We start from the raw sequence: 72,089 nt of genomic DNA, 5'->3' as shown, positions 1-72,089 counted from the left end.
CTCTCCAAGATGGTTGGAGGAATTAAACCCATGCAAGGCAAACGCCCTACCTGCTGTGCTATCGCTCCAGCCCATTTTTACAACAGCAATCAATTATCCTGCAAATCAAAGAATACAAGTTTAACTGGCATTAAATATCTTTTTCTTCTATTAAAATAAAAATGTCAGTAATACATAATAACAATCATAAAATAAAATAATAGAAATTTTGGAACATAATTATGATTATGCTTCATATTTGGATGATGAAATATTTAGTTAAAAAATAAAAACATCTGGAAGCTTTTCTTGTTTGAGAGATTGGATGGATTGTATCACATTAGTGGAGTTCTGAGTTACAGGACTAGATAAATCATGGTGCTCAGTAAATTACATAATTTTATAAAATATCAACATTGTTACTTCTAGTTTATAAAAAGTACTCAATATATATTTACCATACAAAGCATCTCATTTTTTCTGGGCGAAGAAGTGGGCAGAATTATGGATATGCACTGACTCATGGATATAGCCTGTTATTTCCTTAGTGGTCTGTGTATTGGGGAAGAATAGATTTGAAGGACTAAAAGCCAAAGATAGGGAAAATGGGTGTGTAAACTGCTCTTTGACAGTGGACTAAATACGAATATGTTTGTCCCCTGTGAGGATGAACAAAAGGGCTCCTATTATAGAGGAAACTATCAACATTCAGATGATGAAAATGACTAATTTAGTAGGAGAGAAATAGTCTGTTTTCCCTGTTATTACTGACACTTATTCAACATGCTTATGGAGAAGAGTAGTCTGATAATAAAGAAACGTGTTTTAAAAAATTATATGCTCATTTTCTCACCAAAGCTAACTGTCATAACTTGCTCATTTTTCCCAAAGAAGCAAAAACACAGCCCTTATTCCCCAGAGAGATCACACTTTCATGGAGGGAGGGAGTTATTATATTGAAGTTGTATCATTTTCAGTGGTGCAGAGATGTGTCCTCCCCTGGCCTGGACACACATTCTGCAAATGGATTTATCTTCTTTGTCCAAAATGTTTCAGTAACACAAGTATCTGTGAACCGATAAAATGTGCTGTTTACTCCAGGGTATTATAGGCTTCATTTCTGGTGGAATATTACTTTATTTTTGCACAAAATGAATGTATCAATGAATTTAATCTTAAAGTATTCATTAATCTTAAACATCACTCGGAGGTAGTTGATCCACTGAGGACTTAGAGTTTTTACTGCTTAAAAGACAGTTCTGAAGGCCTGTGAGATAGTAAAGGGGCTGAAGATCTTCTATGTAGCTGACCCCAGTTAGATCTCCAACATCATATATGTTCCCTTGCACACTGGAAAGAATGATTCCTGAATATGAGCTAGGGATATACCATGAAGACTGTCTGGTATGGTCTCCAAAACTCAAACAATTACAACAAAAGACAATGCTGTGTTATAGTCATCGAGTGGGACAATTGACTAAAGATAAAATTTATCCCCTTATTCCATATACCTTAAGTAAGAATAGCAAAGTATTGGTTCTCCATAAGTAGAATTTATTAATCCAGGAATTTTTCATTATGCCTCACTAATTCATCAGCATCTTATTTTCAGAAATTCTTCTTACTCTTATTAGAGTGGGCTTATTTGGTAAGTCTACAAACACTCCTAGAGTATGAGTATATTACTGAGTGCTTCTATCAAAGGACAAAATAGTGGTTTCCTTGAATATGAAGTTAAATTTTTCACCCTGGCATTTTGAGTTCCTGAGTATATTGAACCCACAGGCAATGTAATGGGTTACTATACTTTCTGAAATAACAGATGTCTATTCCCAAGGAGAGTAAGAAATATTGTGAGGAAAAAAGGAATTTGATTCTTATGAATAAAGGAATTTAGATCATTGTAAAAGAAAAAGAAGCAAAGGAAGCCAGGGTCACTGCTTCGAGGAAACATTGATTATAAGTTTAAGGAATGAAACACTATAAATGCCAACTATGCATTTGTAACCAGTCAACTAGTCCATCTTTGAGGACTGCAAAGGCTGAAGCATAAGGCACTCTCCCCTTCTCTCTCTCTTTCTCTCCCTATCTCTCTCTCTGTTTCTCTCCCTCCCTCTCTCTTTCTCTCTATTGCTCTCTTTCTCTCTCTCTCTCTCTCTCTTACACACACTCATCTATCTCTGGAAATTATTATATAAACTTTGAGTACTTATACTATTAGAAGAATACGCTTCTATATACAATTTCCTATTTAGACTTTATATAATAGGGTATTAAGATGGAAAAGTTTCTTAATTTGAGTATAAAGCATAACAATGGACAAAGTGACTCAGATACAGCTCCAAGGTTAGGACTTAGTCATGAATTAAACAAAGAACAATTAATGGATTATTTCTTGAATTATTTGAAAGATTTACAAATCCTGTTAAGAGGATAATGACAGTAGTTATTAACACATTAATGTTTTATTATGGACAGTGTGTATGAACATTGAAAAATCAAAACTGAATGTTCCCAAGTAGTAAACAACTGCCTCGTTCTAAATATAACTCTGTTAGCTGTTATAATGCAGAACACAGATGTTTTAAACAATACCCCTGCTTTCCAACACTTTCCAGAAGATTCTTTCTCTCAAGATCACTAATGGGACACAGAAGACCTGGGAATCAAGGCATTATCTTCTACCTTTTTATTTCTTTTGACTTCCAAAGCATCTCCTGTTTCTCTGAGATTTACCTTAACAAAACTCTTCATTTGGCAGTCAGTCATTTTCTGCAGCAAAAGAGTATTTTAATATTAGCTTGCTGGCATCCCCTAAATAGAAAACTTTCTTGTAGTTGTACACTGCACGTTAAATTTCAACTCCTCAACATTGTGAGTTTTTATGTTTTAATAATTTTGAAACCCTTTTTTTTCCCTGCCAGAAGTTTAATAACTCCTTGTAACAGCTGTTGGAATACTAATTCATGAGCACTCCTTTCTATTTTACTAAATTAATCAATTTAGCCCTGGCTAAGGCTTCTTTCATTTCAATACTTTTGTTGTTAAAACAACTTCAATAGTTTATATCTTCTGACAGTACTTGTATTGATAAATTCAGTATTTATCTTTAGTTAATTTGGTCTTGTCACTTTGTGTATATTTATCTTTTAAGTGGTCTTATTTCACAAGTTATTTTTCCTTACAATGTTTGAACCACACCCAAAAGTGCTCAGTACTTACTACAAGCTCTAAGCACAGATAACATGCTGGTAAACTTTTGGAGACAAGATAGGGTCCCAGGGATCTAACCGGGATAGGTTGTATGCAAGACAAGTGCCTTACCCATTGTAGCAACTCTCCAGTACCCTTTTTTCTCTCTTTATTAATGATTACATTATCTATTCCTAAAGATTGCTGACTTTTTTTTTTTGCTTCTTTTATTTTGCTGCTGGGTGTTGCTAATGTCCTTTTGAGCTAGGCTGCTGTACAGAACACTTTTATTTCTGTTTCAATGAATTTCCGCATCAAGATTTTTTTTAACATTATTGAGTCTTATTTCTTTATTTTTTTTTCAACAGGAAAAGGATTGTCGCAGTAACAGTTTCTTTAGGAAGTTTTGAAAAATTGATATAGCTGGGGACCTTCCAGGTTATTGTCCCATCCCTTTTTGTGGCAACAGTCCTTAATTTTATTTCATTAGTCCTTGGTCTGTGTGAGGGCTACTGATGGAACTCTGAGTTAGAGAGGGCCCAGGGAAGGCTGGAGTATTCATGTTGGCATGAATTCAGGTAGGAGTGGTTTTTGTGTCTCTAAGAGTGTGACTGTGTACTAGGAACTCCTGGTGACAAGTGCCCTTTAGCTAACATATGCCTGAGATCTGACTGCTTAAACTCTGGTCCAAGTTTCCCTTCTATTTTTGTTGTTTGTTTTCTGTCCACTGACTGATATGGAGTCACAGTCTGGCTGGCCTCAGTAGCAAGTGTTGGTTATGATCACGGATAACAAATCACAGAAGTTCAGCAATCTGATCTTCATAACTATGATGGGTTTGTGTTCATCAGTTACAGAATGCAATTGTAGACACAAAGTCCAGCAAATCTAGGCATAATCCATAGTGTGATGCATTATGGTTTTTATTAGGTCTGTGACACCATTTTAGACTGGACTTTGCTGCCGTAGGATGGACTAACTCATATACATTTCCATATGTGTCAGTGATGATGTTAAGATATGGTTACCTGGATCTGAAAGATGACCTGGGGCAGAAAGGCGACCTAGTACTTAGTGAGGGATCTCTGTTATGTTTTAAAACTGTGTCTTGAACTGCATCACTGATAGATTTTATATTATAGACTGCACACGTCTATCAGCTCTGAAGGATCTGGGAAGCAACAGTAAGAGAATTTAGGTTTGTGAGGCCAACAATATCTGTGTAATATCTCAAAGCCCCATATGTCCTCTAATGGAAAGGTCTGATTGGAGAGACTCTGTACCAGAGCTTGCTAGTCTGATATCTGCCAAGTTCCACAGATCTGGGCACAACCCTGTGCCATGGTATAGTGTAAAACTGAATTTTACATGCACCAGAAAATGAAAAAAAATGTTAATTTTTTTATTCTGATGTTCTTTTTACTATGCTAAATCTGGAACAAAGCCAGCTCTATAGCTGGTGTATTTCTGTCTTGATATATTTAATAATATATTAATAAAATTAAATGTTATCAATGATGGGTCTCATTCCCCTGACCCTGAAAGAGCCTCTAATGTGGCACTTTCTAAAATCTCAGGGCTAAAACAAAGGCAATGTATTTTTTTTTATTTTTATTTTATTTTTTTTTGCTTTTTTGGGTCACACCTGGAGATGCACAGGGGTTACTCCTGGCTCTGCACTTAGGAATCACCCGTGGCGGTGCTCAGGGGACCATATGGGATGCTGGGAATCGAAACTGAGTTGGCCGCGTGCAAGGCAAACGCCCTACCCGCTGTGCTCCAGCCCCAGGAGACATTTCTGGGGCCTGCTCAGGGCAATCGATGAACAACAGGATGATAGGGATACGGTGAAATGCTATAAGACCATGCATGAGAGAGGTTAAAGCAATAGTAAAGGCTGACTTACTTATTTTATATATTAGCTTGAATATTATAGTATATGCTGTTTCTATGATGTTGTATAAGTGAAGCAATTGCTGGGTTGATGTAAAGGAGAAAACTATTGAAAATGTCTGTGAGGCATCTGTCAATATATGAAGGTAATTGCAATGTCCTCAGATGGAAGCAGTTTGGTACATTTGAAGAACAGACTTTTTTTTTAAGGGTAATTGAGCTATGTGATAAATACCCTTCTTTCTAAAATGACTTCCAAAGATCTTCAACTTTAGTTATTAATGGCCTTGTACAATACCCTCCACTTAAATAAAGGCTTAATGTATTTTCTTCCTTTTAATGCTAAATGGGATAAAATATGATGGCGTATCATTTTGATGATTATCTTTGTCTCTTTCTCATACTGCTTATATTATCTCTCTGCCTCTATCTCTGTTTTATTTTTTCTCTTCTGTCTCAGCTTAGTGCTTTGGAAAAAAGAAATTTTGATCTCTCTGGTTGCCAATAAAAAACTTAATAGTATCCAAAAGGAAATAGCTTCAAGGAAATTGATAATAGGAAAAAAATAGTGAGTGTTATACAGACCATATGTACTGCTATTAAATGTATGCGAATCTTATGTGCCATCATTAGATATAGAACTAGTGAATTTTTCTAAGTTGATTATTATTGCAATCAAATGCTCTGCAATTGTAGATCTCCAAGCCTGCTCGGATTGGGACTGGGTCTCCTCAACCCAGATCCCCCATCTCCACTATGTAGGAGTTACACCCACAAATTGCCCCCGGCGCAGTGTATTCCCATCAACAAACAACCAAGACCCAGAGACTATAAAACTCAGCTCCCAGAAGAGAACAGCACACAGAGTCTCCTGCCTCCCCGCCTGGCTGTCCTCCCTGGGGCCCCTTGGAGGAGGGTGGGTTGAGTTTCCCTCCTCACCCTGAGCAGAGCACCGGCAGCTGAAGACCTCCGGTTCAAGCCATAGCCATGCTTAAGACCACTCTCCACACATTCGGATGAGCTTCACTCATGAAGGAACCGGCAGAGGATCCCAGGTGTGCGGGACCCAGGGCTTAGATCTTGAAGCCTGCTTGGATCAGGACTGGGCCTCCTCCACCTAGATACCCCATCTTCCAGTATGTAGGCATTTACACCCACCAACTGCCCCCGGCGCCGTGTAATCCCATCAACGGCCAAGACCCAGAGACTATAAAACCCAGCTCCCGGAGTCTTATTATCTACTTCTTACTCTGGGGAATCTGGCAGGCTACCAAGTGTATCCTGCCCACATGGCAGAGTCTGGCAAATTCCCCGTGGTGTATTCAATATGACAAAAAATAGTAACAATGATCGGTCTCATTCTCCTAACCCTGAAAGAGCCTCGAATGTGGTACTTTCTAAAATCTCAGAGCTAGGATGAAGGATACGTTACTGGTGCCTGCTAGAGGAAATTGATGAAAAACAGGATGACAGTGATAATGATATTATTATTGCATAGTCTAAGTAATTTTTCAAATATGGCATTCATTCTTTTAAATCTTGTCTTTAACTTACACAAATATATTCAATTTACATTTTAATATATTGAAATGCACACTTTGTAAAGGGTGAGTCATATTTTACACACTTTATAATATCTTACAGTTCCTGGTAGATGCATTGGCCAAGAAATTATAGTGTACAGTGATAAAGTATTAGACTAAAAATTATCTTTAAGGTGATCAAGTAGTTCATGAAATCATAGAAATTGAAGAAAAAGGACAATTACTGTTTAGCCAAAATTATAGATGTACTATTAAATGAGATATTGGTGAAAGTTATAGGACAGAGTAAAATTAGAGGAGCAAAATTAAATTTGGACTAAATAAATATAGCTTTCTGTGAAATGAAATTCAAATTCAGATTTGATATGTACTTTTTCTTTGTAGGAGTAGGTCTAGATTGACTACGTATAAATATGTTGCATATGCACATTTAATATATAATAAATATATAAAAGCTCAAATTGTGCTGCTGCCATTTAAAATATGGAATTGAAAAGATGTATCTATCTGTCTATATGTGTGAGTTTGTGTGTGTTTGTGTGTGTTTACATAGAAGAAAAGAGAAGCAAACAATTGTACCAAATATTCAACAGTGAATTATAGATAACCATAGATTTTGGTTATGTGGAGATCAACATTAACTTAACTTTATTTTGTAATTAAAAAAAACAACAAAAATAAATTATAAATAATGCTTTACTCACAAATAACATACATATTTTTGATGTGGAGCAAAATCAAGGAACAATGTGCTGCTCTTTTGACAAAATCTATCTCTTTAAATAGTTGTCTAATGCTGTTGGAGATTTTTAGATAAAATTCTTAACTTTATGTAAATGCTATTTAAACATTTTGTAATTCATTGTTTTTCTTTTACTCATTCCCCAAATATTTGTTCTAAACATTAGTTCATATTCCAGATTTCTGAAATATAAAACTTCAATGTTCATAAAGTATTATAATATTAGACATATTATATACCCATCAATTATATACCCATTAAGAAATTCCCTCTTGAACAGATATAGAATGAATGCATTCATTTGTGATATATAAAAAGATCTATATAGTACAAGACTAATATTCATGGACAGGAAAACAAGGGAGAACTGGTTAATGGTTGGAAATGACCACAAGTGTGTTTTGGGCTGAGTGTAGTTAAGATAGAGACGTTTCTGGGACGGCTCAAGCAAAAGAGAAGTGACATATGAAAATAATCACTAGGAATGATCACCCTGGGCAAGATCTGAGAGTTAAAAGTAGGTAAAGGCTGGGGCTGGAGTGATAGCACAGCAGGTAGGGCATTTGCCTTGCATGCGGCCCACCCAGGTTCAATCCCCAGCATCCCACATGGTCCCATGATTACTTTCAGGAGTAATTCCTGAGTGTAAAGCCAGGAGAAACCCCTGAGCATCACTGGGTGGGACCAAAAAAAGCAGAAAAAAAATAGTAGGTTAAGGTATATTATCGATAACCTTTCAGTATCAATATTGCAAACCACAATGCCCAAATAAAAAGAGAGAGGGAGGAGGGGAGAAGAAAAGTGCCTGTCACAGAGGCAGGCAGGGGACTGGGATGGGAGGTGATGGGAGGAAACCTGAGGACACTGGTGCTGGGAAATGCACACTGGTGGAAGTATGGGTGTTGAAATTCTGTATGACTGAAATCCAATCATGAACAGCTTCGTAAAGGTCTATCTCAGAGTGATTCAATAAAAAAGTTAAAAAGAAAAAAAAAAAGGTATTGCTTCTCAAAAAGAGCTCATGTAAAAAAATAGTGCCCCTTAACTATGGACATGGTAAAAGTTCCTTTTTTTAAAGATATTTAAAGTAAAATATAGACTAGAGTATGGGGAAAGATTATTTATGAAGCATTACACAATGAATTAATCTTACTGCAATAATAATCTTGGTTTGTAGAATAATTATATCAAAGACAATTGATAAAATGAAAGTGAGTAAATATTTGCTGTCACAAGTATTGTTTTATTATACCCTGTCTCCATTATTGAGTTGTAATCTAAACTACAGGAATTTATGAACTGTAGATTTACAGAGTGTCACAATAACCTCTATCAGGGAACTGTATCCACCAGCATAATTAGTTTGTCATTGGAAATTTACAGAGCTTTGTATAATAAAATTTTTTCTTGCTATCTTAACAACTATTCTATCTTTAAATTAAATGTGTCAAGCAAGAAATTTTCAGCTAATGTACAATAACATTTAGTGTAGACAATTTTATTGCATAAAACTGTGAACATTTACAAAGTAAAGATTAATATATTTGACATAATTGCCCATTAAGTTAAGTAGAGTCATATTGATCATTTTAAGTAAAGAAAAAAATGATTGAGTTTAAATCTGAAATATGTACTAAGGTATAGTCTTTTCAAACATATTTGCAAGACTTTTGAACTCACAGTCCCAACTATAAGATTTAATTTCCTGACCAAATTTAATTTTTTCTTGAGCTTCTATTACCCATTATGTTTTATTCAATTTGTTTTAAAATATGTTGTCTTAAGGATCTATTTTTATGAAAAAATGCACTCATCTAAGTGTATATAAATTGTTATATGTAATTCTTAAAAGTAAAATTATTTTAGGTAAATTTTACTTTATTGTCCAATCTGAACAATTAAGCATTGATTGATATAAAATTTAAGTAGTTCAATAAACTATAGCAGTTTATTCCAAAGTTTGAGTTCTTAGCAAGTTTTCTAAATTTAAATGTCTACCGAGAATACAGTATTGGTTCTATTTATTATTTCATAAACCAAATTCATAATTGGTCAGTGATTTATCACTCACATAAACATTTTAGAAAATATGACAATGGATTTATAATATTTATTCAAAATATGTATAACAAACATCAAAATTGAAACATTTTATAAATATTAGTCTTCACAAAGTGTTCCCTTTACACCAGCTATTATTTAGAAATATTTCTTAAAGTGGTATCACTTGGTCACTTGATAACTTCACATCTCGTTTCTCATCGATTTGCTCAAGCGGGCAACAGTAACGTCTCTATTTGTCCCTGTTGCATGCTAGCATAGCCCAATGGGGTCTGCTAGCTCTAGGAATACAAAGAACCTCAAACCGATAGTTTAGGGTCTTGACAAAGAAGTCTGACCATCTCATAGATGGGCAGGCAAGCGATGTTTTGATGTCCGGTGGAATCCAGTCAGTAACGACTCTAGTCCAGCAATTGTCTCCAAATCTCATTACGTGTCCAGACCATCTTATTTTCGACGCCTCGGCAAACAAGACAATGTCCTTGATTTTTGGTCATTGACAGAGGTCAGAACTCCAGATTCTTTCTCTCATTTGAGTGAAGCGTGATACTTCTAGCATAGCTCTTTCAATTCCTCATTGAGAGACCCGAATAGTGTTCTTATCCTGTTTTTATAGGGTCTAGGTCTCTGAGGCATATGTTAATGCCGGAGTTTCTTTGTCCTCTTAGCTATTTCTTCAATGCTCTTGAAAGCATTGCAAGCCCCTCTCTTCCTCCTGCTCAACTCAGGTATCAGGTAATTCGTCATGAAGACTTCTCACCTAGGTACGCATAACTGTTGCATCCGGAGATGTTAATCCCATTGCAGACAAATGTAAGTTTAGGAATGAGACTGTTTCCCATAAACATTGACTTCGTGAGATTCAGCTGCAGTCCAACATTTCCACGCACATGGTCGAAATCGTCCAGCATTTTTGTCACTTGGCTAATGTTTGGTGTTGATAGAATGATGTCATAAGCGAACCAGAGGTGGTGTAGTTGCCAACCATCTATCTTCACTCCCATTGCTCCCATGCCAGTTGCCACATGCCATTCTTGAGGATGGCACTAAAGAGTTTTGGTGAAATGATATCACCCTGCCGACTCCTCTCTTGACATGGATGATCACTTCCTTGTAGAATGGCAAGATCCTGGTAGTGAATCCATAACACAGAGGATCCTGATGTATTGAGTTTGAATGCCCGGTTTGGCTAGGGCTTCGATGACTGCTTCAGTCTCAATAGAATCAAAGGGCTTTTTTAAATCAATAAACATTAGACAGAGCGGCATTTTGAACTCACGAGAAACCTTAATGAGCGTGGTTATCCTGTGATTATGGTTGATCGTGCTGAATCCTTTGCAGAACCCGGCTTGCTTGCATGGTTGTCCTTCATCTAGTGTTCTGCCAATCCTATTCAGGATGACTCAAGTGAACAGCTTGTAGATGATGGACAACAGGCAGATCAGGCAATAGTTACTAAGTTGTGGATGTCTCCCTTCTTGTACAGTAGTACAGTCTGGCAGGTTTTCCATTGAGATGGAATCTTGCATTCAGACAGGTAGCATGTGAAGAGCTGAGCCAGTGTATTGATGAATACTGACGGCAGGTTCTTCAGGTGTTCGGGTCTGACCTTGTTTGGGCCGGGTGCTGTTCACTTCTTTATTGACGAAATGGTATGTCTGATTTCGGAAGGGAGAATATTGGGAACAACATATCCATCCAGTGGAATTTGTTGTGTGGGCAGGGAACGTGACATTTGAAGAGATCCGAGTAGAAGTCATGGATAATCTTTTCCAATGCCCTTTTGGAAGATGTGATAGATCTATCAGGACGTTGGAGGGCAGTCATCATAGTATTGTAGTTGATGGAGGACAGGTGGGCATTGCAAATGCTTTTTCCAGCTTCTGTCGCATCTGCCAGAACTGCTGCTCTTCTCTTTTTGAGGTCTTCCTTTATCACTTCTCTGCACTTCCTTGCAAGCTCGGATGTTTGCTTTTAGTTGCCTGAGAGTTGCACCAAGCCAGCCTGGCGAACGAGCTTGAGAGTTTTTGAGGGCAGGCGTCTTTTTGTGGCTCTCTCTCTTGGCATTCCTCACACAATCATGGAGGTGCTGAACCAGTCAGTCGTATTCTTCATCAATGTTGTCAATGACGGCATCTTTTCATGTTACCACAATATTGCTAAAGAGCTCCAGTTGGTGGTTTTTCTGGGAGTTCTCTGAACCACTGCAGCCTTTACTCCCTGCTTGGTGGAGTAGAATTTTGCATGAAGGAGATAGTGGTCCGATCCCATTTGGAATTTTGGGACAACCACGACATCGGTTAGGCAAAATTCTCGATTAAATTCGATGTGGTCAATTTTGTTGTGGAACTGTCCACTGGGAGACTCTCATGTCTGACGTTTGGATTTGGTCTTCTGGAATTTTGAGTGACCATGGATGGTCTTGGTAGACCTGATGAACTCAGAGAGTCTCTTACCCTGTTCATTCCATTCTAGGCCATGGGTCCCAATGTGGAGTTCTTCGGCTGATCTTCTCAGTCCTATGTTGCCATTAAAATCTCCAACAATGATCTTATAGATGGTGTGGTCTTCTGTATAGAACTTCTCTAGCTCCATGTAGAACTTCTCAATTTCTTCTTCATCATAATTGGATATTGGTACTTAGACAACAAAGATAGCAACTGCCAGCATTGAGCCACATCTATCCAAGTATAATCGTCCAATTCTGCTTGCTAGGCATTCAAATGAATCAATGCTCATGGCCAAGTTTGTGTTGACAAGGACATCGACACTACCGACACCCCTTTTGTCACATGTTCTGAGAAACAGTTCTTCTCCAGATTCAAAAACAGCATGATGTGATTGAAGCCTTCTCATCCCAGTCAGATCAATGATATCATACTTGCTCTTTTGCACTTGCAACATTAAGTCCTCAATGGATGCATCTGATGCCAGCATAAGTACATTCAAAGTACTGACAGTCATTTTTGTCCTTCTTCATTTTGACATCCTAGTTTGGCCTTGATATTTTATCAGCTTCTCCTTCCTCATCTATTTTTTTTAGGGGGAGGGTCACACGCAGCAATGTACAGGGGTTACTCCTGGGTCTGCACTCAGGAATTACTCCTTGCGGTGCTCAGTGAACGATATGGGATGCTGGCAATCGAACCCTGGTTGGTCTCGTGCAAGGCAAATGCCCTACCCACTGTGCTATTGCTCCAGCTGCCTTCTTCATCCTTCTTAAAGCTGCCGTATTGGTGGCTCTTTCAGGGTCAGGGGAATGAGACCCATTGTATTTATTGGTTTTCGCATATCAAATATGCCATGGATAGCTTGCCAGGGTCTGATAGCAATATACTTACTACAATTTAAAGCACACATTTAATTATTATGTAGTTAAAAGAGTAGATTTCTATCCTATTAGCTGTTAAACCAAGTGAAATATTTGAAAAAGCATTTTAAAGACTTAAAAGAGAAAATTGGAATTGAACATCTTTACATTGAATTTTTTTTTACTTTGAAAAAAATTGGGGGCCATATCCAGAAGTTCTCAGTGATCAGCCCTGGTAGGTTCAGGGGATCGTAGGGTGCCAGGGACTGAACCTGGATTGACTGGGTGCAAACAAGAGCAATACCCATTGTACTACCTCTCCAAGTCAGGACATTATCAATAATTTTTGATCAGTTTTCTTCATGTCTTGGTAATTGTTCAATTACAAAGAATAGAATTTAATTTTATATAATTTTAAAATTAAGAAATTTTTATATCTACACACTACTGAATATCTTATCCATTATTCATACTGATGTTGAAAGCATTGAGAGATACTTTGATGATTTCAAAATTTATTTCAATAATGTTTTAGTCATTATTAACTAGAAATGTATTCATCATATAAAGTTAGAGATTTAAAAAATTATCTATGATATCTATGATATCCCTTGATCCATATAAATGTGTTTGACATATGTATCAAGTTAATAATTATTTTAATTCTCCTGCCCCCGCGCCTTGCTGTCCTTGCTGGGGCCCCTTGGAGGGGGGCAGTTTGAGTTTCCCTCCCCACCCAGAGCAGAGGCCCGACAGTTGAAGACCTCCAGAACCAGCCACAACTATGCTGAGACCACTCTCCACACTCATGAAGGTACCGGCAGAGGAACAAAGGCATGCAGTTCCCGGGGCTGAGATCTTCAAGCCTGCTTGGATCGGGGCTGAGCATCCTCCACCCAGATTCTCCAAATTCCAGTAGGCAGGGGTCACACCTACCAACTGCCCCCCAGCACTGTGTAATCCCATCAATGGCCAAGACCCAGAGACTATAAAACCCAGCTCCCAGAAGTGTGCAGCTGCATTCGTGGCGGTACGACATCTTATTATCTCATTCTTGCTTTGGACAACCTGTCAGTCTATGGAATGTAAGCTGCCAACCTGGCAGAGTCTGGCAAACTCCCTATGGCGTACCCAATATGCCAAATACCAGTCACAGTGACGGGTCTCATTCTCTTCACTCTGAAAGAGTCTTGAATATAGCACTTTTTAAAATCTCATGGCTAGGGTGAAGGAGATGTTACTGGGGCCTGCTCAAGGCAATCGATGAACAACAGGATGATCGTGATCATGAAGTCAACAAAAAATAATATGCATAAAATCTTATATTACATTAATTATTGGTTATACAAAGGCATGAAATCATGTATTCTCTAGGTTATTACAGTTGTTAGTTTTTGTAACTATTTTGTAGACATTAATTTGCAGGGGTCTGGAGCGATAGCACAGCAGTAGGGCATTTGCCTTGCACGCAGCCAACATGGTCGACCTGAGTTCAATTCCTCCACCCCTCTCAGAGAGCCTGGCAAGCTACCGAGAATATCTCACCTGCACGGCAAAACCTGGCAAGCTCCCCGTGACATATTCGATATGCCAAACACAGTAGCCACAAGACTCACGATGGAGATGTTACTGGGCACGCTCGAGCAAATCGATGAACAACGGGAGGACCGTGACCGTTTTAAAGTTGGTGTGTATGTCATCAAATTACAGAACTCGAGATAATCAATATCAATAGAGATTAATACGAATTTATTTCACAAATAGGATCTTTATGGATACAATTCTAAGTACATTATTTTAATTCTATAAGTTCTTCACATTTTCAAAGCAAATTTGCTTGCTCTATTTCATTTTTAAGATAAAAGTTTCACCCATTTATTTTAAACATTAGTGCTCAAACATTTGAAGGAAAACTTTTTCGACACTACCAACTGAAAAAATAAATATCTCTTCTTGCATTTCCACTATGATACTATGCAATCTATTCAACTGATAGGTTTAATCTGGTATAATTTCTTAAATAATACTTAACTGCATTATGATGGGGCTATTACTAATATGACGAATCCTAAGCTATTCAAAATTTATGCTCCTTCATCGGGCTGGAGAATAACACATTGAAATGCGTCAGAAACCAAGAGAGCAGAGAGAGAAAGACTGCATTAATTTGCATTCATTCGGGCCAATGATTGGAAACTTGCCATAAATAAGAGTGTGTTGGGGGGAAGGGCACATGTAAAGGTATACACTTGATAAACTTTTGTTATCTGTATTGTAAAACCATAAGGCCCAAAAGAAGAGAGAGAGAAGGAAAAAGAGAGAGAGGGAGAGGAAAAGTGCTTGCCATAGTGACAAGGGGTGGAATGGAGTCAGAGGGGGGGTTGGGAGGGAGACTGGGACCATTGGTGTTGGAAAAAGTACACCAATGGCTGTAGGAACATTATATGACTGAAATCCAATCATGAACAACTTTGTAAATGTGCATGTCACTGTGATTCAATAAAAAAGAAATAAATGAGAAAAATACACTGATAAAATAAAACTATCTTAGTCATCATACTAAGAAGAGATGGAAAGAATACTCCCAAATAATTCAAGACAAAAAGAGCCTTAATAATATGATTACAGAAGCTTGGCTTGTGAAATCTGTTTATGAAACTGAGTACTAAATAAAATAAAATCTAGGTGTAACAAGAAAGAAACTTTTCTCTAAAGCAAGTTATTATTTTTTTATTTATACATTTTTGTATTTATTTATGATGTATTTAGAGATAAAGTACCAAAAATGGACTTAATGTAATACTAATTTAATGTGAACATTAAATTGATCAATAAGTTTAAAAATTAACTGATTATAAAGTATATTTTAGAGTGTTCAGGATTTCATCAAATAAGCATAAAAAAATTCCCAGGCATGTTTATAAGATAATATGGTACAGCTCCTGATGGTATTGTTTAAAAATAGATTATAATGATTACCATAATTTTTCCTTTTAATATTATTACAAGAGTATTTCTTTTTGATAATGTATAACAATATACGAGCATATATGTTAGGTAATTATCAAATAGTGAGATTTCTAGCCAGAGATAGTATGAGGCTAAATTTTTACTTGATTTATTGATGCAAGTTATAAAAAATAGCTTTTCTATATCTGATGAATATCTCCATGCATTTACTAGAACCATATGTGTTTATGCAGAACTATGTTTATGCATCTTCTTAAAATTATGAGCAGGAGAAGAAATATTAGAAATGATTTGAAGATCTCACAAGATTTTATTCATTTTAAAATATTCTTGTCCTAGAAAATTTGCCAATAAAGTAGTCTTTAAAGCAATTAAAAAATTAGACAAACCCAAGCATGTTTGCATACTGAATATGTGAGAATTGATGTGTAAGAACAAGAATTCTTACCTTATAGAAATATATCTCCATACAAATTTTTATTTTTATCTTTCTCTAAGGGGTACATGGATCGTTTTACACTTTCTTATGTCAATTTAAATTAATATTCATTGCTCTTCTGAGATAGCCAACTGTACAAATCTGTATTCATTAAAACTTAACATAGCATTTCATACATTGAATTCAACTTTCGATAGTTTGCCTCCAGAAATAGATAAAACTTAGAAATTTATTATTGATAGAATTGTAATTGCTACTATTCATTTCTAATGAAAGTAGAACAGATGCATTTTAGATACTATAGGAGCTATTCTAAATAAATATTTTATGGATTTTTAATTTTAGATAAAATTTAAAATGAACGTACAGCTATAAAGAATGTAATATTAAATATAAAATATGGCATGGCAATATTTTCAGTATTTCTTCCCTACTTACTAACATCATCACTACCAAAAACAATGATATTTAAAACTCTCTAATAACTACAGATAGTTTTCAAAATTTTATTAGTTAGGAAGAAAACTGTCAAATGAAAAGTGAAAAATTAGTGAAATAAAAATGTGTTTAAAAATATAAAAAGGAGAGAAAAATAACCTCATGTATTACTGCAGAATTAATGTTATATAATTAACCAGAAAAAAAAACAGAAAAGATTTTTATGTGAAAATTAGAAATTTTCAATGCTTTACTATAAAAAAAGATCTCATTGTCATTCAGCTCCGCAGCAGAGAACCTCTGCCTGCTTCCAGCAGCCCGGGAGACCTACCTCCACTACCCAGCCGATGCCAATCTCCAGGACCATTTCCGAACCACGCAGGCGCTTTTACATCATAAAACACTTAATACCAGATTATCTCAGCATATTTGATAGGTTTCAAATATGGTTTGAATCATGGGAACACCTGCAAAGACGATTAGAGGCCTCCTTAAAAGCCTCTATCCCTCTCGGAGAGCCTGGCAAGCTACCAAGAGTGTTCCTCCCGCACGGCAGAGCCTGGCAAGGTATCCATGGCATATTTGATATGCCAAAACCAGTAATTACAATGGGTCTCATTCCCCTGACCCTGAAAGAGCCACCAATTCAGCAGCATTAAGAAGGATAAAGAAGGAAAGGCTGATAAAAATCTCAGGGACAAACTAGGCTGTCAAAATGAAGAAGGACAAAAATGACTGTACTTTCAATGCGATAGCACAGCGGGTAGGGCGTTCCGCCTTACAAATGGCCAACATGGCCGACCCGAGTTCGATTCCTCCGCCCCTCTCGGAGAGCCCGGCAAGCTACCGAGAGTATTCGATATGCCAGACACAGTAACAACAAAGTCTCCAATGGAGACGTTACTGGGCCCGCTCGAGCAAATCGACGATCAACGGGAGGGCCTTTACCTTACCTTACCTTCAATGCACCTACACGGGCATTGGATGCATCCATCGAGGACCTGATGATACAAGTGCAAAAGATCACGTATGACATCATCAGTCTGACCGAAACTAGAAGGCATCAATCACATCACGCTGTTTTTGACACTGGAGAAGAACTGTTCCTCAGAACATGCAACAAAAAAGGCATCGGTGGTGTCAGCGTCCTTGTCAACATGAACTTGGCCATAAACATTGATTCATTCAATAACCTAACAGTAAGGTTTCTCGGGAGTTCAAGTTGCTGCTCTGTCTGAACTGACGTTCCTCAATTTAAAGAAGGCCTTTGATTCTGTTAAGACTGAAGTGGTCATTGAAGTCCTAGCCAAACAGGGCATTCAAACTCAATACATCAGGATCCTCTGTGAGCTGTATTACGTATTCACTACCAGGGTCTCACCATTCTATAGGAATGCGATAATTGACGTCAAGTGAGGGGATCAGCAGGGTGATACCTTTTCACCAAAACTCTTCAGTGCCACCCTCGAGAACATCATGCAACGACTGGAATGGGAAGAAATGGGAGTGAAAATAAATGGTCAGCAACTACCCCACCTCCACTTTGCTGATGACATCATTCTAATAACACCAAACATTAGCTGAGTGGCACAAATGCTGGCCGACTTCGACCATGAGTGTGGGAAGGTCAGACTACAGCTGAATCTCATGAAGACAATGTTTATGAGAAACAGTATCGTTCCTGATCTTCCATTCGCTCTCAATGGATGAACATCTCTGAATACAACAATATGGCGTACCTTGGTTGAGAAGTCAACATGACTGATGACCTGGCACCAGAGTTGTGCAGAAGGAAGAGAGCAGCTTCAAGAGCATCAAAGAAATAGCTAAAAGGACGAAGAACTTCCAGCTCCGGGCACTTCTCTTAGATTCCACTGTTTTTCCTGCATTAATATACACCTCAGAGACCTGGTCCTACTAAAACAGTATGAGAACGCTATTCGGGTCTCCCAAAGAGGAATTGAAAGAGTTATGCTTGGAGTATCACGCTTCACTCAAATGAGAGAAAGAATCCGGAGTTCCAACCTCCATCGATGATTGACAATCAAGGATGCTGTCTCATTTGCCAATGCATCCAAAATCAGATGGGCTGGACATATAACAAGATTTGGAAATGACTGCTGGACTAGAGCCATTACCGTCTTGATTACAGGGGATGTCACAAGATCGCGTGGCCGCCCACCTATGAGTTTGTCTGACTTCTTCCTCAAGACCCTGAATGATTGGTTTGATGCTGTTCATATTCCTAGAATGAGCATAAGCCATTGGGCTACACTAGCACCCGACAGGGACAAATGGAGACATTGCTGGTGCCTTCTCGAGAAATCGATGAGTAACAGGATGTCAAGTGATCAAGTGATGATACAGATATGTAGTTATGGCATGGATTAGTTCTGATTAATTCTACTGATCTCATCTGGAGTCTAAACTGAATATGCAGTGTCAGTGTCTATCTGTGGGATTACTCTCAGGGTAGATTATCAGAATGTAGCAGGTTACTGGCCAGGTTAAATTCATTATACACAGGAGCAGTCTACAAAGAAAATCAATGGAACACAAGGATATTCTGTTCACACCTTGAATAATTTGCACTTTAGTGGGATGGTAGTACTCTTACAAAGAAAAAGTAAGATGCAACAGTAATCCAATCTAATGCATTAAGCAGTAAGATTATTTTGAAGTTATAGCTGAGAATTAGAAAATTCTAATTTCTACATATAAATTCTTACTTTACCTTAATTGAATAGTGTGTCATTTTAGGTGTATTGTTTTAACTAATAATTTTGTATATTTAATGTAAATTCATTTCATGGATTATTCTTTTCCATATCCAGAATTCAAGCAATCAAGCTACTGTAGAAATTTACATACTTGACATAGTTACTATTTTATGAAACTATCTCAAAACCATGGGGCTGGAGCAATAGCACAGCAGGTAGAGCATTTACCTTGCACTCAGCCAACCTGGGTTCGATTCCCAACATCCCATATAGTCCCATCAGCACTGCCAGGAGTGTCTCCTGAGTGCAGAGCCAGGAGTAACCCCTGTGCATTCCCGGGTGTGACCCAAAAAGCAAAAAAAAAAAATCTTTATCTACTATTTGTTGGGTTAAAAAGTAGCATATGGTGCATAGGAGAGATAAACATTGAATAAGGCACGATACTTTATTTTGCAAGACTGAAATCAAGTATAAACCCTGAGTATTTCCAAATAATTAAAAAACAACAAAAGGGACATAAGGTAAATAAATGGTATTATAAAGAAAAGGCCCTCCCGTTGATCATCGATTTGCTCGAGCAGGCCCAGTAACGTCTCCATTGGAGACTTTTTTGTTACTGTGTCTGGCATATCGAATACTCTCGGTAGCTCGCCGGGCTCTCCGAGAGGGGAGGAGGAATCGAACTCGGGTCGGCCATGTTGGCCGCTAGTAAGGCGAACGCCCTACCGCTGTGCTATAGCTCCAGCCATATGTATAACACTAGATTCACAAAACAGCTAGTTATGTTCACTCTCTGTAGGTACTTCTATAGTCCCCAAGTTTACCTTTTGGATATATAAATATAAAATTTCTCGAAAGCTAGAAGAAGTTTTATTGGGGGACTTAACACAAGGAATATCTAAACTCCCTAACTAGTATCACTTAAAAATAATATAATGTTTAAATCAAACTTATGCTTCACCTTTCATTGGCAAGTTTTACAAACACAAATCTGTATATTTAGTATAATGATAAATGTAGTTAAATTGTTTAAAGGTAAAACTGAGGCCTGAGAGATAATACAAGAGTAAATGTGGATGCAAACAACTTTGGTTAAAATTGACACCACATTAAGCCCCCAAGTTCCATGAGCAGTGACTGCAAAGGTAGAGCCAGGAGAAAGCCCTGAGGTCTGTCAGGTATTGACTGAAAAAATAATGATGATGATAACAATAATAACAGTAAAATATAAAAATAACAAAAATACATACAAATTTATAACACTTTTAGGAATTAAAATTTTGGATATATACACTGAATTTTGTATATGAAATATATTAATGTTAGTTTATGTATTATATTAAGACAACATATTAATACATTAAATTTATACCATAAATGTATCATTATTTTACAGCATGTTGAGCTCATAGCAAGCATTAAAGTTTAGATTCTTTGCACATGCAATATTTTACAAGATTCCAATAAATTTCAAAATCTATCTTTAAATCTAATTGCCTATACACTAACCAAATAACAAGCTTCTTTAATTTTTTTTTTTTATTTTTTGGGTCACACCCGGCAATGGACAGGGGTTACTCCTGGCTCTGCACTCAGGAGTCACTCCTGGCGGTGCTCAGGGGACCATATGGGACGCTGGGAATCAAACCCCAGTTGGCTGCATGCAAGGCAAATGCCCTACGCGCTGTGCTATCATTCCCTCCCCAACATGCTTCGTTAGAGTTAATAAAGTCATTGTTTATGCATACATTATATAGACTTGCTGCTATTGCAAAGAATTCATCTCAACTAATATTCTATGCTAAGAATTTCCATTGGAGCATTTACGTTTAAATCCCCAGGAAAAGGATGGCAATGTCTCCATGAATCTTTTATAGTAACCTTGAGTAGTTCAAGGAATTTTAGAATTGGACAGGTGGGGCTTTGTCTCTTGGATGACTGACTGTTGTTCAATAAACCACTGGACATTGAAAACCTACATCTTACAATTCTAGTAAGCACCTTGACTTTTGAGGCAGGCAGTTAGTAACACTTAGAAGAATCAGTCACTCTAGTGTTCTTTTTGTTTAATAAAAATTTTTCATTGTTTGTAAAAATCCTAAGTGAACAAATTTTAATGATTCCTAAATGCAAATTTGCAAGTTTGCAGATTTTTTTTAGTAATTTTAGGTAATGTGTCATAATCTTCGGATTATTTCTAAAACAAAAACAAAACTGTGATGAGACTTGTTTTCTAATTCACAACTATAATAGCCCTTCTATTTACGTACTCTGGGAGACCCCAGTTATCTTATTTGATATTGCATACCCCACACTTAGAAACTTTTTAATGGTTACAGTGTAAACTTGGTTAAAGTACACAAATTAGTTGACCCACTTTATCCAACTAATCACCAACTAAATCTTAGAAGTTCGGGTTTGAAACTATAGTACCCAGGTAGAATGCTTGCAGGCAGCCAACAAGGGTTTGATCCACTCGTCTGGTCCCCCAGGCAAACTAGAAGTTATCCCTGAGGGCAGAGGCAGAAATAATCCTTGAGATCTAAGCCCCCAGGCTGTGACCCTGAAACAGAAAGAAGCAAATTGAAATTGGAAGGATATATTAGGTTTATGCATTTCAGTTATCTCTGAAAAGGTGTTATCAATACTAAATAAAGGATGAAAATGAAATATTTCTGGTACACATAATATTTCTTTATTTTCTGGATAAATGATTGGGAATAATTGAGAATTTAGTATATAACAAGACCCACTCTAAGTTTGGGAAGATAGCCACTATATTCTCTTGCTTTATTTATGCTAATCAGACCTATTTACACCTAAAATGTGATGTTAACTCCACAAGGCTGTCACATGCATATTGTAATTTGACTCAAGGCAACCTGTAAGGAACTGTTGTTTTTCACCTAAAGTATAATGTTACTTAGTAAGGAAATTCTTTTAAGCAACTCTTATGTGATTATTTCTATTTGGCTATCAAATTATCTGTTGAAATATTTTGGCATGTATAGTTTCCATTGAAGACCCCATATAAATGACCATGATGTCTTTCGTATTGACAAAAAATACAAAGGGAGAAATCTTGTGGATAGTTTTCCATTTCCCAGAGATAAGCATTCTTCTGCCTTTTTAAAACAGTAAAAATTTTAATGTGGGTAACAGACAACGTAAAGGTATAGTTCAAAGTCACAAGAAAAGTATATTGATATCAGGAAAGCATTAGACATAATACTTTATTTCCTAAATACAGATCTGTTATCCTGAATTAAGATTTATTTGATGTTACAAATAATGTATCTTTATTATTATTCTATTTTACAATTATCATTTTTTGCTTCTTAATTCAATGTGTTTTACTCCATTAATATCATTATTCATTTTAATGTTCAAATTGCCCCGAATTTGGACAATATGAGTTCTTTCCAGCTGGTGCCAGAGCTTTTCTGTCATGTTCCCATCTGGCATTTTAAGAATACTTTTCAGGCTAAATTTGAAGTTATGTAGAGAAAAATGATATTTATCCAACACATTTAGTGTAGCATACGATTCAAAATTAAAAAAAAAAACAGGGAGGCAAGTTATACTGCAGTGGAAAGCAAGACAAATATATCCATGTATTGTGAGGTATTCAAATGCAAGTTATTAAAATGGAATGCCTATGTCATTCTTATAGGAAGTATAGTAAGGAGTATGAAAAAGAGAATGATAAGGAAGGGAAAACTTTAAGGGGAGAAGTGAAAAGCGATGGATGAATTTAATAGGGGTAGGGAGCAGGGACCTTAGGTACATTTGAGGGATAGAGGTATAGTATGTCTATATAGCTCTGATATATCTTTATGTCTATGTCAACATAGCTGTAGCTTTATGTTTAAATCACAGAGCCAACTGCACTGACAGTACAAGAAAATGGGAAGCATGGAGTATGACAAATTTCTCATTTATTGTAGATATGGGAGAGAAAATTATAACAAATTTGTCATAACTGGAAGAACAAGGTACTTAGATCACAATTTAAGCTTTCCTACTCCAGCATATGCAACAGATATATGTGGCTGCACATCTGATCCCAATGATACCGCCAAATTTAGCCTCCCAGGCAATACACAGAAATTTGAAAAATAACAAAAACAAGTAAGATGAGCTCATTTATCTTATGCTGCTTAATGTACTTTATAAAGATATTTACATCTAATTTTTGAAGCCTCATTAAGTGCTTAAATATGCGTGTATATTTTTATACTCAGGTTTGATTCCTCTGTCCCTCTCGGAGAGCCTGGCAAGCTACTGAGAGTATCCTGCCCGCATGGCAGAGCCTGGCAAGCCCCCCAGGGCGTATTCAATACAGCCAAAAAGAGTAACAACAAGTCTCACAATGGAGATATTACTAGTATTATTAAGAATAACACATCTAAAGTTTATTAATTTCTTCATATAATAAAATAAACTATTTTTTATTCTCATTAACATAAGTTTTTATTTAACAATAAAGTAAGTTCATATTTTGCTATAATCAAACACATGATTTGGGTAAATTCTTCCAATTTTTATTTTAAATTTTTATTACTTTAAATTATATATTCAGAGGACACTTTACTAATTTTTGTGTAAAGTATAAAAAGTATTATTATTTAATACAGAAAGTGAAATTTTATCAATCCTTAGAGTGTTTCTGCAAATTTAACTCTAAAAGAAATAACATTTTAATTATCTTTATTAGTATATTACAAATTAAACGTTGCTTAATTATTTTATTGCCAACATCAGTGCATAAAGACTCTACAGTCGAAGATTATGTAAATACAGAGCTTTATGTGTGATCTGATAGGTTTAGAACCACTTAAAATTGAATTCTCAGACTTTTGGTTTGGGTGAGAAACTTGAATACAAACTTGAAACTTGAAACTTATCTAGTAAAGCAAAGTAAATTAAAAAATACTCAATGAGAAAAAAGCCAACTAACAAATAAATGGTTCATGCAATAAGAGACAAATTATTTTAGGAATTTCATGAAAATAAATTAAAATAGTGAAACCCATATGGTCACGGTCCTCCCGTTGTTCAACGATTTGCTCGAGCGGGCCCAGTAAAGTCTCCATTGTGACACTTGTTACTGTGTTTGGCATACCGAATACGTCATGGGTAGCTTGCCAGGCTTTGCCTGACACTTGTTACTGTGTTTGGCATATCGAATACGTCACAGGTAGCTTGCCAGGCTTTGCCTGACACTTGTTACTGTGTTTGGCATATCGAATACGTCACGGGTAGCTTGCCAGGCTTTGTCATGTGGGCGAGATACTCTCGGTAGCTTGCTGGGCTCTCCGAGAGGGGCGGAGGAATCGAACTCGGGTCGGTTATGTTGGCTGCGTGCAAGGCAAACACCCTACCGCTGTTCTATTGCTCCAGCATACAATTAATATAAAATCTATCAATTTTAAACAGATTAGGAGATACAATTCTAGATTAGAAAAACTCTTCTCAAAGAAATTGCAATAATCTGAGCTTCTCATTGCTGAGTGCAAATAATAAGATTCCATCATGGGGATATAAAGTACCTCAAGTCATAGACAAATTGACCATTGTACCATTTTTCTTCCTTATTATTTAAAGACAATTGCTTAAAATTTACCTATTTTAAATATTAAGAAAATAAGTCTATGGTATTTAATTGGAATTTAATTCTAATAGTGCCAAAGCATGTGAGCTTATACGTTATGCATAAATTTCATATTTATATATAAGATAAAAGATAAGATAAAGGCCCTCCCGTTGATCGTCGATTTGCTCGAGCGGGCCCAGTAACGTCTCCATTGGAGACTTTGTTGTTACTGCGTCTGGCATATCAGATACTCTCGGCAGCTTGCCAGGCTCTCCGAGAGGGGCGGAGGAATCGAACTCAGGTCGGCCATGTTGGCCGCTTGTAAGGCGAACCCGCTGTGCTATCGTTCCCACACAGCAGGTAGGGCGTTCGCCTTACAAGCGGCCAACAAGGCCGACCCAAGTTCGATTCCTCCGCCCCTCTCGGAGAGCCCGGCAAGCTACTCGTGATGTATTCGATATGCCAGACACAGTAACAACAAAGTCTTCAATGGAGACGTTACTGGGCTCGCTTGAGCAAATCGACAATCAACGGGAGGGCCTTACCTTTACCTATTTATATATAAATAAACATATATATGTAAATATACAGAATATATGAGCTATCAGTTCTGTCAGACATGATATCAGAATGAGCCAATTAGTCTAACATGGATACCTTCTAATGCATATGATGGCCATTAAAACACCAGTTTGAAATGGCTACATATTCTATGACCTCAATTCTCAAGGCATAAAGATGGTAGAAGTATAGAGTATATAATACAAAGTATAGAAAGATCAATAGTTGCCAGGGAGTTGTGGGAAAGAGGTGATGTTACTAGGTGATCATGGAGGTTTTTTTAAACTGTGGTAAATTTATTCTACGGTACAATAATTGCAGAAACATAATCATGCACTTTTTTAAAAAAGCACTTAACAGCACCAAGGGTGACCTTTAATGTATACAAATTAAAAAGTAATTATTTGGTGTTGAGGGAATCCCAAAATGGAATGCACACTGTGACCAAAAAATAAATAAATAAATAAACTGCAAATGAATATTAAAACAAAATCTTTAGTGAAGTAGGTGGGGAAGAATATTGCTGAACTAAGTAACTTTACAAATAAGTGGACTTTTAAAATAAAGAAAAGAGAAACTTGAATGTAAGCAATAAAGTTTTATCGCAGGGTACGGTTAGAATTGCTGATGCTGTTATACATGTATAGGAGAACTTAACACTCATACTCGTGAGAATGGAGAATATGTGGTGGGAGCCAAGTTTCTCAGAGCTTGAGTGGTTCACAAAAAGCACGAGAAGCAGCTAGAAGGAAATATATAGATGTGGGTTCTTCTCAGGGGGTGCTGCTGGCCACTAAACACAGGCTGGTGGGCCATGGAGATCCTGATCACTGCTGGGGTGAGTGAGGGAGTTTCTTTTGGGCAGGCTCTTTGGGTCTTTGGGTCACAGCCGGTGATGCACAGGGGTGCTGGGGAACTATATGGGACGCTGGGAATTGAACCCTGGTTGGCAGCATGCAAGGCAAACGCCCTTCACACTCTGCTATCACTCCAGTCCCAACCAAGGGAATTTCTGACACTACAGGGACCAGCAGCGTGGCTTTGTCGAGTTCCACATGCAAACACTGACTCAGTTGTTTCAGAACCACTGTATTGGAATCCAAAGCTTCCTGAACACAACATATAAGGCCACCCCAAAAGTAATAAAATGAGAAACAGTGGTGTGAACTTGTTAGCGAATTAATAGAAAAACAAAGAGCTCCATATATATATACACATATATATACTTATATATGTATATATACATATATACTTATATATGTATATATACATACATACTTATATATGTATATATATACATTTAGTATGTATATATGTGTATATAGACATTCAATTATATCAAAATGTACTCAGAAATTTCCTATCCACTCATCTAGGGTAAGCATATATGTAATATGCTTAACTTAAATATTAAATAGCACAGCTCTAGGGCATTTGCCTTGCCACAGCCAGCCTGGCCGAGCCGGGTTTGATTCCTCTGCCCCTCTCTGAGAGCCTGGCAAGCTACCAAGAGTATCTCACCTGCATGGCAAAGCCTGGCAAGCTACCTGTGATGTATTCAATATGCCAAACACAGTAACAAGAAGTCTCAAAATGGAGACATTACTGGGCCCGCTCAAGCAAATTGATAAACAATGGGAGGACAGTAACAGTGACAGTGACTCAGTAATGTGTGTTGGTGGAGGGATGAGTGTTGGAATACTGTATAACTGAACTTAGGTCATGAAAAGCTTTATTGCTGAATCTCACGGTGATTAAATAATAAAAAATAGTAAATTTAAAAAAAATAATATCTGGCACAGAATTAGTCTTAATTTTTAAGACAGATTATTAAACAAATAATGAGTCTCTAATACTAATTTAAAGGGTTGAAAAGTATATGCAATCCCTATACTAAATTTCAGATCATTGTTTTGCACACCCTGCCTTATGTCTGAAATCAATATAGCAAAGTTGTTTTTTGTTTTTATTTTTATATTTTCCAGGGGAGTATGGGAGGATAAGTTCACAAAGGAGCAAAATATTCATGATATGTTGTACTAAAACAGTCAGATCCGAACAGCGCTGATTCGTGTGAGTTTATTGAGATTACATGCTTGGTCAACATCACAGATACCATTACCGTCTATTATACAGCTTAGAGGGATGTCAGTCAATATTATTTCATCCTTAGATAGCACAGTGGTAGGGTGTTCACCTTACAAGCGGCCAACATGGCCGACCCAAGTTCGATTCCTCTGCCCGTCTCAGAGAGCCTGGCAAGCTACCGAGAGTATTCGATATGCCAAACACAGTAACAACAAAGTCTCCAATGGAGACATTACTGGGCCTGCTCGAGCAAATCGACGATCAACGGGAGGGCCTTTACCTTTACCTTTACCTTAATGAAGGCAAAGGTGAAGCCAGGCCCAGAGGTTGCTTCTCTGTACATGCATTAGGAGCTGCTTGGAATAGTTTTGAGTTCATCTTTTATCAGAGGTTGGAAATTAAAAGAATAATAATAATAATATTTCTACATTTTGATGATCTCAGTAACTTTTTACGCTACCTCTCTTACCAGAGTTGTTTTTATTTTATCTCTTTCTATATATCTATTATTTCTATATATCTATTATTTGCAATCTTCCCTAAAATTCATAAATATATTATTTATATATATACTTGGATGTCTATAAATATTTCAAGAACCTTTTAAAAGAACACTGCCTCAGACTATAGTTAGACATTTCTTTAAAATAAGAAAATACTTCAAATTTCTGTTAATCATGTATCCTCACTGGCATTTATTTATCTTATACACAGAGCACATAATCATTACTATTATAATTTTGTCCAATCTTTTGTCTAGTAGATTATTCATGAGAAAAATAAAAGACTTTTAAATAATACTTTACCATAACTATTATATTTCCACTGTTCATTCTTCTTTATATGGACTACAGTTGCTAGTACATTATTCTCCTTCATTCAAAAATAAATCCCTTTAACATTTTATTCAAGGCAAATATTTGTTTAGGTTGAAAATGACTTTCATAGGTACAGATTACATAAAGGATTTTCAATTGCGACATAAGAAGAATAGTTAACCAATGAACTCTATTAAAAATAATTTGTAAGAGAATAAGATTTACATGTTAAGAATTTCTTGTTAATCATAATACATCTATCACACAAAATAAGTTTTTTTGTTTTAAAATTAAAACAAATAAGATAGATAAATATTAAAAAAGACCCAGTTAACAAAAGAAAAGATAAAAACCATATGATCATATCAATAGATGCAGAGAAAGCATTTGACAAGATCCAGCACAAATTTGTGATGAAAACCCTCTCTAAAAGGGCATAGAAGGGACTTTTCTCAATATAGTTAAAGCCATCTACAACAAGCTTATGGCAAACATCATCCTCAGTGGGTAAAACCTGAAGGCTTTCCCTCTAAGATCAGAGACAAAGATGCCCATTCTCTCCACTGCTGTTCTATATAGTACTGGAAGTACTTGCAATAGCGGTTAGGCAAGAAAAAGATATTAAGGGCATTCAGGTAGAAAAGGAAGAAATAAAGCTCTCACTATTTGCAGATGAGATGATACTATACTTAGAGAACCCTATAACCTCTACCAAGAAACTCCTAGAAACAATAGGCATATATAGTAAAGTTGCAGGCTATAAAATCAATAACCAAAAGTCCATGGCTTTCCTATATACAAATAGTGAGAGAGAAGAAAGTTACATGAAATAAACAATCCCGTTCACAATTGTGCCCCAGAAAATCAAGAACCAAGGAATCAGCTTAACAAAGGCAGTTAAAGACCTGCACAAAGAAAACTACAAAAAACTACTTCAGAAAATAAAAGAGGACACCAGGAAATGGAAAGATATCCCCTGCTCATGGATAAGGAGAATTAACATTGTCAAAATGGCAATACTCCCCAAAGCATTGTACAAATTCAATGCGATCCCTATAATGATACCCATGACATTCTTCAAAGAAATGGAGCAAACACTCCTGAAATTCATATGGAACAATAAGCCCCCACAAATAGCTAAAGCAATTCTTGTGAAAAAGAAAATGGGAGGAATCAACCTCCCTAACTTCAAACTCTACTAAAAGCAGTGTTAATTAAAAAAGCATGAACAAAGGCAGAGCTGCAGACCAATGGAACAGGGTTAAATATACTGACATCTCCTCAAAAACATATGATCATCTAATCTTTGATAAGGGAGCCAGAAATGTGAAGTGGAGCAAGGAAAGCCTCTTTAACAAATTGTGCTGGCAAAACTGGAGTGCTACACACAAAAACATGTGCTCAGATCTCTGCCTAACACTATGTACAAAAGTAACATAAAAATGTACTAAAGACCTCAATGTCATACAACATCAAGAACATTCACAAGGTACATTGAAGACAAGGTTGGCAAACCCTCTATGACATTGAAGTGAATGATATTTTCAAAGATGACATGCCTCTGGCTAAGCAAGTGGAAATAGAGACAGATAAATGGGACTATCTTATACTAAGAAGCTTCTGCACTTCCAAAGAAACTGTGACCAAAATACAAAGACAGTCTACAGAATGGGAAAGGATATTCTCCCAATACACATCTGACCAGGGGTTAATATCAAGAATATACAAAGTACTGATTGAGCTCCACAAGAAGAAAGCACCCAATCCCATCAAAAAACGGGCGACCAAATAAATAGAAGCTTTCTCAAAGAAGAAATCCGAATGGCTAAAAGGCACATGAGAAAATGCTCTACATCATTAATCATCAAGGAGATGCAGATCAAAACAACAATAAGATATCATCTCACAACACAGAGACTGACCCACATCCAAAAGAACAGGGGCAACCAGTGTTGGCGTGAAAGTGGCAAAAAAGGGACCATCCTTCACTGCTGGTGGGAATGCCGACTGGTTCAGCCCTTTTGGAAAACAGTATGGACGATTCTCAAAATATTAGAAAGTGAGCTCCCATTTGACCCAGCAATGCCAATTCTGGGAATATATCCCAAAGAGGCAAAAAAGTACAGTCAAAATGACTTCTGTGCTTCTTTGTTCATTGCTGCACAGTTCACATGCACAGAATTTCGAAAAATCCTGAGTGTCCGAGAACAGATGACTGGTTAAATAAGCTCTGGTACATCTACACAATGGAGTAGTATGCAGCTGTTAGAAAAGTTGAAGTCATGAAATTTACATGCAGTTGGTACTACATGGTAAGTATCATGCTAAGTGAACTGAGTCAGAAAGAGAGGGACAGATATAGAAAGATTGCGTTCCTCAGGGGAATATAAAGTAACAAAATAGGAGACTTACACCCGAGAATAGCTGAGATAAGAACCAGGAGGATTACTCCATGGCTTGGAGGCCAGCCGCACATGCTAGGGGAAAGGGGAGCTCAGATAGAGAAGGGAGCACCAAGTAAAGGGTGTTGGGAGGATCTTCCCAGGATGGGAGATTCATGCTTAAAGTAGACTATAGACAGAACATGACTGCCACTCAATGCCTCTTTTGCAAACCACAGCACCCAAATGGAGAGAGAGAACAAAAGGAAATGCCCTTCCACAGAGACAGGGTGGGATGGGGGGAATGGGGATGGGAGGGATACTGGGATCCGTGGAAGTGGAGAATGGGCACTGGTGGAGGGATGGCTACTCGATCATTGTATAACTGAAACCCAAGCACAAAAAAATGTAAATCTACAACTGGTGTTTCACTAATAATTTTATGGTGTTTCACTAATATTTTTTTAAATACCCAGTTATAAAAATAAATTATTAATCTGTATATTATCTTTACATTTTTCACTATTCCTTATTAAGGGAAGAGAATCAAATTTGGAAAGTTTGATAATGGAAGGAACTATTTCTAAATCATAACAAAAATCGAGAACATTTTTTCCTATATAATGTGTTTCATTTCAGATTAAGTTATCTTTTTTCAGATGCAAAAAGTTTGATAATAAAATTATCCACACTGTGGCAATGAAGATAGTCTTTAATATCCACAGGTAGTTCAGCATGTGCTCCTTATTACCTAAGAAATAATTGTTTTGTGCATGAGTAACATTGACCATATGTGTCTATAATTAAATTACAAATTACCTACCTAAGGATGATACCTGACACAGCTGCTTTTTCTTCCCAAACTAATGTTTAAATATTAAAACATTCATTAATTTCTATAGCCATATGCACGTTCACATTTTAATGTACTAGTTTAATTACACATTGAAAATTTATTTCTTGTTAATCATAATAAGGATTATAATTTAGTCATAAAATGGTATAATTGCTATTGTTTCTTATAATAGTTACAATTTGTTATATCTATTGAACTTTGAATTTTTCTAGGTACATTAATCAGAGTATATAATGACTATAGAACCAACTTGAAATTCAATATTTGCCTTAAATAATTTCATTATTATTCCTTTGTGAGGTAAATGACTAGTTATAGATCTTATGTGAGTATTGCAGAGATAGATCAAAGGGTTGAGGAATTTGCCTCTCACACACTAGGCCTAAACTTCCATAGCATGGCAAGCAGCATCACTGAGTGTGACTAGTGATGTTAATATGACTGATTTGACCCTGGTGATTATCAGCACTGATGGTTCTGAGTAGTGCTACACATTTTAAACAGCACAGGATCACTGGGTACGAGCATTGAGCACTGAGACATCCATCGTTCTTCCACAAACCACTCAAGAGTCACTGTGAGAGAACCAGGGATTCCTTGAAAACTGTCTGGAATTCTCATACACCCCCACCCCATTATATAGTAATTATTAACATAGATGCAAAATATTATATTATTCAAAAGGGCAAATAAAGAGAGAGGAAGAAATTTAGCATGTGTAAATAATATCACTGAAAAGAAATAGTTATTTGTAGAGAGACCAACCTAGACAATCTTAAACGTAGTACTTTATAATCAGCACCATAAATTTCTTATAGAAATACTAAAGGAACTTAGAGTTATATGCCTTCTTGTTAATACCTTCTGGTTTTTCAAAGTAGAAGATAAATTTGTACTGACATAAATACCTTATTATTAAATGAAATTAAATGATAGTCAAACATTTTATACTTCCAAAAAATATCAAACTATCATGGAGCATATATCATTTTAAATAGCGTTCCATTCATTTTCTGGAATATGATATATTACATAACAATATAGGATGGAATTTTATATACTTTAATTATAAACCAAAAATAGAGATCTGTTTTCCATTAGTATATTTAAGTGCATAATAAGTTGAGAAAAAATAAGGAACACATTTGTGTATCAAATGATTCATCAATAAAATTTTAAAAACGCATCATGACAGAATTCATAAATTCATGTTAGTATATAATTTAAAAAGAAACTTATAGTGTTATGGAAATTATTATTTAAATGTGTGATCCCTCAATTTCAAAATATACAGAAATTTGTGTCAATATTTAGAATGTGCATAGCTCTATTCATATACTTTGAATGCAAAATATAGATATACTATCAAGATAATTGAATATTTTATTTATTTTTCTTTATAGAAATAAGTACAGCATCACTATACTCATTTCATTTTCAACCTTAGAAGTAGCAAATTTTGTGATTTAATGTTGCAGATGCAAAACGGGAGACTAACACCCAGGCATGGCTGAGATTAGTACCAGGAATTTTGCTCCATGACTTGAAAGCCAGACACACGTGCTAGGGGGAAAGGAAGCTCAGATAGAGAAGAGAGCACGAAATAAAGGGTGTTGTGAGGATCCTCCCAGGGTGGGAGAAGCATGCTGAAAGTAGTCTATAGACCAAATATGATTGCCACTCAATGCCTCTCTTTCAAAACACAGTACCCAAAAGAAGACAGAGTGAATAAGGGGGAATGTCCTGTCACAGAGGCAGGATGGGACAGGGGGAATGAGGAGTGGGAGGGATGCTGGGACCCGTGTTGGTGGAGGATGGGCACAGGTGGAAGGATGGGTACTTGATCATTGTATAACTGAAACCCAAGCACAAAAATTTATAAGTCTATAACTGTACCTCATGGTGCTTCACTAATAAACAATAAATAAATAAGTAAATAAAAATAAAATAAAAGGAGTCATTTATTTGGCACTGGAAGACTCAAACCAATGACTGAATGCAAAACAAATTGAAGTTTATTTTATTCTGAAAGTACCATTGTGCAAAATTTAAATTTTCACTAATAAACGTTTTTTTTTTAATTTGGAAAAAAAAATTAAATAAATAAAGTTGCAGATGACCATATAGATAATACTCTGTACAACCTTTTTATAAGAATACAATCCCAATAATTCTACCATAAAATTTTGATGACTTTAAAACAATGCATATGGTTTACACTAAATTTAACACAATTTCAATAATGTTACATATAAATATAATTTGCATAAAATGGCAGGATCTGATTAGATATGAATATATTTTTTGGCAAGTACAGCCTTTCAGGAAACAAATTAAAGCAACTAAAATGGGCACACAAATTCATTTGTACTGAATAACTTCTCATCTAAAAAAGTTCATCATTCATATAATATACTACCTTGAAACTCAATATTTATATGTATTTTTAAGATATAATGTATTTAAAGTCAAATACAAATATTAAGAAAGTGACTATTATTTAAATATCATATATACTATAACATTTGAATGTCAGAGGGCAGTCATCTTGGTCTTGTAGTTGGCGAAGGACAGGCGGGCATTACGAACGCTTTTCCCGGCTTCTGCCGCATCTACCAGCACTTCTGCTCTTCTCTCTTTGAGGTCTTCCTTGATCGCATCTCTACACTGCTGTGTGAGCTCGGACTTTCGCTTGCTGTTGCCTGAGGTATGAGCCAAACCACATTGGCGAATAAGCTCAAGAGCTTCAAAGACAGGCTTTTTTTGTGGCTATCTCTCTCTCTCTCTAGGCATTCCTCACACAATCATGAAGGTGCTGAACCAGTCAATCGTATTCCTCGTCAATGTTGTCAACAATGGGATCTTCCCATGTTGCAGCAATAGTGCCAAAGAGCTCCCAGTTGGTGGTCATTCTGGGAATTCTCTTCTTAAACTTTGCAGCCCTTTCTCCCCGCTCTGTGAAGTAGAATTTTGTACGAAGGCAATGGTGGTCCGATCCCGTTTGGAATTCTTGGACAAGAGCGACATCGTTCAGGCAAAACCGTTGATTGAATATGATGTGGTCTATTTCATTGCGAAACCGTCCACTGGGATACTCCCATGTCCAATGTTTAGATTCGGTCTTCTGGAATCTTGAGTTACCATGAATGGTCTTGGTGGACATGATTAACTCAGTCTCTCACCCTGTTTGTTCCATTCTAGGCCATGGGTCCCGATGTGGAGTTCTTCGGCTGATCTTCTCGGTCCTATCTTGACATTAAAATCACTGACAATGATCTTGTAGAAGGTGTGGTCTATGTTGGTGCATAGACTACGAAGATAGAAACTGCCAGCAGTGAGCCACAACTATTCAAATGTAAACATCCAATTCGGGTTGTTAGGCATTCGAATGAATTAATGCTCATGGCCAAGTTCGTGTTGACAAGGACACCAATGCCTCCGACGCTTCTTTTATTGCATGTTTCAAGGAACAATTCTTCTCCAGTGTCAAAAACGGCATGATGTGATTGGTGCCTTCCTGTCTCAGCCATACCAATGATATCATACTTGATCTTTCACACTTGTATCAACAGGTCCTCAATGAATGCATCCGATGCTAGCGTACATGCATTGAAAGTACAGATGATCATTTTTGTCTTCCTTCGTTTTGGCAGCCTAGTTCGGCCGTGAGATTTTATCAGCTGAATCTTATGAAGACAATGTTTATGAGAAACAGCCTCGTTTCTGATGCTCCATTAGCTCTCAATGGAACGACCATCTCTGAATGCAACAATTATGTGTACCTAGCTCGAGAATTCAATATGATGAATGACATAGCACCTGAGTTGCGCAGGGGGAAGAGAGCGGCTTGGAATGCCTTCAAGAGTGTCGAAGAAATAGCTAAGAGGAGAAGAAACCCCGGCTCCAGGCACATGTCCTTGATTCCACTGTTTTTCCTGCATTAACATATGCCTCATTGACCTGGGCCCTACGCAAATAGGATGAGAACACTATTTGGGTCTCCCAAAGAGGAATTGAAAGAGCTATGCTTGGAGTATCACATTTCACTCGAATGAGTGAAAGAGTTCGAAGTTCCGACCTCTGTCTATGGTCAAGAATGAGGGTCGCTGTCTTGTTTGCCAAGGCATCAAATATTATATGGGCTGGACACGTAATGAGATTTAGAGACGACCACTGGACTAGAGTCGTTACCGAATGGATTCCACGGGACGTCAAAAGACCACGTGGCTGCCCACCTACCAGATGGTCAGACTTCTTCATCAAGATCATGAACAAATGGTTTGGGCTCTTCGTGTTCCTAGAACGAACAGACACAACTGGGCTACACTATCACGCGACAGGGACAAATGGAGACGTTACTGGCTCAACAAAATCGACGATTAACGGGAAGTCAAGTGTGATCAAGTGACTATAACATTTAGTAAATAAAATCTATAACATAATTTCCTATAACATATTAAGAGATGATTAATGCTAGTAATAATTGGATGATTAGCTAACAGCACTTATTAAGGTATAAATATATTATATATTTGTTTATTTTTAGATCACATTTGGTGGTATCCATGTCTTGCTCCTGGTTCTGCACTCAGGGATCACTTCTAGCTGGGCTCAGGAAACCATAGTGGGTACCAGAGAAGGGATCTTGTTCTGTTGCATATAAAGCATGCAGGTTTACTTACTGCACTATTTTCTCTGGCCACATAATTTAAAAACTTAAACTAGAAACTTTGCTATTTAATATTTCTAGGTCTATTCTTTATTAATATTTCATACTCATAGAGAAATTCTATCATAGAAAAATTATCATTAATTTAGCAGTAATTATTCATAGTTTTATGAAGAGCAGATATTACAGAGTTATTTAAACTAGAGAGTAAATTAAATGTCAATGGAAATAGAAAACATACCAGGGAATGAATAGAAATAAATTAAAAGAATAGAATATATTAAAGGACATAGAATAATAATTGTCATATACTACAGAGCGGTGAATTATGTGAATACAGAGAAGTTAGCATTGCATCAATTTTTGTGATTATGCAAGATTGATTCAAATTATCCAAGTGGAAACCAGAATATAATAAGCTTAAAATCAAGTAATGAAAATAAAAAAAAAAACGCCCTCAGTCAGGGTGATATATAGTAATATAAAATTAATAATATCAGCAAGAATATAATGAGATACTTAAACATCAAAGGGGAGGAAGATTGAAATATGTGGTGGTTACTAGATAAAATGAGAATAGGGTATGAAGAGAGATAAAGGGATCGATTTGAGAGTTTGATAGCAGAGCATTGGGTGGGGGTGTAGAGAAACTTATATGTCTTCCCTCCTATGATGCTGTATTTCCACACTTTACAGTATTATAAATCAATAAAAATACTGTACTGATGCAGTAATAAAATCAGTGTGGTATTGAGAAAAGCACACACAGACTGATTAATGGATGTAGACACAGATATTAGAGCTCAAAAATATTAGCTAAAAATGGCTTATAGGAAACTAAAATTTTCCTAGAAAAGAGCATAGAAGGAAAGCAGATCATCTTGGCTACAATGATGATAGATGCCAAAGTTATGACCCATGAAAACAATAATAATCTCACCTTACTAAAATTAAACAAAATACAAGATATACTCTGTAAAAGGCAATACCAAGATAAAGGAAAACAAGGCACAATAACGAGGAAAATATTCATAAGAGATATGTAAGATAAAGTTGCTATCTAGAATATGCAAAGGACTCTTAGTATCCAATTGCAAGCAAATAAATTAATTAGAAAATAATGTTTAAAGGCCTTAAAGGAACCTCTTCAAAGAAGATAAACAGATGAAAAATATTCATATGAGAATATCTTTGTTATTGTAACCTAGGTACTACAAATTAAATCAGTGAAGACATCATTATAAAAATTAACACAACTCCAAACTATGCAACAGTAACATTGGCACACATTGACAAAGACATGAGGTTGTAAAATGGAAGGCAGTTAGGAAGTAAAGTTTTCACTGATAGTAAGAGTTTGTGTTCACAGTAAATTTCTAGTTAGCATAAACATAGATCAGAGAGAGGACTTCTAGTGAGTTTTGGTTCTTTATATTTAAAATATTTAAATAGCTATATGGGCACAATTTATTTTCACATAAATTTGCTCCACACTTAGATCCAACTTGCATCATTTCTGATTCTTTCACTCCCTCTCACCTGAACGAAATAAAATAGAGGGGATAAAGCACACTACACCCCAACCTCAAATCACATAGATTTTGAAGTATCATTCATACTATAAATATTAGGAATCCTCATATCTGCTCAACTGCCTTGTTTAAGGCAACTTTCTGTTAAAAGAGAAATGGTGAGAAGTATAATACATAACATAAAAATGAAATTTATTAATATTGTCATTGGGCTGGAGCAATAGCACAGCAGGTAGGGCGTTGACCTTGCACACGGCCAACCCAGGTTCAATTCCTCCATCCCGCTCAGAGAGCTTGGCAAGGTACCGGGAGTATCCCTCCCGGATGACAGAGCCTAGCAAGCTCCCCATGGCGTATTCGACATGCCAAACACAGTAACAAGTCTCACAATGGAGACATTACTGGTGCCACTTGAGCAAATTGATGAAAACAGGAGGACAGTACAGGGCTACTATTATTATTATTATTATTATTATTATTATTATTATTATTATTAAACAGCTAGGTGATAATAAAAGTTAGGTACCATGCACCCCACTCATTTTCACTCCCCAGCCCAGTATCCCCCAGGCATTGATGAATGTGACTCTGATCATGGGCTGGAGTGGATGAGCGGCCAGCTATGGAACCCTGCAGCTCTCTCTAGCCTCCCGGGTTGAGTGGACTTGGGCCACTTCCCCACCCAGGAATGCCCATTCCATGGGCAGAGGAAGGAGGAAATGAGGCCGCCAGGGTGCTTGGTGATCAGTTGCCGTTTATTCCATGCACTTTTTCCACCTCACTAAACTCCCCATTCTATTCTCACACTGCCCCTCATTCCTGTCTCCTCCTGTCTCTCCCACTCATCTCTCCACGCTCCATCTCGCAGCTGCATCTCATGTCTCTCCATGTGCCTGCTCCTGCATTCTTCCCCTACAGTCTTCTCCCTCTGTCCCCCTTGCTAGTCTCCCCGTGCTCCATTTTGCTGCCTTGGTCTCTCTCTAGTCTCTCTCCAAATCCCCAGCATTGGGGGGGGAGCAGAATCAACATATCAAAACTCTTCCTCATAGCCAATCAGTCTCAAGGGAACGAAGTATCACCTAGGGTTTTTTCTCTTCTTAGTCCAATAACTTAATTAATGTTTCAATTAACATCTAAATTCTACTTCTTAATAATTAGTTATTTTGTATGGACACAGTAAGAGATGCATTGAACTTGTAAGGTGGCTCTCCTGGGGACATCTCACTATAGATCTCAGACTACTGTGCTCAGACCAGATTAATCTTTCCTAGCCCTAACAGGGTACAAATCTAGTTATTACCTTTTTGGATCATGACAGAATTTTTCCATGGCCACACTTTTAACTTATAGTTAAGCATTATGGCACTTTTGCCAGGCTCATTTTAATGCCAAGGTAGTACACTGCTTGCCTTGGGTCCTTCCAGTCTCCTGTGGAACTCAGCTTTTGGGGTTGCTAGGAAGTAAGGGAAACTGAGGCTTAAGTTGAGAGAACAGATACCCCGGACTGAATATCATTCTGAGTCAATTAACTTCCAAGTTACAAAAGCATAGCATTAACTGTCTTCCTGCGTCTTTAGAAAATGGACATTGCTCTGAATTAACTATGCAAAGGACTTAAGGAGAGTATAAAAGCAATATTTACAAGTTAACAGAGCAGAAAGAAAGAAGTTCCAAGTAAACACAGAGGAATGGGAGCACAGTGATGGGAGTAACCCAGTCAACCTAAGCACCCCATGGCAAGTCAGAAAGGACAAACTAATGTTATCCTACAGATGAGTATGCTTTGGATTGCAGGGCCTGAAAGCATGCATCTTCTAGCCTTGAATGGAAGTGAAAGCATCATTAATCAAAAATAGTAGGTGGGACCAGGCTCGCTTGTACACCACGTCGGAGGACTCCAAACAACACTGTGGCATAAACAGTAAAATAAAATGTGACATTAGGGTGAGCTGTGTATTTAAAATTCATTCATAAAAAAGTATTTATATTGTCTGTGCTTGTTTGGTTTGTTTAGGGACCACATTATGGGGTATCCAGGGCCTATTACGTGCTTTGTGCTCAGGACTCACTCATGGTGGAACTCAGGAAACCATATGTGGTGCTGGGGATCAAACCCCATCAGCCTCATGGAAGTCAAGTGCCCTACCAGATGTGCGATCCCTCTAGTCAATAGTATTTATATTCTCATAATGTAGTTAAATGTCACCAAGGTCTGCAGTATATTTAAATTCAAAAGTTACTAAATTAAATAAATCAATTTCAGTACAAGAAGCATGATAGAGGCAGGATGTAGAAGTCGAGTGGGGATGGGGGTCACTGGTGGGAGAGATACTGGGGACATTAAAATGGCGGGAAATGTGCACTGATGAAGGGATGGATGCTGGAACGTTGCATGACTGAAACTAAATCAAGAACATCGTAACGATATATATCTCAAGGTAATTCAACAAAATGTTTTTAAAGAAGAATGTTTAAAAAAAATGAAGTATATTTAAACTTATGGTGACTTTACCTTTTTAAAATCAAGTTTTAAAAATAATCAAGTATATTTCAGCTTATGGTGACTTTACCTTATAAAAATTTAAAAAATAGAAAATCACATGCACTGTTAGACGTGAAAGATCTGTAGAACTGAGGAATTTTATATTATATAACATTTATGATCCTCTTTCTACCTTCCAAAATTCCAATATTCCTTTTCTGATAATAGTATATTATTTACATTGTGATTTTATTTTGTACCTCTCCTATTTTATAGGATATTATATTTGCAATGGAAGTGCCCTTCTCTCAACTGTAGTCTTAAAGTTCTATATTTTTGACTGCTGGGCATGATGATCAGATCTGTTATTTATAATATCCCATCCTTAGAAATTTTTTTTCTCTCACTTGCTATGCTAGGTTTAAAATGATCAGTATATTCATTTAGATTATCTGACCCCCAACTCAAAGCACACTTTCTCCACAATAGTAACACTGGTCATTACAATTAATATAGACTTTAATATACGTATTGCATATAATATAATTCTTTAAAATATATATCAAATATACCATAGTACAATATATTAGCTATATTAATATATTACAGATACAATATCATCTGTTTGTGAATAAATTTATTGAGCCTACAGTTTAGCTCTTTCATATTTTAAAATTTGCATATGATGATTACAAACTATCTGATGATGAATGAAACTGCAGTTTTCATGAAATGTATCATCTTTTTCTTTCTAATAATGAATGTGGCTCTCTTGTTCTTTCTCATCTACATGCTACCATGCAAAAAAATATATATACCTCCCCCCCACATAGATTCTTATATTCAATTCAGAATACTTAATTTTAAATTATTCATTCTCCAAAGTTACTAATGTAATCAGTACTCTATGCAATAATAACATAAATTCAGAGCAAAAGAAAAGAAGTCAAACAAACTTCTTTTCTAAAGATTTTAAAAATCAACTATTTTTTTGCAATGCTGGGAATTGAAACAAGTCTTCACATGTACAGGTCAGATACTCTATTGTTGAGATATATACTAAACCCTTACAAATTTTTTTGTTTCTTTTTTTTTTTAATTTTTATTATTGAAACACCATGAGGTACAGTTGGAGATTTACAAACTTTTGTGCTTGGGTTTCGATTATACAATGATCAAATACCCATCCCTCCACCAGTGCCCAATTTCCACCACCATAGATCCCAGTATTCCTCCCACCCTCCAATCCCCCCCCCCATCCACCCTGCCTCTGTGGCAGGGCATTCCCTTTTGTTCTCTCTCTCTTATTGGGTGTTGTGGTTTGCAAAAGAGGCAATGGGTGGCAATCATGTTTGGTCTATAGTCTACTTTCAACATGTATCTCCCCTCCTGTGAGGATCCTCCAAACACCCTTTATTTGCTGCTCCTTTCTCTATCTGAGCTTCCCTTTCCCCTAGAGTGCCCAGCTGGCCTCTAAGCCATGGAGTAATCCTCCTGGTACTGATCTCGACTATTCTTGGGTATTAATCTCCTATTTTGTAATTTTATGTCCCCCAGATGAATGCAATCTTTTTATGTCTATCACTCTCTTTCTGACTCATTTCGCTTAGCATGATACTTTCCATGTGGTACCACTTGTATGTAAAATTCATGACTTCATCTTTTCTAAGAGCTGCGTAGTACTCCATTGTGTAGATGTACCGACGTTTCTTTAAGCATTCATCTGTTCTTGGGCACTAAGGTTTATTCCAGACTCTGGCTATTGTAAAGAGTGCTGCAATGAACAAACAAGTGCAGATGTCACTTTGACTATACATTTTTGCCTCTCTGGGATATATTCCCAGGAGTGGTATTGCTGGGTCAAATGGGAGCTCAATTTTCAATTTCTAGAGAATGTTACATACTGTTTTCCAAAAGGGCTGAACCAGTCGACATTCCCACCAACAGTGAAGGAGTGTCCCTTTCTCGCCACATCCACGCCAGCATCGGTTGCTTTTGTTCTTTTGGATGTGGGCCAGTCTCTGAGGTGTGAGATGGTATCTCATTGTGGTTTAGATCTGCATCTCCCTGATGATAAATGATGTAGAACATTTTCTCTTGTGCTTTTTTGTCATTCGGATTTCTTCTTTGAGAAAGTTTCTGTTCATTTCATTGCCCCATTTTTGGATGGGGCTGGATGTTTTCTTCTTGTGGAGTTCAACCAGTACTTTATATATCCTTGATATCAACCCCTAGTCAGATGTGTATTCGGTGAATATCCTTTCTTATTCTGTAGACTGTCTTTGTGTTTTGGTCACTGTTTCTTTGGAGGTGCAGAAGCTTCTTAGTTTAAGATAGTCCCATTTATCTATCTCTGTTTTCACTTGTCACACCAGTGGTGTGACATCTTTGAAGATACCATTAGCTTCAATGTCATGGAGGGTTTTGCCAACTTTGTCTTCAGTGTACCTTATGATTTCTGGTCTGATGTTGAGGTCTTTAATCCATTTTGATGTTACTTTTGTACATGGTATTAGGCAGAGTTCTGAGCCCATTTTTTTGCATGTAGCCATCCAGTTTTGCCAGCACCATTTGTTAAAGAGGCTTTCCTTACTCCACTTCACATTTCTTGCACTGTATCAAAGATTAGATGATCATATGATTGAGGGGAGATGTCAGTGTATTGAACCCTGTTGTACTGGTCTGCAGCTCTACATTTGTTCCAGTACCATGCTGTTTTAATTATTACTTTGTATTAGAGTTTGAAGTTAAGGGAGGTTGATTCCTCCCATTTTCTTTTTCCCAAGAATTGCTTTAAGCTATTCGTGGGGGCTTATTGTTCCATATGAATTTCAGGGTTGTTTTCTCCATTTCTTTGAAGAATGTCATGGGTATCCTTATTGGGATTGCATTGAATTTATACAATGCTTTGGGAAGTATTGCCATTTTGACAATGTTAACTCTCCCAACCCATGAGCAGGGGATATCTTTCCATTTTCTCATGTCCTCTTTTATTTCCTGAAGTAGCATTTTGTAGTTTTCTTTGTACAGGTCCTTTACTTTCTTAGTTAAGCTGATTGCTAGGTAATTGATTTTCTGGGGCACAATTGTGAACGGGATTGTTTTTTTCGTGTCATTTTCTTCTCTCTCACTGTTTGCGCATAGGAAAGCCATGGACTTCTGGGTATTGATTTTATAGCCAGCAACTTTACTATACAAGTGTATTGTTTCTAGGAGTTTCTTGGTGGATGTTGGGTTCTCTAAGTATAGTATCATATCATCTGCGGATAGTGAGAGCTTGATTTCTTCCTTTACTACCTGAATGCCCTTAATATCTTTTTCTTGCCTAATTGCTATTGCAAGTACTTCCAGTACTATATTGAACAGCAGTGGAGAGAGTGGGCATCCTTGTCTCGTCCCTGATCTTAGAGGGAAGGCTCTCAGTTTTTCCCCATTGAGAATGATGCTTGCTGAAGGCTTGTGATAGATGGCTTTAACTATGTTGAGGAAATTCCCCTCTATACCCATTTTGGCTAGGGTTTTATCATAAAGGGGTGCTGGATCTTGTCAAATGCTTTCTCTGCATCTATTGTTATGATAATATGGTTTTTATGTTTTCTTTTGTTGATATGATGGATTATGTTGATTGATTTCCAAACATTAAACCATCCTTGCATCCCTGGGATAAATCCTACTTGGTCATGGTGTATGATCTTTCTGATGAGTAGTTGGATTCTATTTGCTAGTAGTTTGTTGAGGATCTTTGCATCTGTGTTCATCAGGGATATCGGCCTGTAATTCTCTTTCTTTGTGGTATCTCTGTCTGCTTTTGGTATCAGTGTGATATTTGCTTCGTAGAAACTGTTCGGAAGTGTTTTTGATATTTCAATTTCATGGAAAAGCTTAAAGAGCATAGGGAGTAATTCCTCTTTAAAGATTTGGAAGAATTCACTAGTGAATCCATTTCACCAGGACTTTTGTTCTTGGGGAGACTTTTATTACCATTTCAATTTCCTTGATGATGATAGGTCTGTTCAGGTATTCCAGGTCTTCTTGGTTCAGCCTTTGGAATCTGGCCCTTACAAATTTTTAAGCTGAATAATCAGCACATGTTATAATGACATAATTTGGACAAAAAGATGAATGGAACAAAAGATAGAGTACAGAAAACAAACACAAATGTTTGAATTTGTAGCAGATTGATCAGACTGACACAGCAAAGTTCTCAAAAAGAGAAATCTGTCTAGCATTCTTACGGGAAGATTTTTTTTTTATGGATTGACTAGTTTCATATACATGAATGATCAAAGTAAATAAATCCATAAAGATGAAAAGACACTTATTTGACCCATGAACAATTTTGGAGTTAAGAATGATATTTCACTACGGTAAACATTGCTTATAATTTACAATCAGTCATTTCTGTATATATTATAAGCATAAGCATCTGTAGATTAAAACACTATAACCTATGGTTTATTGATTCTATGACTTGGAAAATAATGGATAGTAAAATATTTGTTTCTAAGTGGATTTGTTACCATTTTGGTTCAATCTCACTATATGCAGGGTTCAGCATGAATCACAAAGAAAAGGAAATAATTGAAATTTATTTTTATTTATTTTAATAGCATAGAAGTAGGGCATTAGCCTTGCATATGACTGGTCTGGCAAACGGGTTCGATTCCTCCTCCCCTCTTGGAGAACCTGGCAAACTACTGAGAGTATCTCGCCCGCATGGCAAAGCCTCGCAAGCTACCCATAATATATTCGATATGCCAAACACAGTAACAACAAGTCTCACAATCGAAATGATACTGGGCCCACTAGAGCAAATAGATGAACAATGGGAGGATAGTGCTATACAGTGCAGTGCTATATATATTTTAAATTATACTAATATTGCTCCATGCATTGACTTGTAATAATACAAATATATATGTATATGTATATACATATATATATATATATGTATCACTGTCATCCTGTTGTTCATCGATTGCCTTGAGCAGGCCCAAGAAATGTCCCCTTCGTCCTAGCCCTCAGATTTTAAAAAGTGCCACATTCGAGGGTCTTTCAGGATCAGGAGAATGAGAGCTATCATTGTTACTGGTTTTTGGCATATTGAATACGCCACAGTGAGTTTGCCAGACTCTGCCATGTGGGCAGGACACTTTTGGTAGCCTTCCAGGTTCTCCAGAGTAAGAACTAGATAATAAGATATCACACGGCTGCATGTGCTTCTGGGAGCAGGATTTTATAATCTCTGGGTCTTGGCCATTGATGGGATTACACTGGCGCTGGGGGCAGTTGGTGGGTGTACTGCCTACATACTGGAAGGTGGGGGATCTGGATGGAGGAGGCCCAATCCCAATCCAAGCAGGCTTGGAGATCTATGCCTTGGGTCCCGCACACCTGGGTTCCTCTGCCGGTTCCTTCATGTGTGAATCATATATATATATGGGTTACAGAAAATTTCTGGGCTGTTTTAGACAGAAAAGTCCTGCTTTCTATAAGATTGTTAGTCTTAGGAGGGGCAAAAGGGAGACAGTTCTCAATTTCAGGGAGACATACATTGTATATTAACAATCCTAATCCAATTGCATTAAGATACTCTCATTGTCACTGTCACTGTCCTCCCGTTTTTCATCAGTTTGTAATAATACAAATTGATTAATACAAATAATACAAATTGATTAATACAAATAATACAAATTGATTAATACAAATAATACAAACTTTTCTGTTTTAGACAGAAAAGTCCTGCTTTCTATAAGATTGTTAGTCTTAGGAGGGGCAAAAGGGAGACAGTTCTCAATTTCAGGGAGACATACATTGTATATTAACAATCCTAATCCAATTGCATTAAGATACTCTCATTGTCACTGTCACTGTCCTCCCATTTTTCATCAATTTTCTTGAGCGGGCCCAGTAATGTCTCCATTGTGAGACTTTGTTGTTACTGTGCTTAGCATATCAAATATGTCACAGTTAGGTTGCCAGGCTTTGCCATGAGGGCAAGATACTCTCAGTAGCTTGCCGGGCTCTGAAAGAGGGGCAGAGGAATTGAACCCGTTTGCCAGACAGGTCATATGCAAGGCTAATGCCCTATCTGCTGGGCTATCGCTCCAGCCCATTAAGATACATGCATCATAATTTGAACAAATTATAAAATGTTCTGTGCCAATCATATAAAGGAAATAAAAGGTACATATAATAATTATCACCAAAAGGTAATACAGAGGCCGATTCTAGGAACTTGGGTGACAGAGGAACAGGATGAATATCTTGCTAAACCTCACTGCTAAAGCATGGTGCCTAAGTCAGATCTGGGAACTCTGGTGCAGAATGGAGCAATGGTGAGGTCTCTGGAGTCTCGTGGGCACAACTGATTATCCTAGCAAGGAGTAGTCTCAGCCTGTCTGGCCATTTAGATGCCAACTTAAGCTAGGCATCTTTTTAGGAGACTTGCTATACAACTTCAAGACCAGTATATTTTAAATACAAAGGTATACTCGGTTAATCCAGAGTACTTTCCCTCTCTTAAAATCACAATTTTTCCTCTTTTTTTTTTTGGCTTTTTGGGTCACAACCGGTGATGCACAGGGGTTACTTCTGGCTAATGCATTCAGGAATTACTTCTGGCAGTGCTCGGAGAACCATATGGGATAGTGGGAATTCAAGCCCGGTCGGCTGCGTGCAAGGCAAACACTCTACCCGCGGTGCTATCACTCCAGCCCCAAAATCACAATTTTTATAACTCGGAGTCTCTTCTTCCACATACAGGAATCTATTGATACGTTCAGAGATAAGCACATCTCTTGTAGACTGTGACTGTATCTGACATAGTATCGCAAAACAGATTTTATAAGTCTATTGGGAATATTGCTTAAAAATATATTCTATTATATCACAAAGATTACATGTATAGAAAGTTACATGTTGATTATTGTGCATTTAATTTATTTCTTTTTTCTTTTTTATTTTATTTTATTTTTATTATCTTGGTCTTATAGTTGGCGAAGGACAGGCGGGCGTTACGAATACTTTTCCCGGCTTCTGCCGCATCTACCAGTACTTCTGCTCTTCTCTCTTTGAGGTCTTCCTTGATCGCATCTCTGCACTGCTTTGCAAGCTCGGACGTTAGCTTGCGGTTGCCTGAGGCATGCGCCAAACCACGCTGGCGAATTAGCTCAAGAGTTTTCGAAGATAGGCGACTTTTTGTGGCTATCTCTCTCTTGGCGTTCCTCACACATTCATGGAGGTGCTGAACCAGTCGATCGTATTCCTCGTCAATGTTGTCAACAATGGCATCTTCCCATGTTGCCGCAATAGTACCAAAGAGTTCCCAGTTGGTGGTCATTCTGGGAGTTCTCTTTTTGAACTTTGCAGCCCTTTCTCCCCGCTCTGTGAAGTAGAATTTTGCACGAAGGAGACGGTGGTCCGATCCCGTTCGAAATTTTGGGACAACAGCGACATCAGTCAGGCAAAACCGTCGATTGAATATGATGTGGTCTATTTCGTTGTGGAATCGTCCACCGGGAGACTCCCATGTCCATCGTTTAGATTCTGCCTTCTGGAACTGTGAGTTACCATGAATGGTCTTGGTCGACATGATGAACTCAGACAGTCTCTCACCCTGTTCGTTCCATTCTAGGCCATGGGTCCCGATGTGAAGTTCTTCAGCTGATCTTCTCGGTCCTATCTTGGCATTAAAATCACCCACAATGATCTTGTAGAAGGTGTGGTCTTCTTTATAGAACTTCTCTAGCTCCATGTAGAACTTCTCGATTTCTCTTTCATCATAATGAGATGTTGGTGCGTAGACAACGAAGATAGAAACTGCAGGCAGTGAGCCACATCTATTCAAATGTAAACGTCCGATTCGGGTTGTTAGGCATTCGAATGAATCAATGCTCTTGGCCAAGTTTGTGTTGACAAGGACACCGACGCCTCCAACACCTCTTTTATCGCATGTTCCGAGGAAAAATTCTTCTCCAGTGTCGAAAATGGCATGGTGAGATTCGTGTCTTCTTGTCTCGGTCAGACCAATGATGTCGTACTTGATCATTCGCGCTTGTACCATCAGGTCCTCGATGGATGCATCTGATGCTAGCGTACGTGCATTGAAAGTACAGACGATCATTTTTGTCTTCCTTCGTTGTGGCAGCCTAGGTCGGCCTTGAGATTTTGTCGGCCTCTCCTTTCTCATCCTTCTCAGTGCTGCCATGTCGGTGAAGCCTTCAGGGTCAGGTGAATGAGACCAGTTGTAGTTACTGGTTTTGGCATATCGAATACACAGCGGATAGCTTGCCAGGCTCTTCCGTGCGGGCGGAATACTCTCGGTAGCTTGCCAGTCTTTCCGAGAGGTATAGAGGCTTTTGGGGTGACCTCTAATCACCCTTGTAGGTGTTACCATATTTGAACCCTATCAAATATGGTACGACAATTCCAGAAGACGGGTATTTAGTGTATTATGATGTGTCGCGCGGCCGCAAGCGGCCGCGCGGGTCCGGAAAGCATCCTGGAGTGTGGCGACGGCTGGGTAGTGGAAGTAGTGTCGAGAGTGGAAGTCTGCCAGTGGGATATTTATCTGGGTAGGGTGGGTCTCCTGTGCACAATTCGATCCCTGGGTGGTTGATGGAAGCAGACAGGGCAGGGTAGGGTGGGGCTCCTAATTAGAATCCCTTTGTCACCTGTGGTGGTGGGAGCAAGCAGAGAAGCTCTGTCCCTGGGTCCGCCGAGCCTGGAGTCCAAGGTCTCAGAGAGTTCCGCTTACCTTGTTCTGTGGGTCTTCAGTTGTGCGTGGGTCTCGGCCGGAGCTGTCGCGCGGGTCCGGAAAGCGTCCTGGAGTGTGGCGACGGCTGGGTAGTGGAAGTAGTGTCTCCGACGTCCTGATGGATCCATCACATCCTCCAGAACGGCAATGGAGAAGATTATCCATGACTTCTACTCAAATCTCTTCGATAGCCATGTCCACTTGCCGACATACCAAATTCCACAGGATGGGTATGTCGTTCCCAACGTTCTCCCTTCCGAAATCCGACACGCCATTTCGTCAGTAAAGAAGCAAACAGCACCCGGCCCAGACAAGGTCAGACCTGAACACCTGAAGAACCTGCCGTCAGTACTCATCAATACACTGGCTCGGCTCTTCACTCGCTACCTGTCTGAATGCAAGGTTCCATCTCAATGGAAAACCAGCAGGACCGTACTACTGTTCAAGAAGGGAGACATCCATGACATTGGCAACTATCGCCCGATCTGCCTATTGTCTGTCATCTACAAGTTGTTCACTCGAGTCATCCTGAATAGGATTGGCAGAACACTAGATGAAGCACAACCATGTGAGCAAGCAGGGTTCCGCAAAGGATTCAGCACCATCGACCATATCCACACGATAACCAAACTCATTGAGGTTTCTCGGGAGTTCAAGATGCCGCTCTGCTTAACGTTCATTGATTTAAAGAAGGCCTTTGATTCTGTTGAGACGGAAGTGGTCATTGAAGCCCTAGCCAATCAGGGCATCCAAGCCCAATACATCAGGATCCTCCGTGAGTTGTATTGCGGATTCACTACCAGGATCTCACCGTTCTACAAAGAAGTGACTTCTTTGTCAAGGTCATGAACGATCAGTTTGAGGCCCTCCATGTTCCCGGAGCGAAGAGATGCCATTGGGCTACACTAGCACGAGACAGGGACAAATGGAGACGTTACTGGCGCCCGCTCGAGCAAATCGACGACTAACGGGAAGTTAAGTGTGATTAAGTGATTATTTTTATTATTTATTTTATTTTAGCACAGTGGTAGGGCGTTTGCCTTGCACGCAGCCAACATGGCCGTCCTGGGTTCGATTCCTCCGCCCCTCTCGGAGAGCCCGGCAAGCTCCTGAGAGTATCTCGCCCACACGGCAGAGCCTGGCAATCCACCCATGATGTATTCAATATGCCAAACACAGTAACAACGAAATCTCCAATGGAGACGTTACCTGGCCCACTTGAGCAAATTGATGAAATTTATTTTAATTTATTTCTGTAAATAAATATTCAATAGGTTTTAAGTTAATAGATAGGTAGAAAATATGCAAATTCTACATGCCACTTGATAGCCTAGCATTCACATCTGACTCTTTAATTATTGATTTAATTCTAACTAAAAGTGCATGCCAGGATTAGTAGGTTGCCCTATCTAAAAAGAGATTGTAAAGGCTGTTGCTTGTTTCTTGTTATTCTTGAATAATTCTCTTGAAGAAGCTGATTGCCTTATCCTGATGCTATGTAGAGTGGTTAAGTAAGTTATCTTAGAAATGATTTCTTCACAGAAATCTTGGTTCAACTACTGAACAGGAAAACACAGTGATAAAGTATCCTTGAAGATTCTCAATCATATATATCAGCTAATATCAGCTAAGTAGTCACATGAGTCCATACCTACAGTATCTAGATAAATATTTTTGTTGTTATCTTAAGCCAAGGTCTGGAGCGATAGCATAGTGGTAGGGCGTTTGCCTTGCACACAGCCAATAAGGTTGACCCGAGTTCGATTCCTCTACCCCTCTCGGAGAGCCCAGCAAGCTACTGAGAGTATCTCGCCTGCACAGCAGAGCCTGGCAAGCTACCCGTGACGTATTCAATATGTCAAACACAGTAACAACAAGTCTCATGATGGAGATGTTACTGGGCCCACTCGAGCAAATCGATGACCAACGGGAGGACCATGACCATGATCTTAAGCCAAAAGAATTCAGGTAATTAAATATTTTTTTAAATATATAGTAAAATTAGGGGGAGAAGCAATAGTATAATCAGTTAAGGGCTTAACTTGTACTCAGCTGATCCCAGGCTCCACATATGGTTCCCTGAGTACTGACAGGATTGGTCCCTGAGTTCAGGGCCAGGAGTACCCTTAGCACTGTTGGGTGTGGCTCAAACGCCCTCCAAAAAATCTAATCTATAATTGTAGAAAAGTTTGATTGAATATTTTGCTAATTAATGGATTGATAAAAGGTTCATTCTTTGTTCTTTAGCTTAACTTCTTCCACTAAATTAAGATAGCCACCTCAATACCATAAATACCTTTAAAGAAATGAGTCATAGCTACAGCTACAATAAGACAAATGCTATTGCAATATTCATATCCCTCTCGGAAAGACTGGCAAGCTACCGAGAGTATTCCGCCCACAAGGAAGAGCCTGGCAAGCTATCCGCTGTGTATTCGATATGCCAAAACCAGTAACTACAACTGGTCTCATTCACCTGACCCTGAAGGCTTCACCGACATGGCAGCATTGAGAAGGATGAGAAAGGAGAGGCCGACAAAATCTTAAGGCCGACCTAGGCTGCCACAACGAAGGAAGACAAAAATGATCGTCTGTACTTTCAATGCACGTACGCTTGCATCAGATGCATCCATCGAGGACCTGATGGTACAAGCGCGAATGATCAAGTACGACATCATTGGTCTGACCGAGACAAGAAGGCACGAATCTCACCATGCCGTTTTTGACACTGGAGAAGAATTTTTCCTCGGAACATGCGATAAAAGAGGTGTTGGAGGCGTCGGTGTCTTTGTCAACACAAACTTGGCCAAGAGCATTGATTCATTCGAATGCCTAACAACCCGAATTGGACGTTTACATTTGAATAGATGTGGCTCACTGCCTGCAGTTTCTATCTTCGTTGTCTACGCACCAACATCTCATTATGATGAAAGAGAAATCGAGAAGTTCTACATGGAGCTAGAGAAGTTCTATAAAGAAGACCACACCTTCTACAAGATCATTGTGGGTGATTTTAATGCCAAGATAGGACCGAGAAGATCAGCTGAAGAACTTCACATCGGGACCCATGGCCTAGAATGGAACGAACAGGGTGAGAGACTGTCAGAGTTCATCATGTCGACCAAGACCATCCATGGTAACTCACAGTTCCAGAAGGCAGAATCTAAACGATGGACATGGGAGTCTCCCGGTGGACGATTCCACAACGAAATAGACCACATCATATTCAATCGACGGTTTTGCCTGACTGATGTCGCTGTTGTCCCAAAATTTCGAACGGGATCGGACCACCGTCTCCTTCGTGCAAAATTCTACTTCACAGAGCGGGGAGAAAGGGCTGCAAAGTTCAAAAAGAGAACTCCCAGAATGACCACCAACTGGGAACTCTTTGGTACTATTGCGGCAACATGGGAAGATGCCATTGTTGACAACATTGACGAGGAATATGATCGACTGGTTCAGCACCTCCATGAATGTGCGAGGAACGCCAAGAGAGAGATAGCCACAAAAAGTCGCCTATCTTCGAAAACTCTTGAGCTAATTCGCCAGCGTGGTTTGGTGCATGCCTCAGGCAACAGCAAGCTAACGTCCGAGCTTGCAAAGCAGTGCAGAGATGCGATCAAGGAAGACCTCAAAGAGAGAAGAGCAGAAGTACTGATAGATGCGGCAGAAGCCGGGAAAAGTATTCGTAACGCCCGCCTGTCCTTCGCCAACTATAAGACCAAGATGACTGCCCTCCGATGTCCTGATGGATCCATCACATCCTCCAGAACGGCAATGGAGAAGATTATCCATGACTTCTACTCAAATCTCTTCGATAGCCATGTCCACTTGCCAACATACCAAATTCCACAGGATGGGTATGTTGTTCCCAACGTTCTCCCCTCCGAAATCCGACACGCCATTTCGTTGGTAAAGAAACAAACACACCCGGCCCGACAAGGTCAGATCTGAACACCTGAAAAACCTGCCGTCAGTACTCATCAATACACTGGCTCGGCTCTTCACTCGCTACCTGTCTGAATGCAAGGTTCCGTCCCAATGGAAAACCAGCAGGACCGTACTACTGTTCAAGAAGGGAGACATCCATGACATTGGCAAAGATCGCACGATCTGCCTATTGTCTGTCATCTACAAGTTGTTCACTCGAGTCATCCTGAATAGGATTGGCAGAACATTAGATGAAGGACAACCATGCGAGCAAGCAGGGTTCCGCAAAGGATTCAGCACCATCGACCATATCCACACGATAACCAAGCTCATTGAGGTTTCTTGGGAGTTCAAGATGCCGCTCTGCTTAACGTTCATTGATTTAAAGAAGGCCTTTGATTCTGTTGAGACGGAAGCGGTCATTGAAGCCCTAGCCAATCAGGGCATTCAAGCCCAATACTTCAGGATCCTCCGTGAGCTGTATTGCGGATTCACTACCAGGATCTCACCATTCTACAAAGAAGTGATCGTTGATGTCAAGAGAGGGGTGCGGCAGGGTGATACCATTTCACCGAAACTCTTCAGTGCCACCCTCGAGAACATCATGCGACGACTGGAATGGGAAGGAATGGGAGTGAAGATAGATGGTCGGCAACTACACCACCTCCGCTTTGCTGATGACATTGTTTTAATAACACCAAACATCAGCCAAGCGGCACAAATGCTGGCCGACTTTGACTGTGAGTGTGGAAAGGTAGGACTACAGCTGAATCATACGAAGACAATGTTTATGAGAAACAGCCTTGTTCCTGACGCCCCATTCGCTCTCAATGGAACGACCATCTCCGAATGCAACAGCTATGTCTACCTAGGTCGAGAGGTCAACATGACAAATGACCTGGCACCCGAGCTGCGCAGGAGGAAGAGAGCGGCTTGGAACGCCTTCAAGAACGTCGAAGAAATAGCTAAGAGGACGAAGAACCTCCGGCTCCGGGCACATCTCTTTGATTCCACTGTTCTTCCTGCATTAACATATGCCTCAGAGACCTGGGCCCTACGCAAACAAGATGAGAACGCTATTCAGGTCTCCCAAAGAAGAATAGAAAGAGCTATGCTTGGAATATCACGTTTCACTCAAATGAGAGAACGAATCCGGAGTTCTGACATCCGTCTACGATCAAGGATCACGGACGCTGTCTCATTTGCCAAGGTGTCGAAAATCAGATGGGCTGGTCACGTAATGAGATTTAAAGACGACCGTTGGACTAGAGCTGTTACTGATTGGATTCCACGGGATGTCAAAAGACTGCGTGGCCGCCCACCTACCAGATGGTCAGACTTCTTCGTCAAGATCATGAACGATCGGTTTGAGGCCCTTCATGTTCCCGGAGCGAACAGATGCCATTGGGCTACACTAGCACGCGACAGGGACACATGGAGACGTTACTGGCGCCCGTTCGAGCAAATCGACGACTAACGGGAAGTTAAGTGATTAAGTGATTCATATTATTATAGTGCATTAATTTCTTCACATGGTATTCATTTCTGAAGGTCCTGTGCTCAATTGACGTTGGCTTGTAAATTGTAGAAAACAAGAAATTGCTTTGCACAAATATGAAGTCTAACTATTTTATACCTACTATAACAAATAACAAGATCCACTAGAGTGATATAAAGGACATGAATCCTATAAATTGATCCTACATCTTTAAATATGTTACATTATTCAAATAAGCATTACCATATTACTTAAAAATTGTTACTTATGAATTTAAGGAAAAAAATCAATTTTCTCAATAAATAAGAAATAACAGTAAATCACAGTGTCACAATAATAAAACAAGTAATGAAAGAAAATAGGCACATTGAAATATCCTTTACATATTTTAATTTCCTTACAAAAATACTTTTAAATGGTGCTTTGTTCTTCAAATGACTTTTTCCATATACTGAAGATGGATTTCACCCTCTATAGTTATCTTTTTAAAATCTTGTAATAATTTTTATGAATTTCCCAAAGGTCAGTTTGTCCTATCACATAAGTTCTATTTATTGTCAGTGATTAGTAATTCTCTTTTTATCTCCAGGAAAGAACACACTCCATTTCATTAGAACCTGATGTTCGTCTTTGAAGCTTTTCAGGCTTGTGGCAACAATAATTACTTTGAAAGAATGTCAATTAAGAATCTGAGTTTCAGATTCAAAATAAAAAGGCAAATCTTTTATTTTGTTTATCTTTTAAATAAAAAGACATCACCTATCTGAAGACATTAAGTGGCAACTGACATTCCTTATCCAACTTATCAGGAAATTTGATTTTATAATTAACAATTGGTTAATATAAATTTAAAAGCTGTATTTCTTATCATAGGGGTGCTGACATTTATTCTATGTTTTATCTGACTTATTAGAAATAAATTTGATACAGGAGGAAAGAGAGTATAAGAGATGAATAATGAGAATTACTGTAGTAGATAGATTTTGTACTTGACTTATTATCACTATAGACAGAAAACATTCTTTTGGAATAGTGCTAAGAGTGACATACCATGAGATATTCTTGGTTAATACGGATATTATATTTGTCTGAAAATTTAAATGTTGGAGAAGAAAAATAAATATTTGGAACATCAAGCAGAAATGATCACCTAAAATAAAAGAAAATTAAAAAATATATTTTTATATGCATTGACAATAAATTGGAGCACTATCAGATATGTTTTAATTAAAAAGTATTTGCTTCATTTATTTGTCACAGGGTGATTCTTGAGAATAAGAAGACAATTTTCCATTATGAGGGATAAGCTGAAAACAGTTTCTTTCTAACCTTCATGTTGAATGAGGCAGAAACACAGCAGCATCCCACTTAAATGATTCACTGGGGGTGATGTAGTCTATTTATATTTATCCGTTATTTCTCTAAAGTGACCTAAGTTATTATTCACTAGAGAGAAACTCCCTAATCAGTTTAAAATTGCCTTGATGTATGAAAGTACTTGCTATATGAGCAGCAGGTGTAGAAGACAGAATGATTGGGGAAATATGCTTCAAAAACAGCAGGCAGAGAAATTAGATAACAGGAATAGCACTTTATTTCTTCACTAAGCTCATGAAGCTATCTTAATGGTTTTGAGTAAGGCGTGAAATTGTTGGCAACTAGCAAGTGAACATGCAACATTTTTTTAAATGTACTTTAAAGTAAAATAATAGCATTTGAAGAACCCTAAAAAAATACAGGTTACCATGTGATTTCTTCTGGACATATAATCATTGAAGCAGTTCAAGGAAGCTTCAAAAAAAAAAGAAAATTATATTTAACTAGATGAATAAACTGTGAACACAATTTCATCAACATTGAAAGTAGATTGAAGGAATAAAGTTTAAATTCAAACTGAGAGGGTAATTGATTGTCATGTTGTCTATTGCAAGTTGCACATTAAAGATATGTGAGAGGGACTGAGAAAAAAATCCAGAATAATGATATAATATAGACATAATATTGGGCTATTTTGCTAATGGCAGTTAGATAGAATTGACCAAAACTTTTAATTAATATATAAAAAGAACACAGATAGTTTTTTTAAAGAACCATATATCTTGTGGACATGTAGCTTACATAAATATAATTGAATCAGGCAGGACTAGGTCCAAGAAAATGAATAGTACATTGATTATGTTGATTAGGAGATTTTGATATAGTAAATGATTTTTCATGATATGAAAAATCATGAAAGTTTGTAACTGTATCTCATGGTGATTCAATTTTTAAAAAAGTTCCTGCTTAGAAAACTACTAGAGATGATGATATCTGAATTGTGTAGCATGTTACTGTTTTACAGGAAAAAGAAAAAGAGTAATTCCTGACCTAGCAATTTCAGAGAAGTGCTAAGGATCACAAAGCTGATTTAGAGGCAGGCTTTAGTTCGGACCCAGATACACGACCTTTAGTTCTGTGTTCTTTTCAGCTCCTTATGCTTTCTCTGGATTAGGTGAGTGAGCTATGATGATGAAGTAGTTAAGTTTTCAGATTAAATCATTTATTTGCATCCCCGTGTAGTGACTCCTGTTTTCCTTTGGTACAGGCGTACCTACTAGAATCAGGAAGTCCTAAGTTTGAACATGGTTTTTCCCATCTATTGAAGTAATAAGCGAGTTCACTTCTCTGGGGATCAGAGGAGATGGACATGTAAAGAAATTCACACTGTGACTCGCAGGGGTCTACACATATGATCCCTTTACCTAGTATTATTATCATATATATATATATATATATATATATATATTATATGTTGGGCTGGAGCGATGGCACAGCGGTAGGGCGTTTGCCTTGCATGCAGCCAACATGGCCGACCCGAGTTCGATTCCTCCGCCCCTCTTGGAGAGCCCAGCAAGCTATCGAGAGTATCTCACCCGCACGGCAGAGCCTGGCAAGCTCCCCGTGACGTATTCGATATGCCAAACACAGTAACAAGTCTCATGATGGAGACGTTACTGGGCCCGCTCGAGCAAATCGATGAACAACGGGAGGACAGTGTGATCTTATATGTTGGCTGGAGCGATAGCACAGCGGGTAGGGCATTTGCCTTGCATGTGACTGACCTGGATTCGATTCCTCTGTCCCTCTCGGAGAGCCCAGCAAGCTACCGAGAGTATCCTGCCCTCACGGCAGAGCCTGACAAGCTCCCTGTGGCGTATTCGATATGCCAAAAACAGTAACAACAAGTCTCACAATGAAGATGTTACTGGTGCCCACTCGAGCAAATCAATGAACAATGGGAGGACAGTACTACAGTACTACTACAGATATAGTAAAAATAAAGCAATTTATCCAAAAATATTACTGTTGATAGATTAAGGTTAAGGCTGTATTTGAACAATTAAAAGAACAAATCTAATGTGAATAAGGAAAAATATATAACCTCCAAAGGGACTGAAAGGTAGGTCAGAAGTAGAAAAAAAATATAGAAGTTTCAATTGAGGTAACTAATATAAATAAGCATTTACATTTAAAAATGCTTCCATTAGTGTCCTTATGAATTCTTAATAGAATTCATATTTAACTTAAAAAATAGAGAATGAAAAGTAAAAGGAAAAAAAAAACAAAAGGTGTGGAAGCAGCTGTATGAACTAGTTGTAAGAGAAATTTGGTTATGGATAGTTATAGGATAACACTGTTCTGTCCTTCCTGCATAGACTCAGGTAGTTTTAGGTTTATTGGGTTGCTCCCATCACAGTGCTCCCATTCCTCTGTGTTTATTTGTAACTTCTTTCTTTGTGCTCTGTAGACTTGTAAATGTTGTTTTCCTCTTCTCCCTAAGTCCTTTGCATAGTTTATTCAGAGCAATGTCCTTTTTATATGGACACAAGAAGGTAGCATATGCTATGCTTTTGTAATGTAACTCTCAGTGATAGTTTCTTCCTGGTCATCTGTTCTCTCACCTAAGCCTCAGCTGCCCTTACTTATGAGCACCCCCCAAAACAGGGTCCTGATGAGGGACTGGATAGAACCAGGGAAAGCGGTAAACTATGTGCTACCCTGGCACCGAGATGGGCCTGGCCAAAGTGCCATAATGCTTAACTATAAGTTAAGAGCTTGCTCATGGACAAATGCTGTCATGATCCAAAAAGTAATAACTAGATTTTGACCCTGCTAGGGTTAGGAATGATTAATCTGGCCTGAGCGCTGTAGTCTGAGTCTGTGGCAAGATGTTCCCAGGAGAGCTGCCCTACAAGCCTCAATGTTATCTCTTGCTGTGTCCATACAGAAATAACTAGCATTAAGATGTTTAAAGAGTTATTAGACTAAGGAAAATAGAAAAACACCTTAAGGAGTATTTTGACCTTGGGCAGTCAGGAAGGGCTTTGGAATACCTCTTAAGTGTGATCCCTTTGAACCTGGTGGGCTCTCAGGAAGGCCTTTCTTATGTTGATTTTGGTACCTGACTGGAAGCAGAGTTATCCCAGAGTGCTGGAGAGTTGGAGAGTAACAGAGCTGGAGAACAAGAGGGCTGGTTGGAGAGAGAAGGGAGTGGGAGGGGAAGAGGAGAGACAGGAGTGAATGAAGAAAGGATTGGAATAAACTGGAACTAAGGCCAACCAGCCTGGCTCTCCTTTCTTCCTTCCTTTTGCCCTTGGCCAACAGCCGTCCAGATCCAGGTCACACGCAGTAGCTTAAGAGCATCAAACAAGGGTGGTGAGATAGAGCCTTCCAGAGAGCCCGTGAAAACACAAACTTCAGCATGCTTAAATTTTAAATATAGTAATGAACATAAGGATATCGATAGCATAGTGTGTAGGGCATTTGCCTTGCATGTGGCTGACCCGGGTTTGATTCCTATGTCACGCTGGAGAGTCCAGCAAGCTACCAAAAATATTCGGCCCTCACAGCAGAGCCTGGCAAGCCTCTGTTGGCATATTTGATATGCCAAAAACAGTAACAAGTCTCACAATGTTGACGTTACTGGTGCCCTCTCGAGCAAATCGATAAACAATGGGAATACAGTGCTACAGTGTTAAAATATAAATTAATAGTGATGGGACTGGAGAGATGGTCCCTGAGCATGCAAAGTGTGATTGATTATCACATAGTCAGGAGTAAACCATAAGTACCAGCAGATGTGGCTTTGAACAAACCAATAAATGAATAAATAATAGTGATATTTTATCTATGCTCATGCAACATTAGAATTATTTATTCAGTAATTTGCACTTACAGATAAGTACAAAATGGAGTTATTTTATGAGTATATGTATATATATATATATAGTGATACATATATATTAGAAGACATCACTGTCACTGTCACTGTCCTCCCATTGTTCATCAATTTGCTGGAGCAGGCCCAGTAACATTGTGAGACTTGTTACTGTGTCTGGCATATCGAATACATCACGGGTAGCTTGCAAGGCTTTGCCGTGTGGGCGAGATACTCTCGGTAGCTTGCCGGGCTCTCTGAGAGGGGTAGAGGAATCGAACTCCGATCAGCCGCCTGGCATGCAAGGCAAATGCCCTACCCGCTGTGCTATGACTCCAGACTATATATGTAGTATCTTTAAATAATCTATCAATGTAAGAACTAAATTTTTTTAATCAGGAGCCATAAAATGACAAGAGAAATAAGTGACAGTCTCTATAGTGAATATTTTATTCTTTGGGGACCAAGCTTGTTAAAAGTGTCAATGATCATTCTGATCATCATTACCTATATTAAATGATAACTGAAAATATATTTAAAATGTCAAAGAAAGAATTTCAAAATGAATTTTATTTCCTAATCAGTCTTTTGAACTAATTCCACAAAAACTCATGTCTATGCAGTTCTATTGATATTTATTTTCTATAAAAATAGTTTTATAAAAATTTCCTTTTTAACTGCATGTTAATAACATAATTTACACTTTCATATTAAGCGTTTATCTTTATTTTGTGCAGATGACCCAAATACTGAATTTTAATCTTTACATATACAAAAGGCAAAGAGATTTTTCAGAGTTAACAGTTTTATCTTTTCTTTGTAAAACAATGTTAATAACTGTGTTCAGAGGTCAAGATGACCAATCCAAACATGGAAAACACTAAAAAATGTGCTGTACCTTAAAAAAATTCATAAAGGACTGAAAGTTGTGGATAATAAGCCCCTTAAAAAAAGAAACCCACAAATATGGGATATACCCCCAAGTGAAATAGTGTAAGTATTAGAATACAAAGGTTTTCAACAGTGTATCCAGGAAAGAAAAGATGGCCATCATTGCAAATATACATCTGGCAAGAATAAAATAAGAGTGTTTAATGTATTTTAGATATTGGGGCAGCATGGGAGGAAAAATTGAATAAGAAACTGGAAACAGAATAAGATCTTTGGTTTTTAAGGATAAAGTAAAGGATGTCTGCTATAAATATGTAAGATATACCAAGCTCTGACCTTCATATGCCTATTGAAATGTCGATGCACTTGCTAAGTATTCTTAATGTCTCTGTCAACAGAGTCACATGGGAGCCCAGGGCAGTGGCTGCTCAGGGAAACTAAAGCTTGGACAGTCCTTGTGTGTTTATCTCTCTTCCTATGTGTTTGTTTGCCTCTTTCTCTATGACCTATCCCATATGGACAGAGGTCAAAGGTGCCAACCAGATTGGTAGTAGACAAAAGTAGCTTCAGGTCTAAGAGGTTCATAAAATGTCTTTTAATCAATTTCTTGAGATGAAAAGATGTACAAAGAACATAAGCTCTCGGTTATTGCTGCTTTCTGAAGATATTGGATTCATGACAGTCATTTTATTATTTTTATAACATATAACATCATGGAAATAGAGCATGTGTCAGAATCAAGAGAGGAAATTGAATCCCTTTGCCCTTAGATAAACCTAGACTTGCTCCCCTAAAAAGAAACTCACGGCAAGATTAAAAGTTGACTAAGAGGAAATAAGTGACCAGAAATGTATTGTCCTTGTAAATTGTGTTCTCTGAAATTAAGTCTGAAATCAAATTGTTTGCACAGACATAATCTCTCTAAAATCTATAGGGAAAGTCTTTCTGTCTTCCTTATTTCTTCCTAGTTTCTACTGATTTGCTAAAAATCTTTGGCATTCTTTGATTTACAGATGCATCCCTTCACTCTGAATTTATATATTTTTTCACATTCATTCGCTTTCCTCATGTTTATTTTTGCATAACTTTTCCTCATCTTCTAAGAAAAAATGTTATTATTAAAGTAATTAGTATAGTAGCATTATAAAATGATTACTTCTGTTAAAAAAAAAACACTGGGCTACGAAAATAGCCCAATAGAAGGGATTGCATGTTCTGCATGAAGAAACAACTAGTTTAAGTCCCAGAATTGCATGGTCCCCAAGTGATGCCAGAAGTTACTCCTAATCATATTGAAATGAGAAGCTCATCAGCACTGCAGGATGTATGCCCCAACCCCAAAATCCTACTACCCATTAAATCTATATCTTTTTCCTTTTTTTTTTAGAGTCATATTCTTATAGGTAAGAGACATAGACTTAAGCACATCTTTCTTGTGGGACATAATGCAAACAAGCAAAGAAACAAACAAAATACAAAATGTAACAAGAAAACCAAGCCATATGCAACAATTTCCTAAGTGAGCAGACTGGTGGTGATAGAAATAGATTTCTTAAATCATCTCTTCACTATATAATTCATATTTTATTTTTTTCTAACATAAATTTAAAACTGAGGCAGAGAAAGGAAAGAAAGTCCAAAATGTTGGTTATTGGAGTCAGATACATAGATTGGCAATGTTATTGAAAGAATATGCAGAAAAGAGTGGCTGTTTTTTAACTCTAGAATTTTATTATTTATGACTGTCATTCAAATTAAAGAAGGTATGCAATATGAAATTTGCAGTAAAATGTTTTACATTATTTCAGTTGAATTCATCCAGTTATGAAGAAAAAACAAAAACAAAAACAAAGAAGACCTCAATTATGTTAAATAGATGCAAAAAAGATCTCAAATACTCTTGATACTTCACAAAAAATTATTTTTCTTTTGTATAAATTTTGCAAACAAAAATAAAGCCTTTTTTTCATACTAGAATCTGGATAGCATGCAATAATCAGGTGCTTTACAATAGCACACACCAGAGACACAACAAATAATAAAAGCTCACAAAAAAGGGCAGGCTGGTCTTGACACAATAACAACTGTCCAAAATTGATAAACATAGTTATAAATTAAAAATTTCTTTTTAGTCAAGTCATCAGGGAAAAACACAACCAAGTCATAAAATTTACTTGGTCTCATTAAATACAGCAGTCCATTTCCTGGAATGGTAAATTGATAATCATTCTTTCCCAATCTGGCTCATAAAACTCCATAGCAACAAAATTGTTGGACACTTGTATCCTTGGTAGGCAGAAGCAAAATAATATCTGCTTCTTTTCCATCAGTGATTTTAAATGAATCTTTATGACAGTTGCTTTGCAGGTGTGTGGCATGATGAGGTAAAACAACTGGCAGGGGGAAATAGCAAGGTAAGGGGAGGGAAATAAAACATAGATGCAGGAAACATTCCATAAGTCGTAGCATGGATTACAGTTTCAAAATATTAAATCATTAAATATGATTGAATCATGATCATATATGTCCAATTAGTTTATAGACGACAAATTCATTCTCTGGAAACCTGATATAAACTTTTTTCCATAGAGGTCTTCCATAAAACATAATACATATGATCAGTCTAACTTTTTAAATGAGCACTTCAATTGACTGTATTTAATTCATATATATGTATGTGTATATATATGTACATATATATAATTGGTTATATATGTAACTATATACTTGGTAAAAGAGCTATGTTAATCAAATAATAAAGCAATTTTTTAATGAATAAGAAAGTTTGTTCTATTAAAATTAAGCCCTAGAAACACTGAGAGATGCATCACCTTCCACCATCTCACATGAGGTATTTCCTGTGAAGATCTCCTCCTCTTCCTTTCCCCCCAGCCCTCCCACACCAATGAGAAAAAAAGATGCCAGAAAAGTAAATGCAGAAAATCACTTCCGTATCAGAATACTGCAACTCCAGACATAATAAAAAATTAGAATCCACCTGAACTTACCATGGCAAGGAGATGGCCTTGGTTGGGGAGAAGTTGGGATGGGATTGTTCAGAGAAAAAAAAAATCTGTATTTTTCATTGGAGTGACAGTGGTTACAGTATCATCATTTTTTTGTTCCTTCATTTCTAATTCTTTTAAGTAGTCAGACAAAAAACTGAAGAATCCCTGGAAGTAAAATAAAGAGAATTTTAGGAAATTCTGAACTCAAGCTACAGGGAAAACAACTTTTTGTCATGGTTTTTCCAGAGAAACAGAACTCACAAGGTCTAGCTAGTCTACTGATTCTGACCAGTAGATGACTGTTAACTAGATAGAGCATATGGAATAAATGTAGATAAATATTATATACAGCTGGGCATTTAAAACATACTAGAAACGTATATTTAGTCAGTGCCAGTTCTGCAAGAAAAGGTCAGCATACTTATCAATGACAAGTTAATAAATTTTTATATATAAATTAAAATATTTACAGAATTGTCTCATTTGGATAAATTACGAGGAATTGACATATTATTATGGTGGTTAGAATATTTTCATATGCAGAAACAGTGAGAAAATTGATAAGAGCCAATAGTTTCTCCAGCTTAAAGCTGGCAGGCACAAAAGCCATGAGTTAAGTTTTCAGTTAAAGTATAAAGGCAGGAAAATGTCAGAGTCCTATTTTTATGTACTTGGAAGGAGGTTTATCATTATTATTTTTAAATTTCCAGCCAAGTCAGACTTTTTGCTCTCTTTAGGCTTTCAAGTGATTGGATGAAGCTACTTAAAATTTGGAAGGTGATCTTTATTCAATCATTGATTTGAATGTCAATGTTATCCATAAATGTCCTTGCTAATATACCTAGGAGAGACTTTGACCAAATTCACCTCATTATCAGGTAAATTGATAGATAAAAAATAACAGCCATAGGTAAATATCCTGCCTGAATTTTGATGCTGAAAATGCATTATTTTTATTTTATTGGACACTAAACTGGGCTGGAGTGATAGCAGAGCAGGTAGGTGTTTGCATTGCATGCAGCCAACATGGCTGACCCAAGTTCGATTCCTCCGCCCCTCTCGGAGAGCCCAGCAAGCTACCGAGAGTATCTCACGCTCACGGCAGAGCCTGGCAAGCTCCCCGTGACATATTGGATATGCCAAACACAGTAACAAGTGTCACAATGGAGACATTACTAGGCCCGCTCGAGCAAATCGATGAACAACAGGAGGACAATGACAGTTACAGGACACTAAATAAATCTGTTATGGGTTCTATTAAGAGAACCTGTTTTTCCTAAGACTGTTCGTTTTATTGTTTTTTTAATTGCTTTTTGGGTCACACCCAGCAATGCACAGGGGTTCCTCATGGCTCTGCACTCAGGAATTACTCCTGGTAGTGCTTGGGGCACCCTATGGGATGCTGGGGACTGAACCCAGGTAGGCCGAGTTCAAGGCAAACACCCTCCCTGCTGTACTATTGCTCTGGCCCCAAGACTGTTCATGTTAAACAAAGTTTTGGAAAGAAAATTTAAGCAAAGGCAGATACTGCCTCTGTTTTAAAAAAAAAATAGCGCAAAAACAGAAGAGAATTGTTTGCTAAAATACCTTAGGTCCATTTGTCTTACATTTAATTGTAATATTTTGAAACTACTTATGTTTGTATTTTTAATGGTCATTTAAAATGTTTTTTTATATAATGATACTAGAATTGAAAACTTAATGACCTTGGAGGGATTGACCAGATATGCTCCTTAAACCACATATAGTATACATACATATATATATATACATATACATATGTATATATATATATATATATATATATATATATATTCCGGCGCCAGGTAATCCCATCAACAGCCAAGACCCAGAGAGTATAAAACCCAGCTCCAGGAAGAGAACAGCACAGAGTCTCCTGCCCTTGTGCCTGGCTGTCCTCACTGGGACGCCTTGGAGGGGGATTGGTTGAGCTTTCCTCCCCACCCCGAGCAAAAGCAGAGCCCCGGCAGCTAAAGACCTCCAGAACCAGCCACAGCCATGCTGAGACCACTCTCCATGTGCATGAAGGAACCGGCAGAAGAACACAGGCATGCGGGTCCCGGGGTTGAGTTCTCCAAGCCTGCTTGGATCGGGACTGGGCCTCCTCCACCCAGATCCCCCATCATCCAGTAGGTAAGCATCACAACCACCAAGTGCCCCCGGCACCAGTTAATCCCATAAATGGCCAAGATCCAGAGACTATAAAACCCAGCTGGCTGCATTCGCAGCCGCGCAACATCTTATTATCTAGTTCTTACTCTGGAGATCCCAGCAGGCTACTGAAAGTATCCTGCCTGCACGAGAGAGTCTGGTAAACTCCCCGTGGCATACTAAAAATGCCAAAAACAAGTTACAATGATGGGTCTCATTCTCCCGACCCTGGACCCTGAAAGAGCCTTGAATATGGCACTTTCTAAAATCTCAAGAGCTAGAAAGAAGGAGATATTACTAGTGCCTGCTTGAGGAAATTGATAACAACAGGATGATTGTGATTGTGATTGTGATATGTATATACATTGTATGTATACATACTTACATATTACACACACAAATAACAATGGAAGTTGTACAGTTTTAAAGCAATTTATTCATTTTTTAATAAATCTCACTATGTCCAAAAGATTATAATTTTTATCACTGTCACTGTCCTCCCATTGTTCATCAATTTGCTTGAGCGGGTACCAGTAACGTCTCCATTATGAGACTTGTTACTGTTTTTTGGCATATCAAATATGCCCAGGGGAGCTTTCCATGCTCTGCCGTGCGGGCGGGATACTCTGGGTAGCTTGCCAGGCTCTCCGAGAGGGATAGAGGAATCAAACCTGGGTCGGCTGAGTACAAGGCAAATGCCCTACCTGCTGTGCTATTCCTCCAGTAAGTATACTTTTTTATATTCTTGAAAAATATTACTTAAAACACAGTTTTAGATAAACAACTCTCATAATTTGTTATAAAATATATTTTTTAAGATATCTTCAGTACTCAGGAGATGATACATTTTGCTATGATAGAATCTATATCACCTATGTGCAGAGAAGTAACTTACCCACTGTACTCTCACATTAGTCTTAATTTGAGTGCTTAACTTTTATATTTTTTTAACCATTTTCAGATAATATAGTCTGTCACTTGTTATGTTTCTTTTCTTTCAGGAGACTTTTGCTACTGTGCATAGCTTATGTCCGCATGCAGAAATATTTTCTAATGATTTGGATAACAAATTGATTTGCTCGAGCAGGCCCAGTAACGCCTACTCGAGCAAATCGATGAACAACGGGAGGACCGTGACCGTGACCGGGTAACAAAAATTTATATTTTCATGTTAACTTGAACATAACCTTTTAAAAATATAATGGACATCATAATCTGAGGAGTTAGGGCAGCTGGTGGTTACCTCTAATGATACTTGACCATTGAGTTAGGCCTAACTGTTCAGAAGTACGTGCTTCCACACTTAGAAATGTGGTTACAATCAGGATTACCAGCTCTGTACTCACAGACTGTCAGAGGGCCATACAGTATTAGGATTTGGTTTCAAACTCTTAAGCATACTAGGCATTTGTTCCAACCCAGTGAGCCATGTCTTATAACTTTTTAATTTAAATAGAGTCTGATTATTTTAAAAAATTATTACTAATTAGAAAGACTTTACAAAAATCTCCATCATTATAACATATATCACATCTCCTAAATTTTTATGTTGTTTTATACATTTATGTTATATAATGAAATAATATTTTTGACTATTTTGCTGCATTTATAACTTCACATTTCATAATATCCAAATTTACTGACTTAGATTTTGATGTCAAATTTGCTGATCTGGTGGTCAAAGAGATTGTATAGTGGGTAACCAATTGTCTCACATGCAGTTGATTTGGGATCAGTTTTCAGGGTTACACATGGTCCCCTGTGTCTTATTGGGGGTGATCCTTGAGCACAGAGCCAAGAGTAGGCTCTGAGTACAGCTGGGAGTAAGTTCAAAAAAGGAAGGAAGGAATTTTGCTCCATGACTTGGAGGCCAGCCAAGTGCTAGGGGGAAAGGAAGCTCAGATAGAGAAGAGAGCACCAAATAAAGGGTGTTGGGAGGATCCTCCCAGGGTGGGAGAAGCATGCTGAAAGCAGACTATAGATCAAACATGATTGCCACTCAATGCCTCTCTTGCAAACCACAGGACCCAAAAAGGAGAGAGAGAGAGAGAAAACAAAAGGGAATGCCCATCCACAGAGGCGGGGTGGGATGGGGGGGATGAGGGGTGGGAGGGATGCTGGGACCCACAGTGGTGGAGGATGGGCACTGGTGGAAGGATGGATGGGTACTTGATCATTGTATAACTGAAACCCAAGCACAAAAATTTGTAAGTCTATAACTGTACCTCATGGCGTTTCACTAATAAAAAAATAATAATAATAATAAAAGGAAGGAAGGAAGGAAGGAAGGAAGGAAGGAAGGAAGGAAGGGAGGGAGGGAGGGAGGGAGGGAAGGAGGGAAGGAAGGGAGAAAGGGAGGAAGGGAGGGAGGGAGGGAGGAAGGGAGGGAGGAAGGAAGGAAGGAAGGAAGGAAGGAAGGAAGGAAGGAAGGAAGGGAAGGAGGGAAGGAGGGAGGGAGGGAGGGAGGAGAGGAGGGGAGGAAGGGAGGAGGGGAGGAAGGGAGGAGGGGAGGAAGGGAGGAAGGGAGGGAGGGAGGAAGGGAGGAAGGAAGGAAGGAGGGAGGGAGGGAGGGAGGGAGGGAGGGGAGGAGGGGAGGAAGGGAGGAAGGAAGGAAGGAAGGAGGGAGGGAGGGAGGGAGGGAGGGAGGGAGGGAGGGAGGGAAGGAAGGAGGGAGGGAGGGAAGGAAGGAGGGAGGGAGTGAGGGAGGGAAGGAGGGAAGGAAGGAAGGAAGGGTGGAAGGAAGGAGGGAAGGGAGGAAGGAAGGAGGGAAGGGAGGAAGGGAGGAAGGAAAGGAGGAAGGGAGGAAGGAAGGAAGGGAGGAAGGAAGGAAGGAAGGAAGGAAGGAAGGAAGGAAAAGAGGGGGGGAAGGAAAGGAGGGAGGGAGGGAGGGAGGGAGAGAGGAAAGAATTGTTACTCTTATCGTTAATTTCAAAAAACTGCAAAAGATTCAATTACCTATTCCATGTATTTGATTCCTAGCCTTATTACCAACTTCTCTATATTATGAATATCAATTTATATGATCCATATGTTTGCCTTTTAGACAATATATTGCTTTATCTTTTTTATCAAATGCAGCTTCTCATTTTATTGACTTAAAATATATACATTGATTGTTTATTAGAATTTATGTTTTCATATTTTGTTTTAATTTAGCACAAATCGATTTTCCTTGGCCTAGTCTTATTATATATGCCAAATACAATTTCCTTAAACTTTTTATGGTACATTAATTTTATTTTCATTTTTTATTCTTAATATCAATAATTTTATATTTATAATTTTATATTGATATTGACACTTTCTAGAGAGACTTGACATAAAATATTTCCTTTAACTTTCATCAGTCTTTTAAGAAACCTATTGTTATTAACCTTATTTGATGAGTGTAGGAATAGACACAGGATAAAATGGTAAACCAAATATCTAGCATTGGCTTTAAAATCATGGACTTAAGTGTCAGGATCAGGGGGATTTGTGCAACAGATCACATGCTTGTTAAAAAATTTCTTGGGGTTACTCACTTATCACCAAAAGAGGTCCCCAGATTTCTAGAGTGCTGATGAGTATGAAATATTAGCTCTGAAAGATTACAGAACTAAATTTCTAGGCATACATTTTGCTTGTTTTTACCTAATTTACATAGACACAAAATTTTTCAGAAGAGAAAAAAAATTAAGTGCACCTCTGGTCATTCTCTTTAGTATAATACCACCTCTCTCTGGGGTCAACATTATCACCACTGGCTCTACAGGAAGTTTTTCAACGTGCATGTATGCATATGCACATATGCACACATACACACACAACACATACGGATATGCACATGTATGTGAGCATATCCTTGACCCCACTTTTCCTGATTTTTATCAATTTTTCGTATCTGTACTACTTGGTGATCTCTTCTGATTTATAATACAAACTCTTAAGCTAGTTGATGATAAAAGGTAAAAGGTAAAGGCCCTCCCGTTGATCGTCGATTTGCTCGAGCGGGCCCAGTAACGTCTCCATTGGAGACTTTGTTGTTACTGTGTCTGGCATATCGAATACTCTCGGTAGCTTGCCGGGCTCTCCGAGAGGGGCGGAGGAATCGAACTCGGGTCGGCCATGTTGGCCGCTTGTAAGGCGAACGCCCTACCCGCTGTGCTATCGCTCCAGCCAGTTGATGATATTCAGAGCTTTTTAGTCCCCAGTAATGATAATTAAATACACACATCTGATGAAAGTAGAGAGATTAGAGAGATTAATCACAACTATAAAAACATACATAGTCTAGATTTTTCCATGGAAACCTTTAACTTCCAGTTGAACCACTGAGAGAAAATGCGTATTATTTTCAAAGTTCTTATTTTTATTTGAGATATTGATTTGGTTTCCTTAATGAACCACGTATCATGAGGGCATGTTTAATAAATTTACTTAATAATAGTGAATTAATAAAATATTTCAAGGATGTAAAAATATAATATAACTTAAATCTATTTAAAGTTGTTCTCTATGATCTTTATTACCGGTAATATTAAGATTAAACTGATTTGCATTATGCATCTTACACTTTACATCTTTTTTATATGGATACTATAACTAAAGACATTTTGCATTTAAAACAAGCTGCATTGTTGTTGTTGTTGTTGTTGTTTTGGTTTATGCATAGGTAAGGTAAAGGTAAAGGCCCTCCCGTTGATCGTCGATTTGCTCGAGCGGGCCCAGTAACGTCTCCATTGGAGACTTTGTTGTTACTGTGTCTGGCATATCGAATACTCTCGGTAGCTTGCCGGGCTCTCCGAGAGGGGCGGAGGAATCGAACTCGGGTCGGCCATGTTGGCCGCTTGTAAGGCGAATGCCCTACCCGCTGTGATATCACTCCAGCCCTAGATAAAGCCTTTTAAATAATTGTGAATTGTGTGTTTTTCCTGCAATAGTTAAAATTAAAAATAAGTTTCAGCTCTAGAAATCTTACCACATTTCAACATCTATGTTGTACTCAAATTGGTATAAAATTCACAGCAGAGACCAAGAAAAGAAAAGGGTATACTGGCAGGTTGAAAAGTATTCTAGAAGAGTGTTAAATAGGAAATCTAATATAGTCATTCCACAGATCTCCATCTGTAATGGTGTTCTTCATCTTTACCAGAAAGGAGAAGAGAACCAGTCCCTTAAAACTCTTGCCAAAGAAAAAGGAAGGCAGTGACTTAATTCTGTAGAACTATGAGATGCTCATTCAATTTACATTGACTGAGACCTTTTCCTGATGGCCTACACCATCTCCTTTTGCCCTTAGCAGGATATAGTATTTTAAGTTATGACAATTCATATTTAGGAGTTAATGTTTCCTTAGTTCCTTGCTATGCAATACAGGAGGTAAACACACTGTTAAATTTGTGTACGCTTTTCTCTTTTATATAAAGAGGAGCATCCCTCAGTCAAGAACATGAAAATGTTCACGTACAACTTCAGTTCTTCCAAAATGGTGGTCAGCAGTAGTATTTATATATTAGTTTTATAAAAGAAGGCTATCAGGACAAAGTTTCTGTTCTCAAAAACGATAGAAAACAACACGTATGTGTTTTACCTTATGTCATAATTCTGGCGATGTATGACAATATTGTAATGAATATCTTATTGCATATGGAAATAAAACTAAGCATATTGATTTGAATAAAGGACATTGTAGCACTCTAAACAGACTTAGTTAATGCTAGAGATTTGATATATTACTGTTTTTATCACTTGATCTAGGACAGCTATGTATGTAAACTTCAATAAAAGTGTGTTACATAAAAAGGTTAGGCTATCATGAAACTCATTTAAGATTATAATAATAACACAGCATGAAATGGTTTGAAAAATATATGTTTATGTTAAGAGAATGTATAATGATATTTCCTTTTTTAGTTTAGAAAATTAAAAATAATTTTTGCCAAAAATAGAGAGCAGAAAATTCACTCTAGTATTTACTGTTGATCATAGGTTAGCAAAGCAGAAAAGTCATAAACAGAATGAACCAGGTGCGTGTATTAGTTCTCAAACTCTTATAATTTCATTTTCATATTAAAAAACAGAGATTTTGAGAACTGATAGGTCACAACTTGTTCCTGGTTCCACACTTTTGTTATTGAGACATCCCATATTTTTAAAGAAAAAAGGAAAACCATTTTCATGAAGACTTAGTGATCTTGATGAGAAGAAACAAAGTGTCTCCATATTTTGAGAATTGTATTGTTTTTTTAGTCTGAAATTGACTCTCAGAATGCATATACCTGATGATGGCCACAAAAAAGCAAGATACAGAGATACATAACGAGAAAGAAAATAATTCAGTGAATTTTTATTAGTGTGCAGTCAGGTCAATTTCATGTGGATG

This window comes from Sorex fumeus, unplaced genomic scaffold, assembly GCF_029834395.1.
Source record: "Sorex fumeus unplaced genomic scaffold, SorFum_2.1 ptg000240l, whole genome shotgun sequence".
Lineage (NCBI taxonomy): Eukaryota > Metazoa > Chordata > Mammalia > Eulipotyphla > Soricidae > Sorex > Sorex fumeus.
Note: the sequence above shows the minus strand (reverse complement) of the source record.